The sequence below is a fragment of the Equus asinus genome, chromosome 25, assembly GCF_041296235.1.
Source record: "Equus asinus isolate D_3611 breed Donkey chromosome 25, EquAss-T2T_v2, whole genome shotgun sequence".
Taxonomy (NCBI): domain Eukaryota; kingdom Metazoa; phylum Chordata; class Mammalia; order Perissodactyla; family Equidae; genus Equus; species Equus asinus.
Window position 1 is genome coordinate 19,770,190 of NC_091814.1, and position 61,509 is coordinate 19,831,698.

The 61,509-nt window shown below is 37.9% G+C and overlaps 1 protein-coding gene across 16 annotated transcripts; it reads right to left on the reverse strand.

The window, feature by feature from the left end:
• Positions 1-459: 459 nt before the first annotated feature.
• Positions 460-46,526, reverse strand: LOC106828433 (Fc receptor-like protein 3). 16 transcript variants are annotated; one of them, XR_011498032.1, is made up of 19 exons: positions 46,396-46,526; positions 44,931-44,951; positions 43,590-43,832; positions 42,871-43,131; positions 42,339-42,623; positions 41,224-41,511; positions 40,627-40,905; positions 33,065-33,343; positions 32,579-32,698; positions 27,300-27,327; positions 26,303-26,415; positions 26,033-26,101; positions 25,297-25,365; positions 24,267-24,298; positions 24,158-24,181; positions 10,748-23,268; positions 5,457-5,571; positions 3,949-4,160; positions 460-3,630 (listed from the first exon to the last, which is right to left on the reverse strand). XR_011498032.1 is itself a non-coding variant. In XM_070496963.1 (15 exons), the coding sequence occupies exons 1-15, from the start codon at positions 46,487-46,489 to the stop codon at positions 24,038-24,040; spliced, it is 2,292 nt and encodes a 763-aa protein (XP_070353064.1). In that variant the 5' UTR covers positions 46,490-46,526; the 3' UTR covers positions 23,126-24,037. The 16 variants fall into 16 exon arrangements, 9 of the variants coding, with proteins under 9 accessions (XP_070353064.1, XP_070353061.1, XP_014692377.3 ...); XR_011498031.1 differs by having other exon boundaries at positions 26,303-26,382; positions 32,579-32,746; XR_011498030.1 differs by having other exon boundaries at positions 32,579-32,746.
• Positions 46,527-61,509: the final 14,983 nt, after the last annotated feature.

The window sequence follows — 61,509 nt, forward strand, 5'->3', positions numbered from 1 at the left end:
AAACTGTGGCAGACTTCCACCTAGATATGTTTTCCATGGACCTAATTCTCTATTTGCCTGTCATTCTTCCCTAATTATATTTTTGTCACAAGCTTTCTCAAGTACTTCATGGAATGAGTTGGGGGTATAAGTAAACAAGCAAATTAAGTAGCACATTTTATATAAAATGACTCTGTATCTCATGTTATCCTTACGATGCTTCTATGAGGACAAGAAAAACATGCATTAATACCCCCATTTTGGAGAAAGAAAACACAGCTCAGAGAGATTAAATCATTGTATTGGCAGATTTTTAATATCTCCTACCCAGCAAGTAGCAGAACTGTGGCTAAAACTCATCTCTTTACTTCCAGTCCAAAGCTCTTTCTATTATATTCTATTATATTATATATTATTATACATAATTGGGCATAATATAGTAAATTATATGTATTGCATTATATTATAATTAATATACCTATTATATTATGCTTAATATATACATTATATTGTATTATATAATACTTAAAATACTCAGACTATTTCTTTTAAGATCTATCTCCCTGTTGTATGTTTTTGCTTATGCATCTTTCATGGAGATTGCTTCTAACTGATAGCTATTTTGTTAAAGAGTTCTATTGAAGAAAATTTAATGTAGTACTGTAGATTAAATGCTTTCATTTTCACTTGATCCCACATACATAAAGAACTTTCTTGGAGGTTTGAATTACTTTAACTGACAGCCCCACCCACTGGATGACAGCTTCCAGACCATGTGTATGCTATTTGTTGCACAGATTCAGCATTTTTGCTGATCACCAATGACAGAGTAACAAAGGATAAACACAAAACTTACAAATCTGATTTCCTCTGGAAATGTAGATGGAAAAGGAGAGTAGTAGTCACCAGGAAACCAAGCAGTGTCCCTATCACTACAGGCAGAAGGTGGCTCTTGTCCTCTGTGGGCTCTGAGGAGAGAGGCTTGTGTGTGAGGCTCAGAGGGCAGGGACTCAGGCTAGCATCCTGCAGACACTGCAGGGGGCACATGTGAGGTGCAGGTGGGGTGTAGGGGGTTTGAGGTGGTTAAGTGGATGTTCGGTTATCTGTCCAGTGACTTGGAGTGTAGTCCACTCCTTTTGGGTTAATGTAAGGAGGAGAAAGATAGCCACTTGCTAACTTTCATAATCTCCAGTCTCCATTTCCAGTACAAGTCATTGGGAAAATCCCAATCTTAAGCCAACCACAACCAAATGCTCTTTCTTATAGACTGGCACCCTTGAAGTCTGTCCTCTGGAGGAAGGACCCATAGCCCAGGTTCAAGCAGCCCACCCATGACATTGAGTAGCACCTCCTCACTGTGCTGGACCTCCAAGCTGTTGTTGGCTTCACAGGAGTAGTTTCCAAAATGCTCTGTGGTCAGGGAGAGGTTGAAGGAAGCTCCTCCTCCAGAAAGGCCACGCTGTTCCCCAGGGTGATATCCTCATGATAATATCGGTACAGGATCGGGGGGAGAGCCTCTCTAAACCTCACAGTGAAGCTCCACCATGTCCCTCACCACAGCCTGGGCCCCGGGAGCTGTGAGAGTGAGGAATGGGTGAAACACTGAACCTGAGGGATACAGTGGGCTGTCAGAGAGGGTCTCTTCTGCTTGATAGTTCATGACTTCCCCCTGAATCCACTGAGCATAACACATCCCTGAATACTCTCAAATCTCACTGTCCCCACATTCCAGATTTAATTCTTGGAGCAGAGCTGTCTAATAGGACTTTCTTTGATAATGGAAGTGTTCTACATCTGTGCTGTCCAATATGGTAGCCACTATCCACATGTGGTTGTTGTGCACTTGAAATGTGGCTAGTGTGAATGAAGGAAGGAATTTTAAATTTTAATTAATTAAAAATAAATAGCCAAATGTGACCAGTGGCCTCTGTGTTGGACAGCATGGCTGTGGAGGCATATACCTCAGAGCCGTGAGGATGAATTCTAGGTAGCCATTCTCTGGCTTGCTGACTGAAACAGTGTTTTTTCACCTATTTCATCTTACTACTTTCTTATTTTCTCTACCATAACTGGATATATAGCTCCTCTAAAGCAACTATTTATTTTGGAAGCTCTGCTTTGTCGGAAAAGAATTAACTCTTCAAAGCTCTGGTCCCTATGATCATCTTAAAACATTCTTACGATCCTACACAATCCTCGAGCCCAGTCTGAGAAACTTTGGCTGAACTATGGATGTTCACTGTGAGCTCTGGATGAGGCCATAGTCATTGTCAGCTGTGCAGTAGTATCCCCCAGCATGGCTCCTCCTGATAACAAGGATTTCTAGCTCTGCTCTCTGAGAATGCCAAGTCTTCTTCCCAAGACTCTCCTTCATGTCCTCTCTGTGAGAGAAGAGTATGGTGTCGCCTGTGCCTTCAGCTAAACAGAAGACAAGGACCAGCATCTCTCCTCCAATTGCCTGTCCCCTGAGGGCAGAGTTTCCATGGAGTCTTGAGACACAAGGATCCTTGCATGAACAGGAGAGCAGGTGAGACATGACTCTGGGAAACATCAGAGCTGAAGCAGTTGGATGGAGTTGGAAAATTTAGAGCAACACCAGGAAACAGAAATCTTTGCAAGTGAGAAGTGAGGGTAGTGGATGTCAATTGTGAATATATTTCTATAGGGACAAAGATCCCTACCTCCCAGCCTTCAGTGCATGAAATTCCTCATCTAGTCATGTGCTCACTTCGGGAGATTGATTCCCCTGGGACCTAAGGTTGGTGACTCCAGGGAAAAATATTTGGCCGTGTGCTTGGTGACTCAATGGATAGAAGTCTTGTCTTGAGAGCTAGGATGGATAATAGGAAATATTAGCCCTCCTTTGAAGTGATGTCATACAAGATGATAAATTGCCTTCTCTCCCATCTTTTCAGACCTAGCTCAAGTCCCCCTGCTTCCATACTATCTTCTCTAATTACTCCAATGCCCATGGGTCTCTCTGTTCTCTTAATCTCCATTGTGTTAGATTGGGTACTATTCTCTAGCTGACTGTCAGCTCCCTGCCCTTAGCTATTATGCCTCACATGCCATTTGTATCCTCCAAAGCTTCTAGAGCATAATTATGTGCACGCAGTATATATCTGATTATTTTACAATAGGAATGGGAAAGTTAAGAGGACTGTGGTAGACATTCTAAAGTTCTGTGATTCTTGAAGTCTCTTTATAACCATTCCAGTCCTAATGCATTAGTAGAAATGAGAGGAGCTCAAGATAGCATCAGGATCTCTCTGGAATAGACCTCTGTTCCCACCTTATGGGAAAGAAAGGAACAAAGGTCCAAATAATGCTCTTGCTCTAGCCCCACTGTCTCTTTTCACACAAACTCACTCCACACATGAATTTGGGCTCTCTGGGCTTGTTTCCACACACAGGGGGTCACTGTCTTTGCCTTACACCAGTAAGACCTTGAGTCTTCTCTCCACATGGTGATGACCTGGAATTCCAGGGAGCTTCCCTAGCCTAACACCAGGACCCAGACATCTCTGAAGAAGAGGAATTGGAGTTGGGTATCTGACCTCTGTTGAGAGAGCTGGGTCTCACAGGTTGGGGCCACTGGACTCCTCTCGGTGGCCAGAGGGTGCTGGCTTTCACCACAGGAGGTGGAAATAGCTGTAGAGAGAAGAACAAACATAATCCCAGGGCAATGATGACCAGAGCCCCTGGAAAGACTCATCTGTGTTCTCAGCACCAACAAACAGGTCTTACAGAACCAAGTCAACAGAATTGCCACCCATCTCCCTGACAGGACTGAATTATCAGAGTTTCTAGCCATGGCTTGTAAGGGTAGAAACTTGATAAGCGCATTCTCCGTCTCCCCACACCTCGACAGGCCTTATTTGCATCCACTCTATTACATCTGGAGTGTAGCCATTACCCTGAATTTTGATTCTTACAATGTTTGAAATTCTCTTCCTTAGGAGCACATACCCTTCCCCAGAAGCAGTGCAGTTATACAAGCCATTGTTGCTGGAGACTGCTTTTGGTATGATGACATTTGAGGTCCTTGTAAAAGTAGCAAGTTTTCTCCCATCCTTGTAGTAAATCATTTCATTCAACTCCTTTTCCTCCCTTTCTTGGCATTTCAGAATCACTTTATCTCCTTCCAAGATAGAGTTTGGGACCTGGAGAAATCAGCCAGTCTGCAACAGACAGGGGACACCCAATTGACTCCTTGATTTTCCATCCTCCACAGGCCTGTTGGTATCTTGCACCCACTTTTCCCATAAAACCTTCTCACTCATAGCTTCCCCAGTGACAATTATTCTTTCTCCTCCCTAATTTTACTTTTCACCCAGGAGCAGGTGATTTCTGAAGCTTGGCCCTCCTCTCCCTCACCTGAGGAGACCAACAGGTGTACAGGGTCACTGGGACTTGAGTTCAGGATATACCATTGGTTCTTTCTCGCATGTGTCTCTTGAATAGTGTTTGAAAGGAGATTTTTAGTCTGTCTTCCTTCACAGGCCCACCATGCTCTCTCTATTCTAGAGTAGAGAGATCCTTTGCACGTCATTGTTAACTGCTTCATCTTGGAACATGGTGGTCCATGGAGGATGGAAGAACAGTACAGCTTTTGGTTGGGCAGCTGATGGAAGGAAACTGACATGACTCAAGCTTCCACTGGGTACCAGGCACCTAGTTATACTCTTTACATGAGGTCATTGAATCTTTACAAATACCCAGAGGGTCATTATCATCATGCCTAATTTTTGAAGAGTCAGCAGAGACTCAGGCCATTTTGCCCATGGTCACAGAGCTAGAATATAGCAAAGATTGGATTTAAAACTCATTGTAACTGAATTTTAGGACCATACTCTTTCTACCAAACCATGCTCTCTGCTTGGGTAAGAAAGAGAAAGTGACCCTAAGGTTGAACAGGCTGCCAAAACCTTCATCCCTTGCTTGGTGGTTGCCAAGGGACTGGGTAGCTCACATTGCTCTGGGGCAGTTATGGAATTTTCTTGTATGATTCCTTATGGGCGTCAGGGCCTGAAGTGAATCAGAACAAATGAGTAAGTATATGAGGACAGAATGTTCATCCTTCCACACCAAAAACAGCTCTGACTCTTGTTCAGACTAGGGGCTACAAAGTTGAAACAGGGTCAATATCAAATACTGAGTTTTTATGTAAAAAGCATGGAAATAACTAGAGTTTGTTCTGAGCTTGGATCAAAGATTGGGTTTGAGACGGTTTTTGCAAGTATCTTTTTTTCTGAGCTGCCTCTCTGTTCCTAATATGAACTTCCAACTGGGGAGCTCCCAGGAACCTTAATGCACCTGTGACCGGGTGAAGAGACTGTCTCCATGTGTGCCCTTCCTTGGTCAGGTGTGCCCTCCTCCTTTTCCAGAAAGGATCAGAAATCAAACTCTTGAGCAGAGCAGAGCAGGAAGGTGTCAGGACTAGAGTGACTGGGCCTAGTAGAAAGGAGTACACTTACCTGCAGCTGCTGAGAGAAGGATTATTACAGGCTCCCCCAGGATCCTGTGCTGGGTACTATAACTCCAAGGCCATGAAGGAGAAACAGGAACTTACAGGACTCCCTCTGCCGGGAACTGCAAGAGAGAGAGGCATGAGAAATTAGCACAGCACAGGATCCCTTCCTCAGAGGCACACTCACATTTTCTCCTCCTTTCTGTGCCTTCTCTATGTTGCCCTGCCAATCCCCAAACAGCTGGTGGACACTTCTCTAGTTCATCATCAGGACCTATTGGCTACCCAGCATTTCTCTTTCTTGGTCTCAGACACTGATGTGGAATAGCACAGGGGCAGGAAAGATGGTGGAGCAGGAAGTCTAGTCCTTTCTTTTTCTCAGTGCTGGTCTCCTCTCCTGCTCTCTGGTTGACTTTGGTGTGCAGTGGAGAGTTTAGCAGAAGTCTGATCTCACCAAATTCTAATTTGGGGGACTATTCACTGGCAAGGGCACTCAGCGGAGGCAACTTCTCTGTTCATTCATTCATTCATTCAACAAGCATTTGGTGCATACTTACTGTGCCAGGAGTGGGTCTAAATGTTGGAGTTACCAAGAATAAAACACTGTCCCTACCCTCAAGAAACTTACAGGCTAATGGAGGGGACACTGAATTAATAAGCAATTAAAACACAATGTGGTAGGGCTACAATCGTGGGAAGAGAGAGGATTATAAGAGCACAGAAGTTGGATCAAACGTCTCCCTTTTACTGAATAAGAAAAGATCATTTATGTAGCTTGTCATATAACAGGGCTAAGTCAGAGGCAAAATGTTAAGACTATTATCATAATTAAAGTTTGAAATTCTTTTTTTCTTTTATCATTTTTCAAATATTTTAAATATGAGCTGCATTTCTAAAAGCATAACAGTCCATGTACACTCTCAATTCCATAGCTCATGGGGTTTCGCTATTTCCTTCCAGACATGTTTTTGTATGTGTATGATCTTAACCTAATTTTAGCGAGTGTTGAGATACAGTTTAGAATTCTGCTTTCGTTTCTTCAAAATTATTGTATCATAATAAATAGAATGAACATGATCATGTATCTTATTTTCTCCACGCTTATCTCTTTATTTCAGATTCTCAGAAGCGGAATTATTGAGTCAAATGTATGACCTTTTTTTGTTAACTGGCTTTCCAAGTATGCTTTGTCATTCCTGTTGTCAGTAGCAATTTATGAGTGTACCTCAGTCTTCCCACACTGGGTAGTTAGCATTTAGCCTTTTTTGGGTTGTTGTTTTTGCTGCAAATTTAATGACTGTAAACTGTACCTCCATGTTTAATCTGCGCTTTTTGAATGGATTTACTCATTTATATATAAGAAATATTTATTGAGTGCCAGCTATGTGCCCGGCTCTCTGCTGGGTTTTGGGGATAAAAAATGATTTTTTTGTAAAGCTTGTGGTCAAATAAGCAGCTTCTGGAAGAAGTGTTTTTGTATTACATAAACATGATCTTTATCCATTTACCCAAAAACATTTTCAAGTTTTCTTGTCAATTTATATGAATTCTTTATACCAAATCTCAACTCTTTGTCTTATTTGTTGCAAATATTTTTCCAACGCAAAATTTATTTATTATAGTTGTAGTATTATTATAATATAGGACTTTCAAATTTTTATTTTATAAAATCTTCTCTGAGTTTTCTACTACTTTAATGTTTAGGAAGACACAGTCTACATAAAAATCCAATGTAGACTTAATTTCATTTTCCATCATGTTTTTGAGAATTAAAAAAATTTCTTACTTATCTGAAGTTTATTTTAAACTTTATAATGGAATCTGTAGAAATCTATTGTTTGATGTCTATATATCATACATTAACTCAATATGTAATTAAATACATTTACAGATTTATATTATTTTCCTTATTTCTATATTTGTGCCTTAAACCCATAACACTATCTTTTTTATATTGCTCAGGAATATATTTTAAAAATATATGAATTAGATTTCTAACATTACTCTTAAAAAGAAATCTGTTGTTTGATACTCCCTCCAATGTATTTTTCCAAATATGTTTTTGAATAGTTTACTGAGTTCCAAGGAAAATTCTGCAGGTAATTTGATTGAAATTATACGGAATTTATAAATCAACTTGGGGAGAACTGACATCTTTAAAACATTTCTACTCTAGTGCTCCTAACCACTCTAATGGCATATCTTCATTCATTGAGGTTTTCTTTGTACTATTTTGTAGATTTCCTTTTATAGGTTAAAAAGATCTCTTTATTATGACTTTTTTTTTTTACTTTAATTGGTATTTTGAGTGAAATTTCTTCACTATAATCTCAAACTGGTAACTGATAATATTCAAGGATTTCACTGTTTTAGATATTTATCTTGAGTCTTCCTAATTAAGCCATGTTCATGCATTTCTAACCATACCACATAGATGATATAATCAAGAGCAGAGGCTGTATGGTTCATCACAGCAATAGCAAACAAGCAAGTGCCAAATAAGTGGGAATGAATAAAGAATGAGTAATGAGTTTGTAATCTTGCCTTTCAATATGTATGCATTTTACTTTTGCTACTAATGTTAGCGTATTAGCAGAATTTAAAAACTATTCCAAATGATAATGACAGCAAGCATCTTGATTCCAGGTCCAATTTGAACGGCAATTTTAGTGCCGTTCTGCTATGTATAGTATTGTCTGTCAATCTAGAACAAATATTCTTTGTCATGTTAAGTAAGTATTCTTCTGTTCTGATCTAAATGATACTTATTTTAGGAATAGATATTGATTTTTAATACCTCTTCGAATACCTTTGGCACCTGTTGTCACCACATGATTTCTCTTATTAGCATTTTGATGTGGTTTATTATATAATAACAGTGGATTTGCATATATTCTTCAATTCTGACACAAATCCTACTTGGTGATAGTGTAAAGACGAAAATACTTAACACATGTAAATTACTAGTGAGCACTCAATAAATATTAGCATTTCTATTATCATCATTTTTATTTTGATATTCTGCTCAATGCATTTTTATTTTGATATACTGCTAAAGAACCAAGGGACCTATATTCCAAGGAAAGCTTGTCCAATTCCTTCTAAGCCTAGAGAATGCCCTGAGGGTGGACTGGAGGGGAAAGTTTTATGGGCATCTGAGACTACTGCTGTGGGGAAGGCTGAAGCCTCCATTCCACTTAGGTTCTGCTCCAAGGTGTCCACTCAACCTAGAACCAGCAGCAAAGGCCACAGCAGCATGGAGTCCTGTTCGAGGAGACCCAGAGGAAGTTTCTCTTGGAAACTGACAGTACAACTCAGATCTGAAGACAAAAGCTGTCCACAGTGGCACCAATAAGCATGGCCTAGAAGATTTTGAAAAGGGGAAGCCAAGGACACTACTATTTGCCAATTGTCATTTCCTCTGCTGTGAGTCTTATGGAAATAAAATTATTCTCTTGTTTATAGATCTGCTTAAATACAGGTCAACATTGTGGCTAAACTAGACAAGGAACCATCCAAGGACTGTACGATTTGTATATTATTACAACAGTTCAAGTCTCCCTAGTGTCTGTGTCTGGGGGACTTCACTCACTCATACATTTAACAACTCTCTGTTTTTTGTTTACTGTGTCTCATGTGCTGAGTCATACAGCTGAGCTATATCTCACTGGCTGTATAGCGTTGAACAAAGCTGACGTGATTCTTGCCCTCATGTAATTTCTAGTCTAATGATGGGAGAAAAACTTTATAGAGAATAACATACCCTTTATAGTCCATCCTGTTAGGATCCAAAGACTTACTTGATGTCTTTCAACAAAGTGTTTCTTATTTATCACTTATCCATACTCCACGTGGTTCCTCATGGTTTCTACTCTTCTTACACTCGCAAACACACTCATTTGCTCTAGGGGCTATTGGATCTCACCTTGAGTAGAAATCTCAACTTCATCATTATTAAATGAGTTAATATGTGAAAGCACTTAAAATAGCATCTGGCACATATGAGAAATAAATACATGAAAAGGGGATGTCTGTCTGTCCCAAACTCGGTGTGAACCAAATTGTTCCAGTCTACTTCCAGAGTACATGCACTCCAGCTCCTTCTCCACCCAGTGGGTCCTAATGATTGCATAGGTCCCAGGATGTGTCCTCTGGCAGTTACACAGCTAAATGGTGGTCAGTGCTCTGAAGCCCGTGGATGACAATGATATCACTCATGTGGTAGGGAGGTTTTTTTGGAGAGAGTACCTCTGAGGAGGGTCCTCTGTTTCAGCCACCACTGCTGCACACTACCAAAATGACCCTCGCAGTAGTAGAGTCTATGGCTGATTGGCTCTGGGACTTCCTGGGACACAGACAGGTCCTTGAAACTGGGACAGGGAAACATTCAGGAGCGCCTTCTGTTCAAGAGCAGATGACTACTCTCCTTGATCCAAAGCCTCTCTGTCTTTTCCTTCCCCTTATTCTCATTGCAGGTCCATCTACTACTGCCTTTGCCTTCTGAACTCAAAGCATCCATTCCCTTCTTCAAAGTAGAGATTAATTGTCTATTAGGAAAGCCTTAGCCCATAGAAACCCATAAAGGCTTGTCTATTCTTTCTGGGATTAGGGAGGGTTCAGTACTTAGGAACCCAAAGGCCTGTCTATCCTCTGGGGGGTGGAGGTCACTGTTCTCCCTATCCTTCCCCACACCCCTACCATACATGCACATTCATGCAAACATATACAGCAAGTATGGACTGAGGGAACTTCCGGCCATATTGCTAAAAACCATGAAACAGTCTTAGACTCCACTGGAATGTATTGCTGTATATGAAATGATTCAGATACATAACAGCTGTTTGCACAGATGTAAGCTGGCTTCTTGGATTTGATAGCTGTTTTTATGAAGATATATGGATACAGTTATCTCTACCTCAGATGTTATCTCTTTTCCTTTCTGACTCTGCTGACTGTGCTGTGCAGTATCAGAGATGGTAGAAAGGAGGCTTTTAGAAGTCATAAGACCTTCTTTATGCAGTCTTGCTTAAATTTCAGCTATAATAACAATAGCAAACCTAATCATTATCATCATCATCATAGCTAATACTTATTAAGCACTTACTAAATGCCATGTGTTGAGCCAAGTATCTCATTTTCTCCTCACAGAATCCCCATTAAGTTATCTCTATTTCAGGACCTCTTCAAAGTTAAAGCAAATTGATGCACCCCTTTGTCACTATGAAGAGGCACGATACTTGGTGGATTTCTTTGGATTTGGGGAGCAATATATTCCTCATTGAAGTGTACTGCTCTTACCTGATTACTGAGTAGCCCACAAGGCTGCCAGTTTTGAGTGAAGCCCAGGGCAAGATAAGGCTCTGTAAGTCCAACTTCCTGTGGAAGCAGCTCAAACACTTGAGATGTATAACACAGCAGATCTGTTGTTGCCTGAAGTGACTGGAGCAAATGCACATGTGGTATGGAGCTTCTGATTAGGCAGGAGAAGAGAATTAGAACATAGATTCCCAGGATTTTAAAGTAAACCTATATTCTCTTCTGGAGATAGGTGTTCTTCTTTTGAGAAACAGCATCTAGTTTGCTACTGGGTCTTACTAGAAATTTAATATTTAACCATGGGATCTCAAGCAACCATGCAATCTGAACTACTCATCATGAGTTAGGTCTTATCTAACCATAAGGTTGTGCGTTCACAGCAGCAATTGATCCTCCAGGGGAAATAAGATATTTAAAAAAGGACTGGGCTCAAGTGGACATAAGTAAATTGTATGAGCAGGTAGCTCAGACTGCTAAGGCACCAGTTTTTGCTGAATTCCCTCTGCTCCCTCAGTTGACAGCTATGGCCTCATGTATAACTCATTATGACTAATTAACTAATGAAGAAAAATCAGGGCTTGTTTCACAAATGATTTTGTATAGTATGCTAGAATTAATTGGAAGTGGACTGCTGTAACATTACAACCCCAACTAGGATTTTCCTGAAAGAAAGTGATGAAGGAAATCCTTCTAAGGGGCAGAACTTCAAGCTTCCCATGTGGTCATCTTCTTAGCCAGCTTGACTTGAAACCAAATGAATTCTGATTAATCCAACCTTACAGTTGTTCACTAAGTTCCCCTCCATGAGCATCGGAATCCAGCTTTTAGCTAGAGAAATAGAAACAGCCCTGGAGATGGGAGACATTACAATTTTCAAAGTAGAAGTCTTCAGGGAGCTGGATGAGAAATAGCTAAGAATTCTTAGGACCGGAAAACAGTACACACAGCGGAAAACCCATCATCCTCCCTTTCCTGAGGCTGCGGAGAAGACGGATGCTAGTGGAGAAGACAGATATTATACAAATAAACAATTAAGTAAACAAGATAATTTCAGATGGTGAGAAGTTCTAAGAAAGAAATAAAATAGAAATTGAGATACGTGGGCAGCTGGAATAAAACAACAATAGCTAATATTTGAGTGATCAGTACATTCCAGACACAGTTCTAAGCCCTTCACATGTGTTAACTCATTTAACCCTCACAAAATCATATGAGGTAGATATTATTATTCTTATTTTAAGACGAGGAGACTGAGGCATAGGGAGGTTGAGTAGCTTGTTCAAGAACACAGTTGGCAGGTGGAGGCCTCTGTCTGGTTGAGGGGAAGGTTAGTGCCAAGATTCCCATAGCGTCCCACTTTCTGTTTCCATTTTGCTTCTGACCTTCCTTATCAGTATTCTAAAAACCATCCTTCTTTAATATAATAAATTCTCATTTCTATTTAAGGTCACATAATTTGGTCCATGTTCCTTGATACAAAAAGAGTTCTGTCAATATTTTTGAATAAAAGAACAATTCCCACTTTCAGTGGGTTTAAACTCCTGTGGAGAGCAAGGCTCTTCCTTTTTCCATATTAGAGTAGGGGGCTTTTCTTTCCAACAGATACTGAGGGACAAAAGGAGTCTGTGTGAATAAATATTTGAGGCACCTGGTTAATCTGAAGCTGAAGCTAAAAGTCGGGGCTAGATATTGAAAACATGATGATCACAATGATACTACTTTATTCTGGACGTGAAACATAGATTTATCTGTAAAACTCCTTTAGTGCATATTTGTTTTCAGGATCCATCTCACTAGAGTCTGTCAACAGCTGAACCCCAAGGAGATTTATAACACAGACATGGTTCCATCAATAGTCAACTGTAAAACTTGTCCTTCTCTTTGAAGATCTCTTATCCCTCCTTCGGAGTTGTTTGGTAGATATGGTTACCTTTAAGGGTCGTCTCTGCTCACACAGAAGGGCAGGTGGGTAACTAGAGTGCAAATGGATGTTACCACAGAGCTCCCTTGGCCTCAGGTGACAGGGGACCACACTCTTGTAACTTGTTAGAGATAGGAGCTTAGATAGATATTTATGAGTCTCCTGAGCACTGACCAGGGAGTCAAACTTGCCCAGAGATTGCGAAGAAGGAACAGAAGTTGCAGGGGTTTTGTGTCTGCTAGAAGAAGAAGAAACCAGAGACTTGCACAGAGTTTCTCATTTTCCAGTCTTTTCAATTTGCAACTTTCTGAGAACTTTCTCAGCAACCCACTAACCACTACTTCTTTATTTTGTGTCTACTTTCCTCTGTTCCTTTTTTACCTCTTGCACCATATGTAAAGGAGCCCTGTCCTAGTTGAAAAGCTGAAGAAATAACATTTGTTGAAGCAGAATCACATTGATTATCCATTGATAGGGAAGAGGGGAGAGATTGATTTTGAGTGGCTTGTGTAGAAAAGTCCATTCAGCTTTCTTCAACCCAAGCAAGAGAGAGAGAATTTACAATTGTGAGAAGAGAACAGTTTGTAAATATGATTTAATCTACGAAAAGGATAGTGCTGGGAGGAAACTGAGACATCAAAGGGACTTGTGAGAGGCTACTGCATTGTCAATTATAATTCTTGATATAAATGTTTCTTTATTCATCAACAAGGCACCACTTTTGGCTTGCGTATTAAGAGTATTTCCCCTATAAGTATGAAGCACAGACAAAATGGACTCTTGAATCTATACTCTACCATACTCATTTTTAGAAAAATAAAATTGTTCTCTAGATAGAGTGACTCAAGGATTATGGTTCTCTTAAACAGTGACCCTTAGTCCATGACTCTGGAATGATCTTTTGCTGTTAGATCATTTGCTGTTAAGGATTCTTATCTTTAATTCTTTGTCTCTGACATCTAATTTTCAGAGGTCTTGACTATCAAGACATTCTGCTTTGGAGAAGTAGCTTGTCTTCTGCATTACACATGGATATTTCCTCTCTTAAAATCAAGTTTTGGTTTCATGTTTAGAGAAATTTAGAGAAGGCTCAGCAAGATATCCTTATGTCCCTCAAGCCATGGCTCAAAGAGAATATCTTAGGAAATGAATATATCTTCATAATCTATTAGATAGCTTTGGCATATTAAAATACCATAAACAAAAGTATAAAGCAAATGGCACACCATGAATATCTACACTACACAAAATGGATAAAGGATTAGTAGCCTTAGTTCATGAAGAACTCATATAATTCATCAGGAAAAGAGCATTCCAATTTCTAGAAAAAGTGTTAATTCTTATCCAAAACTATTAATTTAGAAAAGAACACTACCCCAAACACATAAAATTATATTCAACTTCACTAATAACCAAATATATCAAAATTTAAACAATAAAATATAATTTCTATCATTTTTGTAAAAGTAAAAAATTTACACTGTTGGAGATCACGTACAATGTTTCTGGATATTATAAAGTATAAAGTTTTCCTGTAATAAGAGCCATCAAGTTCTTTACACTCTTTTGCCCAATAAGAATTTATTGTGAGGAAATAATAAGAAATATAGATGAAAGCTTCATCTCTAATTTACATTACAGTACACCTATATGATACAATATTATAAAGCTATTAAATTCACATTGTAGAAGAATATTGAAAAGCATTAAAAATGTCCAAATATATCAAGCGAACAAGTATTTAATACCTGTTAGAGCCCAAGTATGTAAAATGCATATGCACACATATGTGCAGATATTCTGAACTACCCAGACTTCACCAACTAGTGAGCACAAATGTGTCAATTTATAGTAAAGCTGGAATCCCACTTCAGGTCTGATGTAAACTCCATACAGTCAAGCATTCCAGCTGATAACAATTACATATGCAGGATAAAATACAGAAAACAGCTACCTGAGGATTCTGCAGAGTAAAAGAGCAGGTAGCCTGTAGAGGAGAGTTGAAATTTGGAGATGTGACTGGCACTGGGGTGAGTTTTCCACTTTTTTGTGGATTTTGCCTGAGGACAGTTTATAGGGTGAAGAGGTACTTTGTAAGTGGCTAAAACTTTGATAGAAAGCTTTCAGTCTTTCTAGCCAGATAAAATAAGGAATGGAGCCTGGTTAATGGCAGCTACTAGAAATTGAGGGGAGAATTCTAGAGAGAAGGGAGCCAAAGAAGGAAGTCCCTTAATTTTCTATATGAATAACGCACAAGTCTTGCACCTACACCTGAATCATGCACAGAGAAGACAGTCTTAAAGCAATGCAACAGAAAAATAAAGAATTAAATTAAGATTTGAGCTACCACTTATAGAAGGAAACCCAGCACTTACACGTTGGGTCTAGCTGGGTTATATACCTGCTAAAACAAAACATCAACATTCTTCAGATGCATGTAATAGAACACAGAATTTACATGCCATAGCATTTCTAATGTCTAAGACATAATTCAAAATTACTCAATATACGGGAGACCAGGAAAATGAGACCCATTTTTTAGGAAAAAGACAATTAATAGATGCCAACTTCAAGTGCCTCTAATGTTGGAATTATTAGACAAGGATTTTAACGCAGTCACTATAATTATTTTCAATGAGGTAAAGGAAAATATACACAAAATGAATGAAAATGCAGAAAAAATCTCAGCAAAGACATATAAATATTCAAAAAACAAATAAAAATTTTGGAAATAAAATTTATAATATTTGAAAAATTTACTGAATGGACCTTACAGCAGACTAGGTAAGACAGAGGGGAGAGTCAGTGAAATTGACAATATATTAATAGAAATTATTCAGTTTGAAAAATAGAAAAAAATTAGAAAAAAATGAACAGAACCTTAGGGACATGTGGGAAAATAACAAAAGTATAACATACATGTACTTGGAATCCCAGCAGGAGAGGAAAGAAACAACTGAACAAACAAAAAGATATTTGAAGAAATTATAGCTTAAATATTCCAAAATTTGGTGAAAAACATAACTTTATAGACTTAAGAAATTCAGTGAACTCCAAAAAGGATAAATTCAAAGACAACCATAACTAAGAAGATCATAACCAGACTGCTGAAAATCACAGATAAAGAGAAAATCTTGAAAGTACCCAGAGAAAAAGTCACATTATTTGCAGAAAAGCAATTACTTGAATGAATTACAAACTTCTCTCAGAAACCACAGAACAATAAGACAGTGGAACAACATCTTCAAAATATTGAAAAAAATAACTTTAACCAGTTTTCTATATCCAGCAAAAATATCCTTCAAAAATGAACGCCAAATTAAAGAAAAAAATTCTTAGGTAAGGAAAACCTAGAGACTCATTTTACAGAAGACGTGTGCTACGAGAAATTTTAAAGGAAGCTCTTCAGGATGAAAGGAAATGATATCAGAAGGAAACTTTGATCTTCAGGAAAAATTAACATTGAAATGGTAAATATCTAGGGGAAAATGAAAGATTATGTTTTTCTACTTAAATTATTTAAAATATGTATGACTACTTAAAACACAAATTGTCATAATTGCTTATGTGATTTTTTTAATGTATGTAGTATAGTACCTATTACAACTATACCATAAAGGATTAAAGGGGCAGGGATATAAAAATATCTATATGGTTTCAAAATTTCAACATTTTTTTGGATAAGTAGAATATTAATTTCAAGTAGATCAGGAAAGTTTAAGAATGCATATTCTAATTTCTAGATTAGCCTCTAAAAATAATACAAAGATGTATAGCTAAAAAGATAAATATATTAGAACAGAATACTAAAAAAAATTCAAACTATCTAAAAGAAGGAAAAGGAGAACAAAGGAACAAAACACAGTGGAGATAAATAAAAAGCAAAAAAATACAATAAATAACTCCAACCATATCAATAATCACCTCAAATGTGATGGTCTAAATACTAATGAAAAGCAAGAGATTATCAGAGTGGATAAAAAAGTGAGACCCAACTACTTGTTGCTTACAAGAAAAACACTTGAAAAATAAAGACACAAATAGGTTGAAAGTAAATGAATGGAAAAAGATGTATTATTCAAACAGTAAGCATAAGAGAGTTTGGGTGGTTACATTAATGCTGGATAAAATAGACTTCAAGACAAAGAGCATTTTTGTAGATAAAGAGGGATAATTCATAATGATAAAAGGGACAATTTCAGGAATACATAACTATTGATATGTATGCACCTAGCACCAGAGCCTCATACATAAAGTAAAAATTGATAGTATAAAGTGAGAAACAGATAATTCCACAATCATAGTAGGAAATTTTAACATTCCTGTTTCAGCCATTCATAGGACACTAGACAAAAACTCAAGAAAGACACAGAAAATTTGAACACTCTCAATCTCCTTGACTTAATTGATATTTGTAGAACACTGCTTTCTAAAATTGCAGAACAGACGTTATTTTCCAGTGCACATGGTATATTCACCAAGATAGAGCCTATACTGGGTCATAAAACAAGTCCCAATAAACCTGAAAGGACTGAAATGATATAGTGTTCTCCAATTGCAATGTGATTAAATTAGGAATCAATACAGACAGTCCCCACCTTACAATGGTTCGACTTAATTTTTCAGCTTCATGATGGTGTAAAAGTGATACCTATTCAATAGAAATTGTACTTCAAATTTGAATTTTGATCTTCTCCTGGGCTAATAATATGCAGTACAATACTCTCTCATCATGCTGCTCAGCAGCAGTGAGCTGCAACTTCCAGTCAGCCCCTAGGATCAGAAGGGTAAACAACTGATACAACCATTCTGCACCCATACAACCATTCTGTTTTTCACTTTCAGTACAGTGTTCAATAAATTACATGAAATACTCAACACTTCATTATAAAATAGGCTTTGAGTTAGATGATTTTGCCCAATTGTGGGCTAAGACAAGTGTTCTGAGCACATTTAGGGTAGGCTAGGCTCAGCTATGATGTTCAGTAGGTTATGTGTATAAAATGCATTTTTGATTTACAATATTTTCAATTTACAATGGGTTTATCAGAATGAAACTCTGTTATAAGTTGAGGAAGATCCATACCAATGAGATATACGGGAAAATCCCAAATACTTGGAAATTAAGAACATATTTTTAAATAACGAGTTAAAGAAAAAAATCATAATGGCTATTAGAAACTATTTAGAACGGAATAAAGTACTAAAAAATATACAAATAGTCTAGTAGAAGGCAGGAAGGGCAAACAGAAAAATAAAAATCAGGAAAAAAAACCCAAATAATGAAATGGTAGGCCTAAATCTAACCACATCAATAGTAATAAAATGTGTGGCATGCAGCTAAACCAGTTTTAGTATCAAAACCTTATAGCTTTTAATGCTTATAGTAGAGAGGAAGAAAGGCCTAAATTGAGTAATCCAAGGTACCACTTTAAGAAGCAAGAAAAAGAGGAACAAAGCAGACAATGTATTCACTTTCTATTGTTGTGTAACAAATTACCACAAGTTTAGCAGTTTAAAACCACAAACATTTACAATCTCAGTTTCCATGGATCAGGAACCTGGCACGTTTCAGCTGGGTCTTTTGCAACCTGAAATCAAGGTGTCAGCTGATGGGATCCTCATAAGGAGGCTTAACTCTGAAGAGACCCACTTACAAGTTCCCTTCGTTTCCTTTCAATTGTATGACTGAGGTTCTCTTCCTCACCAGCTGTTGGCTGGGGACCACCCTCACCTCCTAGAAGCTGCCTCTCTCTTTTCACAGGCATTTCACAACATGACAGTTTGTTTCTTCTTTGAGGCCTGTAGAAAAACCTCTCTGCTGCTTCACTTCTTTTGAGACTTACTTGATTATTTAGCTTAGGAAAATCTCCCTTCTGATTACTCAAAGATAAATGACTAGTAATCTAATCGTTGAGTGGTATCCCATCATATTTATAAGTACTGATCACACTCCAGAAGAAAGGATGATACAAGATGAGGGTCACTGGGAGCAGGAATCTTGGGAGCCGTCAAAGAATTCTGCCTACCACACACAAAATAAGTACATGTAATAAAGTAATAAAGATAAAAGCAGAAATCAACAATATAGAAAACAAAGAGTCCACTGACAAAGACAAAGCTGATTCTTTGATAAAGCTGAGAAACTCTTAGCTAAACAGATCAAAAAGAAAAAGAGAACAAATACATCAACAGTGTTAGGAATAAAAGAGATGTTAGCTACAAATGCTTCAGACATTAAAAAGATAATAAGAAAATATTATACAAAATTTTATACTAACAAATTTTACAATTAGATGAAATGGACATATTCCTTGGAAAATACAGCTTGACACAAAAAGATAACAGTGTGTGAACAGTCCTTTATCAATTAAGAGCTTAAATTACTTGTCAAAAAAGTTTCCCACAAAAAAAATCCAGGTCCAAACAGCTTCACTGGTGCATTCTTTTAAATATCTAAGGAAAATAAATTATCGATCCTACACAAACTCTTTCATAAAATTGAGGAATATTGCCAAATAATACTAGAAATTAGAAAATGAAATAAAAATTCCACTTATATCAGCATACAATATAAAGTCATTAGCAATTAATTTAATAAAAGAGGTGCAGAAAGGAAATTAAAGACCTAAAGAAATGAAAAGTTATATAAATTTCATTGATTGGAAGACAATTTTGTTAAGATGGCCATTCTCTTCAAATTGATCTATAGATTCAATGCAATCCTAATCAAAATTCTAACAGGCTTTTTCAAATAAATTAAAAAGCCAATGTAAACACTTATATGGAAAGACAAAGTACCTATATTAATTGGAACAATTTTGGCAAAAAATAACAAAGTTGATGAGCTTCTGCCAAGTGATCTCAAGACTTAATAGAAAGCAATGGTATTCAAGAAAGTGTGGTTTGGGGCATAACAGTAGATGTATAAGATCAATGGAACAGAATAGTCCGGAAGTTTACTTACATTTATGTGGTCAATTGATTATTAGCAAAGGTGAAAAGGTAATTCAATGAGAAAGAAGTAGTTTTTTAAAGAAATCGTGGTCAAACAGATATCTGTATGAGAAAATATTAACATCAATTCTTACCTCATGCCATGTACAAAAAGACACATGAAATGCATTGCATATACAAATAAAAGAGCTAAAACCAATAAATTTCTAAAAGAAAATGTTGACAAAAATCTTTATGCCATTCAGTTAGGTAAATTGTTTTTAAACAGGATACTCAAAACATGAACTATAAAAGAAAAAGTGGTAAATAATTTCCATTAAATTAAAAATGTTTGCTTTTTGAAAGACACATTAAAGAAAATGTAAAGGCAAGTCACAAACCAGAAGGAAGAATTGGCTGCGTACATATCTGACAAGTGGATATATATCCCAAATATATGAAGAACTCCAGGAACTCGATAATAAGACAAATAACTCAAAAGAAAGTTTATTCAGCAAATAATGCTGTAACAACTCGATATTCACAAGAAAAAAGGAACATTTTTTTTCTCACACTATACACGCACACATACACAAATTCACTTTAAATGGTACATGGACCTATGTGTAAAAATGAAAACTATAAAAAAATAGGAAAAAAATTAGAATATTTTGACCTTGTGGTATACTTTCTTATGTAGGAAATGCAAAGCATACTCATAAGATGAAAAAGTTGACAAATTGGACTTGATGAAGACTAAAAACTTTTGCTCTAAAAAGACACCACTGAGAAAATAAAGGGCAAGCTATGGACAGGGAGAAAATATTTTCAACATATAAATCAGACCAGAATATATTCAAAAAGTCTTGCAACTCAATAATAAAAAGGCAAACAACCCAATAAAGAAGAGGTGAGAGGTGCAAATAGACATTTCATGAAATAAGATCTATAGAGAGCCAAGGACTTGAGAAGATAAACAACATCATTGATCATCAGGGAAATTAAGTCACAATGAGATAACACTGTGCTACACTACACACTCCTTAGAATGACTAAAATTGAAGACTGAAAATGCCAAGTGTTGACAAGGATGTGGAGCAACTGTAACTATCATACACTGCTCATGGAAATATAACATGGTACAGCTGTTTTGGAAGAGTATTGCAGCCTATTACAGTATTGAACATAAATCTACTATTTGACGCTGCAATTACCCTTGAAGGTATTACAAAGGAACAATAAACATATGTTCACACAAATACTTGTGCATGAATTTTTATAGTATCTTTGTTTTTAATAAAGATGAAACAAACCAAATGTGCATTAACAGGTAAGTGGATAATCAAAAGGTGGTATATCTGTGCAATGGCATATTACTAAGCAATTAAAAGGAATATACTGTCCATACATGAAACAGGGTGAATGAATCTCAAAATCTTTTTGCTTAGTGAAAGAATTCGGACACAAAAGAGTATATACTGTAGGATTCTATTTACATAAAATTTTAGAAAATAGACTCTAATCTATAGTGACAGAAAGCATACCAGTGATTGCATAAGATAGAGGTGGAGGGAAAGCAGTATTGCTTAAAGGATGAGGAAAGTCTGTGGGGTGATGGAGATTTGGGGAATCTTGATTGTGGTGGTGGTGGTTTCATGGATGTATACATCTGTCAAAACTCAATGAATTGTACACTTTAAATATGTGCAATTTATTGAGCATAAATTATTATTCAATAAATTTGTAAACAAATAACCATAGTGTAAAAAATTGTAGTAATGTCTCAAATCTTAATGGCTCAAATTTACTTTCTTGACTAGTTGGGAACATAATTTCCTCTTGGATCTTCTCCCAAATATTTCTTAGACTCTTCCTGACTGCTTACAGATACTACTTGCTATTTGCCCTCAGTTTGGACCTGGACAAGGAGCTCTGGGAGGGAGATCCCCAAAAACTTGGAACTATCCTGTGTTCTGTACAGTTCCTCTGGGCCTCATCTCTTGCTGCTATTTGCTGATTTTCTCCTTCTTAGAGGCTACTGTCCTTGGTGCTGCTTGCACCAGTGTTGCACACTCCTGGAGAGTGACACTCACTGTTCACAGGATGCTGCCTAGATCTTGTAATTTTCCCTTGGGAATTTCCTCTCTCTTAAGTCAATAAAGAAACGTTTGCCCCTTTTCACCACTCTTTCAGATGGATTTCCCACAGCTGGCATTTAGTGACATGGGCCCCTCCCCCAAATACAGCTTTATTCTTCCTGGATCTCAAAATGGGGAAGCATTTGGAGCAAACTTTAGGCACAGACATAGATTACACTTGGATCCCTTGCACCCTTGAAAAGCCAGGCATACGTTCCACATTGCATTTTTTACTTACTAACATGGAGACAAGACGTATAAATCCTGTTTATTAATAAAAATATGTATTTCCTCTTTAAGAAGGAAATAATTTTTTTCCTCAGCAAATTAGCTTACTAGTTGAATTCATAAGCTTACAGTTAAAAACTTCAAATCAGATTGCATTTTTCTAAAGTACATGTTGTACTTTCTGTTGTCTAAGCTTCTGATCCCCAAGGAGTGAAACAAAACATTAGAAATGCACTTAATAATTTCATCTTAAGTTATTTTCCAGGTTTGTAAAGCATCATTGTGTTATTTACTTAAAGTTATGAATAATGGCTAGTGTAAAATCCATGTTGTCCATAAATTGTATCAGTTGATATACATCAGTCATCAGTGCACTTACTAGCTTCTTCTCTTAAGGTCTATTATTTTCAGAGCTAATACGATTCGAGTGAAACACTGGAGGACAGAGGCTAACAATTTCAGTTTTTCATTTCCTGCCTCAGCAGATCTTATGAATAAAAATTATTCTGCTATGTTTCCTGAAACTTAAGCACAAAGGCATGCTTTTAAAGTTTTTTTCTTCAGTGGTAGACACTCAACGTTTGTCAGTCAGTTGAGGAATGGATTAGGAGTCTTTGAGCAAAGGAAGAGGGTGTCCTCCTTTGAGCCTACTGATTGCCTTGCATCTATCTCTACATCTACTGTCAGCTCAGGTCATGAGGGCTCCCGAGTGACACTAAGCTTTGCCATCTGAGTCATGTGAATCCTTGGCTCTACTGGTCTTCCAAGGTTGGTGCTGTTGCTTCTGTGGCATTCAAATAATGGATGTTGAATAATTAAATAGCAAAATGGAGCTGTTGCATGTAGGAGGACTGTTCGATCCTGTGAGAGCAAAAATATCTTGAAGACCAAAAATTCTGCATGGGTTGGGAGATGTGTCATATATCCGCATCTAGTTTATTTATTTATTTATCTACCATCAACCTCCTCCTCATCATCATTATCATCATCACCAATCATTTATCATCTATATATCTATGTATAAATCTGTATTAATCTGCTCTGGATGTCATAACAAAATGCCACAGATTAGGTGACTTAAATATCAGACACTTATTTTCTCACAGTTTTAGAGGCTGGAATCGAAGATCAAGGTGCTGGCAGGATTGGTTTCTGGTGAGACTTCTCTTCCTGGCCATTTTATGGCTGTGCAGATAGCTGCTTTCTTGCTGTGTACTCATATAGCTTTTCCTCTGTGTGCACAAGGAGAGATGGAGAGGTCTCCAGTGTCTCTTCTTGTTCTTATAAGGACAACAGTAAAACTGGATTACAATCTGCCCTCGTGACTTCATTTAATCTTAATTACCTCCTTAACAGCCCTATCTCCTAGTATCGTAATATTGGGGGTTAGGGCTCCAACATACGAATTTTGATGGAACACAATTCAGTCCATAACACTATTTAATCAGGTAATTTAGAAGCACTCTCTCTTTAAATAGACTTGGCCATTTTTTTCAAATTTCTTAGTACTGATACATATTTCAAGAAATAGTATATATGTAGATAGAATGAATCCTTTTGATCATTTCCAATTTGGTAGCTGGAACATAGCATACACCCCATAACATCAGCAATGCCACTACCAAAAACACACACAAAAGGAAACAAAATGTTTAGAGTAAACTGTTTATGCAGAGATAGTATATTAAAAGCTTTCGATTGCACTTCAATTAAATGGCTATGTTGCACCCTTATGATCCAGGCTAGGTCATTTCTCCCTCCTCTGTTCCACAGACCCAGGAGCTGAAGGCCCACCTGCCCTGCCTTCACATGTGTCTCTACTGAGAAAAGAATGCAACATTTACTCAAATAAATGCCCACTCTATTCCTAGAGATGAATAAACTCAGGGACAGAGGAGGCTGGCAGATATTTCACACAGCCTCATGTTCCCTACAGCCCAGCCTCCTGGGAGGCTGAGTCCTGGAGGCGGAGGGTGTATGGTTGGAGAAAACAGGGAGAATGGGATAGGCTGCTTTTCAGGGTCTCTGGAGGTCACCCAGGCTAAAGGGCTAGTGGTACAAGGCCAGTGATGTAGACGGGACATTCTCATAGCTTTCTGTAGCATCTTCATGGGCCCAGCCTCTACAGCTGGCCTGACCTGCAGAGTCATCTGGATGTGTCTTCTTTACCTCTGAATAGATGACTGTGGGTCCCTGGCGAGAAAAGATACAAACAATAAATGTCTAACTATAGGTAAGAAAGAGCAGAAGGGAAAGAAAGCCAGAAAATATGACCCACCTTATGCTTCCAATGCAACCTTGGTGAATTTGCTGTTGGATGGGTGGTGAAAAAAAAAAGAGTCTTAAACTGTGGTGATATATTCCAACTTACAACCTACCCACAATGTGTTTCAAGCCAATCTTTCCTCTGCTGACTCATCTCTTGACTGTCTCCTCTGCTGAATTCTTCCAAGCCCTCACAGACAAAGAGTTACCTCCTCTGCATACATACACTCACAAGCCTTTCCCTTGCTCACCAAATGCCCAGAATGACTTTCCTGATGATTTCCTTATTTCTCCACTGCCATCACAACTCCAGCAATCTCCCCACCCCCTAGTCCAGGGTGTCCCTGACTATACTGATCATCTGGAAGAAGGTGGCAAATATGATTCACTTCATTTTGCATAGGGAAATTGGAGGTGGCCAGAGATGGGGTTGGGATTCTAAGGCCACAGAACAATTTCCAAGGAAGCCAATTGCAGTAGAGCATAAAGAAAATTCAATATATGTGTCTGTTCCATCTTTCCAAGGGGTTCTTTGGATATTTCTCATTTGTTTATTCGGTCAATATGCATTCATGGAACAAGGGCTTTCTATTAAGCATTGGTAAGTCTTAAAGAGACAGAAATGACACAAATTCAGTCCATATGATCAAGAAACTTATAGTTTTTAAGGGGAGGAATGGACATGGAAACAAAAAGACAAAAATTACTATGGGCACCAAAATAGACAAACATTGAACTATGCTGTGTAACTATGAAAGGGCAATCAGTTCCTCCCAGGTTGGGACATAAAGAGGGCTGGTAGGAGTCACTCCAAGTCTCACAGTGGTGCCTGAACTGTGTCTTGAAATGTGAGCAAGGGTCAGCAAGTAAACTAAAGGCAAGGGCATTACTGGACAAATAAGAAGCATGAACACCAAAGCATGAAAGAGCCCAGTATGATCAGGAGAAATGCCACGAGTTCAGATGACTCTTTGATCAAAGATTCCTTGTTGATCTGACAACACACTGTCACCTCACCTCTACTTGTCTGGAAGATGTCTTACCTAAATGTTCTTTTGTATGCTGGATGCTCCCGACCAGGGTATAAACCAAGTCTCTATCTCCAGGATTCACTGTGAGAGAATTGATACTTCCTAAGGCTCAGAGGGCTCCCTGGAGCCCTCTGAGCCATACTGAACAAATGAGAAATGAGAAATATCCAAATGAACAAATGAGAAATATCCAAATGAGAAATATTCTAGAGTAAGGATATAAGGCAGATCTTAGAGCAAGGCCAGAGTTCAGAGGGAGGAAAGGGTCATGCTTTAGAGTAGAGAGTCATTGTGGGCAGTTAATCTATGAAATGATGGGATCAGTTGTATATCCCAGAGAGATCATGCTGGAAACAGATTGTTGGGAGGTTGGAGGAGAACAAGATTTAAAAAAGAGACTAGTTAAGAGAATTATGATTGTCTGCACATTAGATTATGTGAAGTTTAATTCAGCAGTCATGTTCATTCATTCAAAAAATATTTCAGGGGCCCTATAGTTTTTCAAGCATTGCACTAGATGCTATTGATACATTAGTGAAACAATTATACTTGTCTTCAAAGAGTTTGTGCGGTGGCAGTGTAGACAGGTAAGAGGGAATGGATATGATTATATGATTGGCAAGACAAGAGAAGCAGGAAATTTCTTTCATTTTGGACTCATGTTGGAGATGACTCTTTGATCAAAGATTCCTTGTTGATCTGATAACACACTGTCCCCTCACCTCTACTTGTCTGGAAGATGTCTTACCTAAATGTTCTTTTGTATGCTGGATGCTCCCGACCAGGGTATAAACCAAGTCTCTATCTCCAGGATTCACTGTGAGAGAATTGATCATAGCCTGCTGTAGTCAAGAGCCCACAGTCTAGACCCTTCTTCCCAGCCACCAAGTTCTATCCCCAACATAGTGACAGGAATGCCATTTTTAAATTTACTGTGACTAGGATATAGACTGTTGCTCAATCTCTCCTCCCTCCCTGGCTCATCCCTGGAGCCCTCTGAGCCTTAGGAAGTCCTCACCATTGCTGTACACTGGCTGCAGCTCCATTAGGGCTGGTGACTCAAAGTGAGTGGACTCTTGGGTCTCTGTGCCAAAAGACCTGGACAAGAAAGGTTCCTGACAATCATTGGGACCGTAATTGTGGCAGATGGGGAGAGAGACAAGGGAGATAAGTATTTGTAGATTTTACAGAGTCTCAGGGAAAGTAATACTGTTGAAGAGCCCAGCATAGTTCACGTAAAAATATCACAGTTGCTTACTCTAAGTCTGTATGGCTCTTTTGAGAAAATGTCAAAAGGGGTGTGACACAATATGAAGCTCAAGGCAGCATTAAAGAGAAGGCTGGCTAAAGCAAGGTCAGAGAGCAAAAACTACACAGTCCCAAGATCGCTTTGATAGAGCAAACACTTGTATCTGTTGAATTTTATATTATTATTAAAAATCTAAATGCTTCAACACTGTTACACAAAGACTTCTGCATTATCACAGAATTTGACTTTTGTCTTTTGTAAAAGGTCCCTTTCAATTTTCTATCTCATATTACAATAACCTACCTCTCCTGTAAGATACCATGAAGGTGCTTCATGAAAAGCATTGTGATTTTTTCCCTCAATTTCATTTCCTTCTGCCAATAATTTTGTGAATTAAACATTGCCAGCATTCAATAATCATTTCCTGAATGAGTGTGTGAGTGGAGAAATGAGCAATAAGGCAATGAATGAATTGATGTCATTAAGATGTCAGTGACGTCTCTACTGCAGTACATCTAAGGAGGTAGATAAATTAACATAGATAGCAAATAACATGAATTCTGTGTATAAGTAGATATAAGTGAGTATTATTCACAAATGTGATCAAAAGGTGCCTTCTTAATCACATTTTGAGATTTGATAAGAATTTGAAAATGTTAATAGGAAATCCAGTCAAAAAAATTTTAATGTACATATTCCATGTTCCTATCTTGTAGGTATAAACAAATCATGAAAAAGTTGGCAGCACAAGAAGCAGAGACCTCACCTAGCTGTCCCAGTGGCAGAAATTCCTCCTGAAAAACAAACAAAAGAACATTGATGGTAAGTGAGCTGTGTGAATAATGAACTCTGTGTTAGAATGTCCCTTCCTAGAAATCAGATTCATTCTAGATCTCAGTCATGGAGAATCTTAGAGAACATCCAGCTCCACCCACCAGCATCCCCCTGTGTCAGGTTATAGATAAGGAAGGTGGAGTCTTGAAAAACATCTGCACAGAATCACACTTATTCTGAATCGCTATTCAATCAATAATAGCAGCATGAACTCTAAATAGCTCTGACCAAGTAGCAGAAGAGAGGCAACTAAATGTTTCCTTCTGGGTCAAATGCTTCCCTTACTCCCACTTCTCTATCCTCACTGCAGCCCTATGAGGAGAGACAAGGAGACTGAGGCTTCAAGAGGGGATAAAATTGACACAGAATTCTTAAACAAGCATGAATCAGTAGGACCACCATAATAAGCTTGCACCTCTCTTTATCTGTGACCCTTACAAATCCATTCCAACATTGGGTGCATATTGTTTTGTCCATACCTCTTCTTTCCTTCTCTTTCACCTGGCTAATTCCAGCTTGCCTTTCCTCCTCAAGAGCTTTCCCTGATACCAACAGGCTGGATTAAGTGTCCTATCTCCATGCAGATAGAACCCTGCAATATTAAAACTACTATTGCATTATAATTATCTATTTCTATGTTTTGTCTAACTCTCTCCTTCACGAAATGGTGTATAACTTGAGGCTTCAAACTTTGCCTTAGTTATTTTGTATTCCCAGTGCCTAAAATGTTGAAAATATTCAATATATATTTGTTAAATAACTGAGCAAATTAAAGTATGTATTTTGAGGACTAAAAGAATGACAAATTGACAATTTCACAAAAGGCGATTACGTGTAAATCTAAAGAGGAAGACTACTCCATCAGCTTTGAAAATATGAAGGTTTTCCATCATTACTAAAATATTGAAATCTTTCTATCCTGCTTCAATACAAACCTCCTCCCAGTTTCCCATCCCTGTCATTCTCCTATTTATCTGTGACTCCACATCTCTTTCACCGGGCTTAGAGAACACAAATTATTGCCCAAAGTAAACATACTCATCCTCACCTCCCATGAAAACTGACTGATTGATGCCTGCAAATCCTGTCTTCAGGAACCAGGTGTCCTGAGTTAAACTAGACGTATGTGAGCGTGATCCTGGCCTGTATCTCTCTCCCCAGAGCAACTGCAATCTACATAATTCAACAACCTCCTTTGTGGGCAGGTTAGCTAAGTCCCAGGATGCATCTGAGACTTAGTCTATATCTTCAATTGTAAAAGAAAAAAACAGACCCAGAAAGTGGCTATTTATAATACAAGCTAATATTCACTGAAGATATATGATCCAGGCACTGGGCTAAGCAGTTTACATAGACTGGCTCATAGCACCTAGAAGGTAGATACTATTATTATAACCATTATATAGCTGAGGAAGCTGGGGTCCGAAGAATTTAATTTACTTGTAAAATATCAAGTATTTGGCAAGTTACATTACTGGAATTTTAATCCATGCAGTTAATTATAGAGTCAATAAATTTATCACTCCCTTTGGTAACTTGTATGATACACTCAGGCTTAAATAACAAAACTCTTCACTTTTAGGAAAATTTGGAAGATCCGAGCTCCTCCCTGAAAAGTCTGGGCAATAATGAGAACAAAGACTTTGCTATAAGGGAAGTACAGTAGGCAAGATTTTGAGATGAGAAAGGCAGAGAGGATCTGATTGGTGGACTGTCAGAATTACTTAGCTGAGTTTGCTATTTAAAACGACATGTCTCTTAGATCTGAGGATAGAACTTCATGGGCTCCTGCCCTCATGGATCACATAAAATGATGGTTAGCAATCTTTCCTTCCCTGGTGTTGTGTTGCCTGAGCAATATGTTTTTTGAACATTATCAACTTTAACATTGATGTTCTAATGTCTGCACTGCTAATATGTTGCTGATTAATAAATGACATTCCAGATAAGCAAAGAGATGTAAAAGTAATTTTGAAAGTAGGAGGTAAGAACAGCCTTCTGCAAGTCATCAAGATGTAATGAAGAGAGTATGGAGTCAGGGGTTAGGGAGACTCAAGGTAAGCCCTAATTCTGATTCTTATTAGATATGTGAATTTGTAAAAGTTATTTAACTTCCACAAACCTCCATTTTTTCATCTATAATATGGTGATAATAATAATGGTTGAACTGCACTGAAATGTACTTATTGAACAATTGGGAGAATTAGACAAATCATAAAGTTGCATGTAATAGACTCTAAATAAATGATAGATTTTATGATGAGTACTATTGGGGTTTGTGCTTTTATTCTCTTCACATATTTTTTTAAAAATCATATACACACATAATTTAATATGTAATGTTATTTAAGAAAATGCTAAGAAGCTTTAAAATATCAATCACAAAATGTCAGTGCCAGTTTTCATAAAAAGAAACAGAAGGAGGGAAGCTCATTGATTGACATGAAAAGAGGGGTTAGAAGACAATGCTTGAAGAGCATCATTAAGAAAAATATGTACGCTTTTTCATTAAACTGAGATCCAGATGTATTATTTATTTGTTTGTTTATTTTCTTAATTTTCAGTATGAGCCCTGGGAATGGGAGAACAGAAAGAAGCATTTAGCCTTACGGAAAAGGAGATGTCATGTTACATCACACAGAGAGAAAGACAGAAAGTAAAGGATTAGTAATTCCAAAATATAAAGTCTTGAACTCATACAAGCACCCAAAGCACTGAGTAAAACAGTCTACATATTCAAAGATTCCTGATGCATGAAAAAACATTCAGAGAGAAAAAGAAGAAGTCACAGAAGGACAAAGACAAGAATGATAGTAGATTGCTCATCAGAAGTAATGCACACAAGAAGACAATAGAGCAACATCTTTAAAACACTGAAAGAAAAAATATTTTCAACCTAGAATTCTATGTCAGTAAAAATATCTTTCACAAATGAATGCAAAATAAAGACTTTTACAGGCTTATAAAAGCTGAAATAATTCATCAACTGCAGACCCATACTACAAGAAATGTTAAAAGAAATCTTTTGGGCGGAAAGGAAATCATACCTAATGAAAGTGTGGATATACAAAAAGGAGTGAAGGACATTGGAAGTGATAACCATTTGAGTAAATATAAAAGATTTTTAAATTATGTTTAAATCTCTTTAAAAGATAACTGTTTGGAAAAATAATAACTATGTAGCTTGGAGAGGAGAAGTAGAGGCCACTATAGTAATATTCCTATGCTATATGAGAAGTGATATCATATCACTTGAAAATAGACTGTGATGTTAGGTATGTATACTATAAACCCTAAAACAATCACTAAAACAACCAAACGAAGAGTTATATGGCTAAAAAGCCAACAAACTAAATAAAATGGAATCATAAAAAATATTCAGTTGATCCAAAAAGGGTAGGAAAAATAGGAAAACAAAGAACAGCTGGGACAAATAAAAAACAAATAGCAAAATAGTAGGCTTAAATCTAAGCCTGTCAAAAATCACGTTAGTAAATGGTCTAAATGCCTTAGTTAAAAGGTAGAGACTGTCATCTTGGATAAAAAATCAAGAATTAACTATATGCTCTCCATAAAAAGAGGCACTAAATATAGGGGCTCAAATAGGTTAAAGTAAAAAGATGAATAAAGAAATATGATGATAACACTAATTACATTAATACAGTAATATCAAAGAATATTTCAGAATAAATGATACTACCAGAGATAAAAATGTTCTTACATAAGGATAAAGTGACAATTTCATCAAAAACACATAACAATTATAAACATTTACTCATGTAATAATAGAGCTTCAAATTATATGAAGCAAAACCTGATATAATTGCAAGAAGAAATGAACAAATGTACAATTATACTTGAAGATTTCAATACTACTCTCTCAAGAATTGATAGATCAAGTAGACAGAAAATCAGTTAGGACACACAAGACTTCAACAACACTATCAACCCAGTTCACCAACAGACCCCCTACTATAAGAAATGGTAAAAGAAGGCCTTCAGGAAGAAAGAAAATGATAGCAGGTGGAAATACAAACATATACAAAGAAATGAAGAATGCAGGAAGCAGTAACTAAGTGGGTGTTGCCTTGACATCAATTCAGAGAAAGGCATGTCAAGAAAAAGAAGCTACCAACAGATATAGACAGATGAACATAGATGCAAACAATCTTAAAATTTTAGCAAATCAAAGCCAACAATCATGACCAAGGGAGGTTGGCCCCAGAAATGCAAGGTGGGTTCAACATTCAAAACTAAAAGTCCATAGCAACAGACTAGAAAAGAAAATCATATGATCATCTCAATTGTTTTCACATAATCTCAATTATGTATAAAAAAGATTTGACAAGTATTTTTTCCTATAAAAACTCTCAGCAAATAACAAATAGTGGGGACTTCTTGAGCCTAATAAGGAGCATTTACAAGAAAATCCAGAGCTAATATCATACTTAATGATGAGAGAAAAAATACTTTCCCCCTTAGATCAGGAACAAGACAAAGATGTGTGCTCTTACAACTTCTATTCAACATTGTATAGGAGGTTCTAGCCAGTGCATTCAGGCAAGAAAAAGAAATAAAAATAATCCAGTTTGGAAAAGAAGGAGTAAAACTCTTTATTCACAGATGACATGAGCACCTATAGAGAAAATCTGACAAAATCTACAAAACAGATACTAGAACTAACAAGTGTGTTTAGCAAGGTTGCGGGATAGAAGACCAATATGCAATAATCAATTTTATTTCTGTATACTAGAAACAAACAATCAGAAATTAAAATTTTAATTCTAAGCATTCTTTGTTAATTTTATCCAAATTTCACTGCATTTGACAGGTATTCTAATACATCTCATAATTTATGGTTTACACCTATGGCTATCGTCTTTTTGCTGTTGTTACAAACAGAGGACTTTATTTTTCATTCTTTTTGTTTTTAGTAAGCTTTGGACTGGAGGTGCAATAATAAATATTTAACTTTCTAATTTTAATTTGAAGCAAAACTCTGACACCTGATTCGAATCTCAAACATGTGAAGTAACAACTTCATTAAGAAATGTATTCTACCTTTTTGTCACAGTTGCCTACAGAATGGCAGTAAGTAGAACTGAGAGTCTATTACTTGGAGGGAAAAATTGACCTTTATCAGATGCACCACACAAGTCCAAAGTATTATGGCAAGGGCATAAGTCACAACATCCAAGGGTATCTACCCACCTGATTTCTTCTGGGTCCTGAACTCGCACACCAGAGCAGCAGTAGCAGCAAGGCCAAGGATACTTAGCAGCCCCAAGATGACTCCCACAGTGACAGGGGTTATTTTGCTCCTGGAAGGCACTAAGTGGAGAGACCCATACTTGAGTTCCAGTAGCAAATATTTCTGATCTAGGCAAAGACCATGTGGGCGAGGGTTAGATATCTGTCAGGACAGATTTCTGCCTGGTTCTGATTTCTCCATTTGAATTATCTCTGACATAATTTGTAAATTTCAAAATAATGGCACATGGAGGGTGATTGGCAGCATCTAAGATGAAAATTTATTTCCTTTTCTTCTCCTCCATGAAATCAGTACCGATCTCCAGAAGCCCCAAGCCTTGGTGTCATTTTCAAGAACTCTTTGACATTGGTAGAATTTGTACAATCTGTTGGAGAAATATTTTATCAACATAACTATAACCTATAGCCCAGGTACCACCAACCCACCTGTGAAATTGAGCATCACCACCTCACTGCATTGGATCCCCAGGCCATTGTCAGCCCCACAGAAGTAGTTCCCAGAAGGCTGTGCCATCAGAGAGAGGTTGAAGGATGCTCCTCCTCCAAAGGGGGCCAAGCTTTTCCCCAGGGTGACATTGTCATGATAAAACCAGTACAGGATCGGGGGAGAGCCTCTTTGGGCCTCACAGCGAAGCTCCAACACATCTCCCACCACAGGCTGGGTGCCAGCAGGGTTGAGAGTGAGGACAGGACGAGACACTGGAACTGAGGGAGGAAACATAGTTCACCGGAAGTTTTAGTTCAGTATGTATACAGGATAACTTAATAAAGGAAATATCCAGCATATTTATTAGTAGGAACATGGACCCAGGATTCAGGAAAACCTGAGTTTGAATCCTGTCTCTGCTTTTTATTAGCCCTATAACCTTCATGTTTTAAAACTTTTTAATCTCAGGGACCAGCCCCGTGGCCGAGTGGTGAATTTCCCACCCTCCGCTTCAGTGGCCTGTGGTTCACCGGTTCAGATCCTGGGTGCAGACCTACCACCACTTATCGAGACATGCATAGGTGGTGTCCCACGTAGAGTAACTAGAAGAACCTACAGCTAGGATATACAACTACGTCCTGGGGGTTTTTAGGGAGAAAAAAAAGAGAAGAGGAAGACTGGCAATAGACCTTAGCTCAAGGCTAATCTTCCTAAAAAAAACCCAAAAACTTTTTAATCTCAGAAAATTACAGGCCAATATAGCTGATGAACTTAGATGCAAAAATCCTCAACAAAATATCAGCAAACCAAATATAGCAATGCATTAAAAGGATCATGCACGATGATCAAGTGGGATTTATTCCAGGGAGGTAAGAATGGTTCAACATCCACATATCAACCAATGTGATACACCACATTAAAAAAATGAGGAATAAGAATCACATAATCATCTCAATAGATGCAGAGAAAGTAGTTGACAAGATCCAACATCCACTTATGATAAAAACTCTGATTAAAATGTGTATAGAAGGAAAGTACCTCAACATAATAAAGGCCATATATGACAAACCCACAGCCAACCTCATAATTAATGGTGAAAAACTGAAAGCCATCCCTCTGATAATGGGAACAAGACAAGTGTGCCCACTTTTGCCACTCCTATTCAACATAGTACTGGAGGTTTTGACCAGAGAAATTAGGCAGGAAAGAGAAATAAAAGGAATACAGAAAGGAAGAAATCAAACTCTGTTTCCAGATGACATGATTCTATATATAGAAAACCCTAAAGAATCCATTGGAGGACTATTAGAAATAGTCAACAACTACAGCAATGTTGCAGGGTACAAAATAACTTTTAAAAAATCTGTTGCATTTCTATACACTGATAATGAACTAGCAGAAAGAGAAATGAAGAATACAATTCCATTTACAATCACAACAAAAAGAATAAAATATCTAGGAATAGACTTAACCAAAGAGATGAAAGACGTGTACACTGAAAACTACAAGACATTATTGAAAGAAATTGAGAGAGACATAAAGAAATGGAAAGAGCTTCTATGCTCATGGGTTGTAAGAATAAATATAGTTAAAATGTCCATACTACCAAAAGGAATCTACAGATTCAATGCAATCCCAATCCGAATCCCAATGACATTCTTCACAGATATAGAACAAAGAATCCTAAAATTTATATGGAAAAACAAAAGACCCTCAATAGCCAAAGCAATCTAGAAAAGAAAGAATAAAACTGGAGGCATCACAATCCCTGACTTCAAAATATACTACAAAGCTATAGTAGTCAAAACAGCAAGGTACTGACACAACAACAGACACACGGATCAATGGAACAGAATTGAAAGCCCAGAAATAAAACCAGAAATCTATGGACAGTTTATCTTAGACAAAGAAGCCAAGAACATACAGTGGAGGGAAGAAAGTCTCTTCAATAAACAGTGTTGGGAAAACTGGACAGCCACATGAAAAAGAATAAAAGTGGAACATTATCTTGCACCATACACAAAAATCAACTCAAAGTGGATTAAAGACTTGAATGTAAGATATCAAACCATAATACTCCTAGAAGTAAATAAAGGCAGTATACTATTTGACATTGGTTTTAGCAGCATCTTTTCAAATACCATGTCTACTCAGGCAAGGTAAACAATGGAAAAAATTAAATGGGACTACGTAAGACTAAAGAGTTTCTGCAAGGCAAAGGAAACCATGAACAAAACAAAAAGACAACCCACCAACTGGGAGAAATATTTGCAAATCACTTATCTAGCAAGAGATTGACCTCCAAAATATATAAAGAACTCATACAACTTAACAACAAAAAAGCAGACAACCTGATCAAAAAATGGGCAGAGGAGGGGCTGGCCCCGTGGCCGAGCGGTTAAGTTCGCGCGCTCGGCTGCAGGCGGCCCATTGTTTCGTTGGTTAGAATCCTGGGCGCGGACATGAGACTGCTCGTCAAACCACGCTGAGGCAGCGTCCCACATGCCACAACTAGAAGGACCCACAACAAAGAATATACAACTATGTACCGGGGGGCTTTGGGGAGAAAAAGGAAAAAATAAAATCTTTAAAAAAAAAAAAAAAAAGGGCAGAGGATATGAACCGACATTTTTCCAAAGAAGATGCACAGATAGCCAACAGACACATGAAACGATGTTCAGGATCACTAATTATTAGGGAAATGCTAATCAAAACTACAATGAGATATCACCTTACACTGGTCAGAATGGCTATAATTACCAAGACAAAAAGTAACAAATGTTGGAGAGGATGTGGAGAAAAGGGAACCCTCGTATCCCCCCGTGGAAATGCAAAGTGGTACAGCCACCATAGAAAACAGTGTGGACATTTCTCAAAAAATTAAAAATAGAAATACCACACCATCCACCTATCCCACTACTGGGTATTAATCCAAAGAACTTGAAATCAGTGATCCAAATAAATTTATGCACCCCTATGTTCATTACAGCATTATTTACAACAGCCAAGATGTGGAAGCAACCCAAGAGCCCTTCTACAGCTGAATGGATAAAGAAGATATGGTATATATAAGCAATGGAATGCTACTTGACCATAAATAAAGACAAAATTGTCCCATTTGCAACAACATGGATGGAACTTGAGGGTATGATGTTAAGCAAAATAAGCCTGACAGAGAAAAACAAGTGCTGCATGATTTCACTCACATGTGGAAGATAAAAAATACATGGATAAAGAGAACAGATTGGTGGTTACCAGAGGAGAAGGGGTTTGGGGGATGGGAAAAAGGGATAAAGGGGAACATACGTATGGTGATTGACAAAAATTAAACTACTGGGGTGAGCACAATGAAGTCTATTCAGAAATTGATAAATAAAAATATATACCTGAAATTACACAATGTTATAAACTATTATGATCTCAATAAAATTACTGGGAAAAACGATCTCTTTAATCTCTCCAAGTCTCAGTTTACTCCTTTGTAAAATTGAGCTAATATTGATTATATCTCAAGCTATTAGTGAAAACGATTATGTATGTAAAGTGTTCAATAAATGTTAGCTATTACCATTGATAGAAATAATAACTAAAATCAAGGTTCATTTCTGAATATTGCTGACTCCTGAGTCTTAGCTTTAAACCTATACTTCCACATCTATCTAAAGTAAGATCTTAATTACTCTCTATCTAATTAGCTTACTTTATTTCTCTTCATGGCATTTAGCACTAACATCTATCTATGTATCTATCTCTCTCTCTTTCATCTATCTATCATTGCTGTATATCCGATTCTCCCAATAGAATGTAAATTTCATAAAGATGTGAACTTGTCTGTTCATTGTTGTATTTCCAGCTGCTGGAATTTGCCTGGCCTGCAATAGCTCCTCAACAATTGGTGATTGTACAGATGACCAAATTGATCCAGATTGGCATAAAAATATCCAGATACAGCAATATCAACAATGATTTCCATTTTAATTGATGATTATAGGAATAGGACAGCCAGGGAGAATAAAATCATTATGATTTTTATTAACATAGGGAATTATTAATAAATATTGTGGAATGTGAACTGTAAGATTGTTGGTTCTGCTAAGTTGTGAGGAAACCTGGATAAGCCAATCTGTGTGCAGTGCTTTAGATATCAGCTGTGTGTGTCGTTGGCAAGAGAAGGTTGGTAAGGATCTTAAGCTCTGCTTTGTGTCAGAGGTTGACTCAAAGGGAGATAAGGGAATCAGTCTTTGAATGGGAATCAGTCAATTTGAAAATGCGCCATCTGCTGGCTGCAAAACGGATGGCACCAGCCACCTCATCAGTGTGGAAATGCCAAGTTCAGCTTTTGGAAGTGTAGGCTTCCTGCTAAATCTAAACAGATGGCTTGAGTTTGGCCCTTCTGTACATCCTTTGCCATATAAAGTGACCTTGGTCAAATGTTATGGGCCTCAGGGGTAAGTCTTTATATGTACTTTGTGCATCCCAGTGTGCTTTTTCACCCATGTCATGGCCTCGTATTTTCTTTTATCTGTCTGGCTTCAAAAGAGGAAAAATTTAAAAAAAAAAAGAGGGTAGAAAAAGAGCACCAGCCCTTTAGACTCTTTGGAAGTCACTTAAGTTGGAGGATTAGGGGTTTGCAACAGAGGAAAGAGGTACAAAAACTAGCCGTAGCTGCCTGCATCTCTATACCTCTGTGATCAGAAGCAGCAATTGGGCTCAGAGCACAGATTCCCTAATATTTGGAGGACAGGGTCCTTTTTGCCCACTCCAGCTCCTCACAAGCTGTGTGCAAGCTACTCCAGGAACACATACACAGCTGTCTGCCACAGGGCTGAGGGTGGGAGTCGGGTAGCTGCTACTGTGCTAAGAGCTGAAATTGATGAAAATTAACTGGAGTTTGCTGACCAAGCCTTCCTCTGGGAGTTGCAAGCTTCCAGTAGACTCTAGAATCCCAAAATAATTACCTCAGACAGATCTTGCTAGTGCAATTCTAGGTAAGAAGGCAGATTCCTGGTGCTTCCTACTCTGCCATCTTCCCAGAATCCTCTCAGCCTCCTCTTTGTCTAGGCTTCTGTAAGCCTGGAGCAGTGATTCTCAGCTTCTTCCATTACATTTCTCCCTCCAGGGTTCACCAAACTTCTGGTTCTACATGCACATCCCAATAAAGTCGGAGAATTTTAGTGCTGAAAGAGACCATGGTTATCACCAAGTTCAGTGGTCTCCACGATGGGATGCAAGACAACCCAGTGGGGTGTGAGAAGAAAATATGAGAATGTTTGAGTATTTTAACTTGAAAGTAAGCAATAAATCCAGCTTTGCCAATAGTCACATTGGCACTCTTACTCAGGCCACGTGTCACAGCCTGTGCTGAGATCGGGAAGGGAATTCTTGTGAAGGCAGTGGGGTCCCTATTGCTTGGAGGAGTTGACAGCAGGGCCTTCAATTGTTTGTTCGTTGTCAGCATATGGGAACATATTACCCATTGAGCTGTCTACTGGAGTATTTTTACAGATTATTTTACTTAGAGTCTTTAAAATGCTTTGTAATGATAATGTGTAATAACTACAACATCTTTTTGTACCACCTGGGAGTTTTTCAATTATTTGGCAGCAAAGTTCTAAAAAGAGGAGGTAAATGTAAATATTACCCATGTATTTTTCTCTGAAGAATGATCATTATTTTATTTTTGGTGTTTTTACTTATTTATTTTCTTTGTTGATCAGTGACTCAATAGTTTAATATTTAGTCTGACACTAAAAAAAGACATTTAACAGTTCTTGTATTACTAAAGATTTCTAAATAAACTAATGTGATAGAGGTAATATTTTGTAAAATAGCTGTTCCAAAGTAATTACACTTCTATGTTGTTTTATTATCAGCAAATGTCAATATGTCAACTTCAAATAATCATATCTACACATTTAAAAATGTATGGAAACAGCATATTGCAACCAGTCTATACTTCTTTCAAAGCTTGAACTCATCTGTAATAAATTTAAATATGCAACACTTTCTACTTATTTTACAAGAATAACTCACTGACACCAATAAAAATGGAAATGCATTAGGCAAATTTCAGTGAAAATCTAGGCATAATTAGTGCATTGGACTGAAAAATGGGTATCATAGACGCTTTGTTTCCACTTGTATCTGGATATCGTGGCCAGACACCTTTTACGTAAAAGAAGACACTGAAACCAATTGGAATAACCCAAACTCACAGCCAGGCATCAAATAACTGTACCACAGAGTCACACAAGACTTTCAAAATAAAAAAAAATCGTATTCAGTTACTATTTTAATCAAAGATTCTAAGAATATTTTAAAATATTGTTTATTTCATCCTTATGTAATTTATGTTTCTGTGTTTAATAGTGTGTATATTAAGTTAGTACAGTAGAACACGGATGTAACTAATAAAAAGTATTTAGGAAACATGTTCAACATGTTTGACTGAAAGTGGTGTGGGAACAGGAATGTTTGTGCCTCCATGATTTACTTGAATCAATTACTTTATAAGTGAGGAAACTGAGGACAGACTAGTAAGGAGACTTGTTCACGGTCACATAAATAGATACTTTCTTGTTCAAGACTGGAATCCCAGTGTCAGCACACTATCTGGCTCTCCCAGGCTCTGGAACCTCCTCAAATCGTAACCCAAGCTTGGACCATAGGAAGAGTCATTATTAACCTAGATACCATAAGTATTCCAATAGTTTGGAATAGCTGGAGAACAAGAAGCCATGGCAAAATCCAGAGAATGTAAGGGTTTGAGGCACTGGGAGTCACCACCACATCTCTTAATCCTGCCACCTCCTCCTAAGTCTCAGTGCTTCTCCTCACCTTCCAAATGCTGGGTACTTTGGAATGATCATGGCATGGACTAGGGGTCTCTCCTAAATAGGTGGGCACATCGCTAATTGCCAACATATGCTGGAAGTGGGAAATAAAGATGCCTTGATAGCTCTGGTGAAGAAAAATTTTGTTTGGAGATACCGAGAACATCATATTCAATGATATCCTAACATTTGAAGAGTCAGAAGGCATGTGGCGAAAGTGAGAAGGCCAGACAGGTCATCAGTGTGAAGGCCAAGAGAAAGCTCTGCTGCTCTGATAGCTGTGGGTGTCCACAAGGAGAGACACTTTGTCTAGTAATCCAGAGAGCCAAGTAGGAATTTAGATTGGAGGGGAGCAGAGGAAGAAAACCTTGGCAAGGGTCAGTTGGGTCATTTGTTCGTGGACAAAGGAATTTAGATATAAAGCTTTCTATATGACGTTCCTTCATCAGAAATTGCTAAACCATCATATATCTGGTATTTTGGAAAGTCTTTTTGCCTCTACTAGAAGACTATGTGGAATATATGGCTTTCATGACAGAGGAAATAAAGGAATTGCCTAAGTTACTGAATGTATAGCCAGAGGGAAGAATCCCAGAACCTTCAGGTGGAGGCAGAAAACGTGGGGAGTCTTCTGGTACATCACACCAGTAAATAGCCCAAAGGGTCTCTGTTTGTGAGAAGACATTGTGTGTTCTTGCCTGCAACTGCTATGGACATATCCTACTTACCTGTGACGTTGAGTGTCACTCTGTCACTATGCTGGGCTCCCAGGCCATTGTCAGCCTCACAGGAGTAGCTTCCAGAATGGTCTGCAGTCAGAGAGAGGTTGAAGGATGCTGCTCTTCCAGAGGGGGCTGAGCTGCTTCCCAGGGTTGCATCTTCATGATAAAACTGGTACAATATTGGAGGAGAGCCTCTCCAGGCCTCACAACGAAGCTCCACCACATCCCCTACCACAGCCTGGGCCCTGGGAGCCCTGATGGTGAGGACAGGGCGAGACACTGGAACTGAGAGAGAAAAAAGAGCTGTCAGAGAAGGACTCTGAAGCTGTGACAGGTTCAGAACTACACTCGAGGAGGCTAAAAATAGATATATCCCTTGAGTCATGAGGAGCAATCCTGGAAAATTTTGTCTTCATCACTACTAAGTCCTCTCCACAGAAAGTAAGGTGTCTTCAACTTATTTTGCCCTCTTTGCCATTCCTTGGTTAGCTTTTAAATCATCACACCTCTATACCTTTGCTATCTTTAGAAGATCCTTACTGCTGACAGAACCTAAACCCTGGCTTGCAAACCAAGGCTGAGTAAAAGGAATAGGGAACTTACTTCTCACTGTGACGGTAATCAGTGTACTGAGGATGGGGCCATGAATGTTGTCAGCTGCACAGTAGTATCTCCCAGCATCACTCTCCTTCACAGTGGGTATCTGGAGCTCTGCTGACAGGGAACGCTGGGTCTTTCTTCCCAAAATTCTTATTGTGCCTTCTCTGTGCCAGGAGAACGTGATAGTCCCTGTCCCCCTGGCTACTGAGCAGGTAAGGACCAGATTTTCTCCTTCAATCAGCTTCCCTCCAGGGGGCTGGATTTCTAGATTCACATCAGATACAGGGACTCCTGGGAGGACAAAAGATGACACATGAGGGTCTTGATGGCAGGGACTTCAAGATCAAGGAGAAGGTTGGTGCTGCCGTGATTAAGCCAATAGCAGCAGGTGCAATAGACAGGGATCCAAAATAGGAAATAGGAAGAAGTGTATATATTATTATAAAGGGAGCAACACCCTTCCTCTCCCACTCAACAATTCCCATTCTTAAGTAATGTGGGTACCAAGCCCTTAATCTTGAACCTAATGTTGACTGCAGTCACATTTTATTGATGTTTATCTCTGAGGAATTAAATACACTAATGGATCACAAAATAAGAGAGAACACCAAGAATTGCTTCTCTCCTGAAGTGACTTTGCTCACAATCCAAACCCCTCTCCTATCTTTAGGAGACTCTTTAAGACTCTTCCCCAGTATCACCTCTATCTTCTCACATTCTTTTCTGACTATTCCAGTTTGTGTTTATCTTCCAGTTTTCTGATTATTTTGGAGCCAGTCTAGGTCAGCACATGGAAGCACCTTAGGGACCTCTAAAGACAGCATGTGGTCTTCTGTGCTTCTAGTTATCTGTTGACTCATGAGAGAACAGATCTTGTGTGTCTTTATAGCCCCCAGGACGTTAGGTACCCAGTAAGTGATCAATAATTACTATTACCTGACTTAGATAGAAGAGAATATTCTAGGGAGATTAGTCTAATGTTGGACCTAAAGAGAGAAGGATACCAAGATAGCTGGAAGCACCTCTCTATTATGTTCACCATCCCAGGGAGCAGAACATATCATTGTTCTGTTCTCCTTTCCCCCATCTCTGACTCTGAAAGAGCCACAGACACTCACTGTGTACATGTATCTGGGATTTCAAACTTCTTTTCATGACACTGTGAGTCACTGTCTTTGCCTGGCACCAGTAAGACCTTGAGTCCTCACTCCATATGGCAGGGATCTGGAGTTCTGGGGAGCTTCTCCAGTCTGATCCCAGGGCCTGGTCTCCTCTGAAGAAACAGAATTGAAGCTGAGTGTCTGACTTCTGTGGAGGGAGCCAGGTCTCACATTTCAGGGTCACTGGGCTCCCCTCTATGGGCTGGGAGGGGCTGGCTGTCAGCACAGGAGGTGGAAACAACTCTAGAGAGAAGAACAAATACAATTTCCAGAGCAGTGAGGCTCACAGTGCCTATGGCAATGCACTTGTGTTGTCAGCACCAGCTGTCAGGAGATAGGAACCCATGCAGATGGAACCACTTCTCATCGTCCTCCCATGGCTGGGCCAAGAGAGGCTTTTCATGAAATCCCCACTGATGAGCACCCTCCCTCCATCCCCATGCACTTTTTCCTTGCCAAGCCCTGTTACCCACAGGAGTGCAACCATTACCTTGAACTTGGATCCTTAGAGCTTTTGAACTTTCTTCCCACATTCCAAAAAGTCCTTCCACATAAGTAGTACAATGATATTTGCTATTGTTGGTAGAGGCTGAATTTAGTCTGATGAAGCCTGAGTCATAAGTAACAGCAAATTTTTCTCCATCTTTGTAATAAATTTTTTCAGTAATATCCTCTTCTTTCCACCCCTGGCATCTCAGATATACATCATCTCCTTCAAAAACAGGGAGAGAAGCCTGGAGGATCAGCCAATCTGCAAAGAATGGAGGAACACAATCAATTTATCCTTGCTGCTTCTTTCTTTGAGCTCTCATTACTGCCCATGAGGAAAGAGCTACACTTCTGTGCACACTTGCAAATGTCCTCCATCAATATTTCCATGTGGTCCCAATGCCCAAGTCTCCCTTGTCCTAGATTAGTGAACTAATCTCAGGATACGTCCTTAAGAAGTTCTCATACATATTGTTAAAATAGGAGTTTTATTCTGTACCTTTCTTCAGACCTGGGTCCCTTTTTCCCTGGCAACTTCTGGGCTACTGACACTTCTCTGGATGGAGAAGATGGAAAGGCAGCATCCTGCTGCTGGCCTATCTAATTGTTTTCTGGGGTCAGTACTTCCAGTGTTCTCATGCCTTATGGGCTCTCTATGTTAACCCAGCCCTCCGACATACTGCCCAGTGGCTTTCAGAAACTCTTCCTTTCTTTTCTTACCAGATAAAAATTCCACATGCACAGGGTCACTGAGGGAAGATCCTCGGGTCTTGCATTTGTAATATCCAGAATTTCTTATTTGGAGCTTTCCCGATTTTTTTTTCAACAAAATGTCATCGTAATACCAAGATATGCCTCCCTGGGCTGGAGAATGGGAATCCTCGCATGTGAGAGTTACTGTCTTTCCTTTGAAGTTTGTGGACCAGGGAGGAGTGAGGCGAATAACAGCTTTTGGAGCTAATTCTGAACAGGAAATAGAAAGATGAAGGCACGTGAAGGTGATTGAGAGGTAGGTAGTGCACAGGGGAGGGCCTGACCTGCAGCTGGGAGTTTTCTTGGGCTAATTCCTATTAGGACCTGGGTTAGAAATGGAACAGAAACAATCTGGGGAAATGCCTAGGACAGAATCTGTTCTCCTTCTTTCTTTTCCTGGCCTGAATGTGGGCAGGTGGGTGTCATAGGGGATAGCTCTCAGGTCCCTGGTATGGGCTCAGAAAAGCTCAGGAGGTGTGACTTATAGTTGGGCAAACACTGTGAGGGCCTCCAAAGGTGGGCTGATTCTGAAATGAGATTGACTTGTATATTCTTGTCAAGGTAAAGGTGAGCCTGGGATACGTATACCTCAGAGGCAGCTTCCAGAGTTTGAAAAACCACTTCCTTCTTGGTTGCTAATGTTTAAGGAACAAGCTGGATTTTTAAAAAAATTATTTTCATTACTTTCAAACCTTGCTAAATTTATAGTGAGATCTATAGGGAAGGCAACTTTTTTCTACTTTCCATCTAAGTTGGATACAATCAATAACTGAAGAATACAACGAATTTGAATGAAGGGCAGTAGGATGCTTGAGAAACCATACATGCAAATCATATTTCTGTATTGAATTGCAACTCAACAATGTGACCAGAAGTGGAAGCAAGAGAGTGACATGTGCTCCTTTTGGAGATGTATACAGATTTGGCTGTAGTATTTTCTCTGTGGATGGGAGCTACTTCTAGGTCCTTTGACAGTGGTCCTAGCTTGGCCATACAGAGGGAGGGGGCTGAGGGCATAGCGGAGCTCAGATCTGAGGTTCTCTCAACATCAGCCTCCTGCCTCTGCCCTTACCTCTATGGAAGCTTCCTTCCTCTCTACACTGAGGTGTCCTGATAAAGGGGAAAGAACTGAAGGTTGGGAAATCAAAGGAGAGTCTGCTTACTCACCATATCATCAGGCATGACCCCTAGTAGAAGCACCACTGATGTTAGCCCATCCCTGCAGCTCTCATTTGTGGAGACAGGCTATGCTGGCAAAGAAGACCAATGCCCAGAGACCAGGAGGAATAAAGAGAAGGGAAAACTGACCTGATTGTTCTCTTCCAGGAGCTGTGAGGGTGCCAAGGTTTAAAGATTAGCACAGAGCAATGTTTTTCAAACAATTTCAGTTACATGCTCTCTGAGAAATTTTCCAACAACCCAGCCACAATCACTTCAGTTTTTCCTTCCAGTTTTCTCCCCCAATTCTATACCACCCATAGCCTACAAACAGACAAACAAAAATATCATAATTTATGTTATAAACATGAATGACTGTATCCACAACCCTGGCTCATCTCTTTGCTGTTGCATACTTCATTCTCTCCCTCTCTTTTCTAGCCTGAACTAGCAGTGCAGAGGCAGAAAAGGGCTTCAAGACTGGTTTACCCTCCCCCTCATTCTTTGGATGTTTTTCCTCATTTTTCAATCTCTGGTGAAATATTGGCTTAAAATCTCAGGGAGGGTTCAGGTTTCTCAACAGGTCTTCCCTTACGTGCCTGAGTTTGGAAGAAATTTTTATCTGAGGGAATTAGAGCTGTGGTTTGGCAGAAAGAAAAATCCAAGTTTCCTATGAGATGAAGAAGAAATGGGTGAAAAACCCAGGGTGACATTCCTGACTTGCTCTGCTACTTGTATTCAGAGCCTTTGTTTTTCCTGGTGATAAATACATAGCAAGCAATAAGATACGTTGGAGTATATGAGGAAGCCATTTGGTGTAAAACTAATTCGTTCTGATCTTGTTTTTCCAAAAAGGGCTGATGTGTCCTGGAAAGCACACAGTACGTGTGGGGCCACAGAGTGAGGTTGCAGGCCTGGCGTTCTGCTTTTATTGAGGTTGAGGATGGGACCAAGGATGGCCTGCACTCACTCTTCTTTGGCGAATTTAAAACATAAGAGTGAGAATTTAAAGCATAGGAAGAGAACGTGCATTGTATATCTATTTTAAGTATTTACTATGTCCAAAGATAAGAACAATGCCCTTTAAGATAGAGATGTAACTTCCCCCACATTGACATTGCCTAAAGGATAAGCATCTCTTCCTATAATAGGAATTGATTGTTGGCCTGCTGCGTTCATCTTATGACCACCCAGCTCAAGACCACAGACCTGCTACCTACTGTGTTCATCAATTGCTGTGTGAATTGCTGTGCCAGCAAAGCGATAGCATAATTATTGTAAAGGAATATTCCAATCATATGTGATACATGCCCTTTGATGGTATATAACCACTCTGTCAACTCCCACTTCTTTGGAGTGCTCCACTCCTTCATAAAAAGACTCTCCCGGGCTATATCAGCCTCTGGTCTGGCTCATAATAAACTCAGCCCAATTTTGATTTATAGACTGGTTATGGATTATTTTAGTCGACACTGGGAACCCAGCTCTGCTCATTTTCATTCTTCTGCTGTCTGTCTCTGAACTCTAAGTGGAAGTGGAGACAGAAGATCCTTGGTTTTTCCCCTGGCTGACATTAGAAACTGAGGCCCCTGTCCCAGTCCAATCATCTACTCACCCAGGATGAGCAGCAGCAGCCACAGAAGCATGGGGACCTGGCCCTTGCTGAGGGCAGGGAAGTCTGTCTCATGAAAATCCAGCATATCTTCCATCCACGCAGGAGGACAGGAGGGTGGCACTCAGATGAGTTCTGCAATAATTATAAAAGGGGAAGTGAAGAATCATGTCTTGCCATGGGTTCTAAAAATATTAACATGGCTATTTCCTAAATTCTGTTTGTATTTCAACCCTGGCAGCTGTGTATTTTTAGATATTGGTGTTCATCTTCCAATAGTTCAAGGCTCTCAGGAGAAATGTCAAAGCTGTGCCTGGGTTGTCTGAAAATGCTGAGTTGAGGATTTGCTAATATTCAAATAACATTTTTCTTCATTTTTCAAATGGAAAGCCCCTTTATTACCATGAATTCACATAGCGTTCGGTTCCCCATGAGGTTCCTAATATAGACACATCTGGTGTGTGTGTGTATTTTATGATGTGAATCATACAAAATCAAACTGTCAAAGCAGATGCAACAGCCTATTTGACATTTGCATAAGCTGGCATGAAGCTGCTAAAGAGGAAAGTAATAGAAAATTGCAAATTAACAAAAGGAGCTGCCCCTAAGTGTCACTCAGATCTGTGCAATTAGGAAATGAATAGACATACAAATAGGAACATGTCTTGTGCTTGTCTCAGCCTATGAATTACCAGTGTTTTGGTTAGACCAGCCCTCGTGGTTCTTACCATGATTGTGAGATGCCCTTCACATACACCATAAGGAAACTTTTTTTAAAAAAACCATATTTTTCAGTTATAGGTCCTGGAAAGCACACAGTATGTGTGGGTCACAGAGTGAGGTTGCAGGCCTGGAGTTCTGCTTTTATTGAGGCTGAGGATGGGGCCAAGGATGGCCTGCGCTCACTCTTCTTTGGTGAATTTAAAACATAAGAGTGAGAATTTAAAGCATAGGAAGAGAAAAAATAAGTCCTCCAAATGGTCAGTTATCAAAAATCAACCAAAATCTCTAAAACAAAGGAATCTGGGGGATGTGGCAGGGGAGGTGGCCTGGCTCTTTGTCCAGTGGCTGGCAATATCTTTATTCAAGACAGCCATCTTTGAGGTGAAGGCCTTAGCAATCAAAGCTTAAGGGAGGCACTTGCTTTACAAAAAGCAAAAGCCAACTGTCAGGGCTTACACTACAGGACCTCTGTTTTCAAAGCCAGGGTCCTTCTCAGCAAGACCTTCCATGGCCTTGCAATCAAAGAGAGCTCGTCTGTTTATTTTCTGTTTCAGGCCTCCTGGTGCTTTTCTCACAGTGTTTAGCATAATCTGTAATTATTTCCCCTATTTTCTTGCTGTTTTTGTGTCTTCTCCTTAACTTATACTAATGGCCCATATTTGTCTTATCCACCATTATATGCCCCTTGCCTCTAACAATTCTTTCTTGGAAGTAGGCATTTAACAAATATTTTTGAGGGACTGTGCGAAAGTCTGGGCCACTGTTTCTCAACATTTCCTGAATGAGTGTGTGAGTGGAGAAATGAGCAATAAGGCAATGAATGAATTGTAGTCCTGAGAGAGATGATGTCATTAAGATGTCAGTGATGTCTCAACATTTTTTTGATTATCACTCCATGAAGGGAACTTTTTTGACTTTCTTTTCTAGCCACCACCCTCATCCATGAAACAGTAAGGCCACAGATATACTGTATATCTGCTTACATACTGTATGTATACTTATGTTTTATACGTAAAAATAGTAAGACTCTTTTTGCCTCCCAAGAATCAATTTTTCTTGCTGAGGATGATATTGTTACTGGACACAAACACAGGTTCTTTACCCACCACACAAGAGGGGCCAAATGAAAACTGGACTGCTAGGCTTATGGCAAAGAAGGGGTTTTTATTTCAGATGATGTCAGCTGGGAGGTAAGAGTCAGCCCTCAAATTCATCTCCTCTCTTTGAAAGATGGGAGGCAAGGGATTTTAAAGGTTGCAAGGAATGAAGTTGCTTGTAGGGAGGGGGAGCCTATGCCCTTGCTGGTTGGCACTTTCCTACCAGCCTGCATTTGGCCTTGTGAGGCTGCCTGCAGGGACCAGAATGGCGATATAAGGGAATCTGCAAGTGGGAGTCTTTCGTCATCTGCCTCCCTGGTGCATGGTAGATTCTGGCACCAGGAAACTGAGGAGTTTTGGTCTGGGAAGCTTCAGCTTCTTGATTTGCTCTGTATATCAGTTTCCCTGTAATAAAACTGCTGATAAAGGGCATAGGTTGATCAATATCATTGAACCAGTCTCTTAGTAAGGTGGTGATGTTGGTGGGCTCCCAAAGTTAGGCCTATATTGTGTAAGTAAGTAACCAGGTATTTAATAAGAAGTATTTATAGATAAACAAACAGGAAAAACAAGGTTAGTGATTGAGCAAATTATAAACCAGTTCCTGATCCCAGGGGGCAGCCAATCAAGAAGATTTCTAGAAGTCAGGGTCAAAGCATTTTTTCAGTTTGAAATGTCTCTGATGGTGTCATCAGGCAGTCAGGTATATTTCTGAGTGCCTTAAATAACAACAGGCATGAAACTTTTCCAAGTTGATATCAAGATATTTAGCCTCAGTTTGCAGAGCTTTGGGAAAAATGGTATTTTCAGTTCTCAATGAGTCCAAATGAAAATGATGGAAAAAATTGAAAGTGCTAGTTTGGAGATTTGTAGCCAGATATTTCAGGAAACTAGAAGACTTCGTGATCCAGTCCAGTTACAGATAAAAAACAGAAACCTCAAAGACAATTAACAGAACCAAAATCTAACATCCACAAATGTGTATTAGAGTTTTTATTGAAATATGATCATTCTCTCTAAAATCGCCCTCATTTTTAGCAAAGACAGCAAAATTAAGACTCTCTGGTTGCAAAATAGGTCTAGTTTTTAAAAACTTGGACCAATTGTTTACCTAAGAACAGCAAGAATAGTAACTGATCATATAGTCTCTTTTAAATCTGCTTTGCTGGAACTTTTTATAAGGAATAACTGATTGAAATTTTAAGGTCTCTTGAGGGCAGGAAAGCCAGACCAAGAACTTGTCGTCAGATTCTGACTGTAATACCTATAGATTTGCATGATTTCTTCTCTTTTTTGAGGTTCTCCATAATATTTTGAGGTTCCTTGCACCTGACAGAAAAGTGACCCTCTTTACTTACCTGATAGGGTTGCTGGGTACCCTGTAGGCAAGCTGTTAGGCCAATATTACATAGTAGCTTTACTACAGAAATAATTCCTGAAAAGCTGTCTGGTACTATCTGAGTCTATATATATTTTTCTCAAATTGACATTCCAGTCAATGCTTTGACAATATAACTAGTGTTTCCAATTGTATTCTGATATAAGGAGAATATATTCTTACTGAACTTATGCAAACAACCATATTACCATGAAAATAATACTTATTCACTAAGAATTTCAAAATTCTGGTGGGATCAGGTAGGAAGAAAACATGGTGTTTTATTTTTGTTTGCAAATTGCTAAAAGACAGTTCCTTAAGACCAAAAGGTTTCCTTAAGCCTGTAAAAACATTAAAAATCAACAATATTTCAAATCAAAAGTCATAAAAATTGAAATCATCCTTCTTACTTCATTTAGTTTCATGTAATCAACTCTTGATATTCTATTAGCAGTTTCATGAGGCCATCAGTTTTTCAGTTACAGTTCTGTATTTTCTTACCCATCTGAGTTTGATAATTTAAAAGTTTATCAGAAACCAGTATTCTACAGCAAGAGTCAGAGTCCTTTCTGTGAATCTCGCTGAAGATGAAACATATTTGTGAAAAAAAAAAACAGAGTAAAACAGCTGCCTGCAAATGACAAAAGACTTAAAAATGGCAATTGACAAAGAAACTTGGCTACTTCTGTGACATACAACACTTTAACTTAATAACCAGAATTGTGGCTATCAGGACAGGTCAGAATTTTAGAAATATTATGTAATTTTTAAAACACATATCAATAACATATACCCACATAATATAACCTAGGAGGACTTATTATCATTTAGTTGATAATGCTGCCCATGTAGTTTAACATACCAAGTAATTTTAGTTAGTTTAATATCTTCCTCTTGATAGAAAGAGAGAACAAACTTCTTAAAAGTTTCAGAGTTCATTGGAAATTCTCAATTTTCTTTATAAGTCAAAATAAGACTTTAACTTGGGGTGAAGTTTGCCAAAAATATCAAAAAGTTTTAAAATGCTTAGTCAAATAGCAAACAACCCTTAGGTATCCATTCAATCAAGGTGACAACAGAAGATGTCAAAGGCAAACAGAGAGTCAAAACAGTCAAAAAACTTTAATATAGAGACATCAGTTTTTAACCATAGGAAATTATTTTAACAAAGCATTGATCTTCTGTCTTTTAGGTAGAATTACTCAAAAATAAAGAAAACCCTTTTATAACGTCATTATCAAGAGCAGACAAAATTTCAAGAGAATTATCTTTTTAAGGGAGAGAAAGCCAAATTTTCCTTTTACATCAACTACCTTTGGTCTTGAAACATAATGACTTAATTAATTCCATTTTAATCTTAGTCAACTTGACCATATATAGGTTTGTTTTCCTCTGGGTCTTTCTCCACAAGGTTTTTATAACTTTCATTTTTACATTTAGAATTTGTCCCATGTCTTCTTTTTTCCCTCCTAGTATTTTAGGACAAATTTATCTTGCTTTAAAAAAATAAACAAAAATATCTCTATTTTTTATACCTCCTTTACAGAAAACATACATTTTACTTTCCTTGTGTATAGACTTTCTAGAAATATAAGCTTTTCCATAGAAAATTCCTCAGCATGCACAAAACATTTTTATCAACAAACTCAAGCATCTTTCAGTTTCTTTGAGGCAAGAAACCAAAGGCAGGCAAATCTATGCTTAGTAATCAATTTTTAACATTTTATATTATGTGGAAATGACCTAGATACTCAACAATAATTTTGTCATTTACTTAATTTAGCAAAACCCTAAAGTTTTAAGTTACCAAAAGGATCTTGAAAGTTATTTTCCAAGCATATATTCTATAAAATTTAATTATTGTTAAAAAGTTCCTCCAAGAACCTTTATCTTTCTTATCTGTGTAGTTTACCTATCCTCAACAATTACATTTAGATTGTCTATAAAAACATCAAGAGACATCAAACAAAATAAGCTATTATTCTAAGGTATTACTCTTGCTGAAAAATTTTATAATGGAGACTACATGAGCTCATTTGACCAGTAAACCCAGGCTGTACATCTGTAACATATCCAATGCTGATAACTCTGAAAACATGCTTACTTTAAACAAACCAACAAATTTAAATAAGCTTTTATTTATTAAAGATTATTTCATATCATGTTAAGCCTTAAAAACATTTGGGTTCATTTTTATTACATTTAGAAATAATTTATTTAAGTGCTTACTTTAAGCCAATTAAATAGAGTTCTTAATTTTGGCCATACTTCTGGAGGTAAAATATTGTGTATATGTATATATAAACATACATATACATATACATAAAGAGACCACAGTTCTTGTTTTGAAACTTTAAGACAACGTATCACAGCTTTAAAAGTCTGCACAAAGCATTTAGCAAAGGCCCTCTTTCAGGATACACAATTTAACCTTAGACAAATTTACTTTGGAGGGGAGCCTTTATTATCCTTTTGACACTTGAAATTAGCTTCTAATTTAATTTCATTTGGTATGGGCTCAGGCGACCTTATTGCGTTTCCTTTAGTATGTTTACTTAACATTGTCTGAAGGGCAGATTTATCGCCACAATACAGTCAGGCAAAAAGAGATGTAATCATTTTATATAAAGCCCATTTAAATGTACCAATTTTTACAAAACTTAATTTTATTAGGTCTTATACCTCTAATTATAACTTTTTCTAGGATTCCACTAACAAATTTTAGTATTACAATACTGTGTAGAGGAAGCATTCCAAGTCAGACATAATATTAATTTCCAAAAAAAAAAAAAACCCATTCAGTCAAAGTTGACATAACCTCTTCATATAATATTGACTTAAATACTTGAATCTTTATAGTCTTATCAACCTTAGCAGCCTAACTTTTGACCCAAACAATTGTTGGTCATGTTTCTCACTGTGATTTCTGCCTTCTGGCTTTTTAAATTATTTTAAACTGTGGTGAATAGGACAGGTATGTCTGAGTTCCTTTAATGTTGGGGGGGGGCAATAAGGGGTCCTTTTAGCCCATGTATCCTTAGGCAGTGTTTTATTAAAACCTTTATTTTGGGGCTGGCCCCACGGGCGATTGGTTAAGTTCACATGCTCTGCTTTGAGGGGCCAGGGTTTCAGCGGTTCGAATCCTTGCGCGAACATAGCACTGCTCATCAAGCCATGCTGAGGTGGCATCCCACATGCCACAACTAGAAGGACCCACAACTAAAAAAAATACACAAACATGTACCAGGGGGCTTTGGGAGAAAAAGGAAAAGTAAAATCTTTTTTAAAAAAAGAGTAAAACCTTTGTTTTGATTTTATTCATGTCTATTCTATTCATCCCATTTTTTTTAATAACTAGTTAAAGATTTCCATACTATTGGGATGAAGCTTGTGACTCTTCCCCTTCTGATTTCTCTTCGTTTTTTAACCTTTAATATTTGTCTTATTACTTTCTTCTTATTATTATTATTTTTAAAAACTCCTTTAACAATTTCCATCTTGTTGTAAACAGTCCATTTATTCTTCCTCAGCTTCCTTTTATTCTTTTAAAGTAATATTTTCATTAGCATCTATATTTTCTTAGCATCTATAAGAAGCTGAGACCCGAAGTTTGATTAAGGTCATAAAACTAGTCATTGTATTTTCCTTTTAATTTCATCTTTTTATAAGTACCAATAAAACAACTGTTTATCAAGAGAACTCTCTAAATTTTTTCCAACTTAAGGATGCATTGCTTGGCCATCTTCTCTCCAGAATCTAAAGAATATTATGTCTTTGTGGTATTGCAAAAGAAAATATTTCCTTTTTAGACATTGGCTTATAACTATAATTAGACCATCTACACAGAATCAGCCCCAATGGGCTCCACTTGGGGAAAGACAACATGTTCCCCATTCTGATACACAGAGATGAATGGACACACAGATCCAGACATACAAAAACCAGTCATCAGTGTACCAGTTACAAGATCTGGGGTAGAAAGTCCTACAACCATTCCCATTCTGAATGTGCACCCACATGGCCCTTCCATAAACAGAAAGGAACACAGATGGTCCCTCTGTGAACAGAAGGCACCCCAGACAGGCCTGCCATAAATGGAATGACCACAATGGATGGGAAGGGAGTTCACAGGCATCCCTGAGGTGGCTTACACTATTCCAAATTGAGTCTGTAGATTCACCAGAAGCAAAAATAAACAAACAAACAAATGAATCTAGAATCTATTTCTTTGCCACAAGAAAATGTACCTAGGTCCAGTGGCACCAGGTCAGGTGGAAAGTATTTGAGACAGTCCCTAGGGCAAATCACCTAGGCAACTACTGGACTGCTTCACAGGAAATATCAGTTGGCCCAAGCCCACAGAGCCATGAGCAAGAGCCTCCTGACTGGCTCACCAAATTGTTACTAGACACAAACACAGGTTCTTTACCCACCACACAAGAGGGTCAAATAAAAACTGGAACATGAGGAAAGTGTTTTTATTACAGGTGACATCAGCTGGGAGACCAGAGTCAGCCCTCAAATTCACCTCATCTCCCTGAAAGATTGGAGGCAAGGGGTTTTAAAGGTTGCAAGGAATGAAGCTGCCTGTATAGAGGGTGAGTCTGTGGGCTTTCTGGTTGGTGCCTTTCCACAAGCATGCATTTGGCCTTATGAGGCTGCTTGCAGGAAGAAATACGGCAATATAAGGGAATCCACAGGTGGGTGCCTTGGTTGTCTGCCTCCATGGTGGATGGTGGATTTTGGCTCCAAGAAGCTGAGGAGTAATCAGGGAAAGAGGATGACTGCTTTTGATTTTAAGCCCATATATGCTGACATTAATGTAGGGGAACTGATATCAGGGCCTGTGTCAATATCACCACTGTTGGGAATGCATGCTCTAGACATAGAGACAGACCATTTTCTGCAATCTAATACCAGGATAGAAATTTATAACCATTCAAAGACATCTTTACATTAGAAACTGAAGGTAATCTCAGATCAAATGTCCTTTCTTTAGGGAGGTCATCTTGAGGCTATAATGTAAAGAGGTCTTCTTCTTTAATCAAATAGCATTCCATTCTTTCCCCCATGATAGTTACCAATTTGTATCTTTCTATATTTATTTGTCTGACTATATAATGTCCTTTTCTCTCACTAGATCCAGCCTTGCTGCTAGGCATTGTCCAGATAAGTGGACTCTGAGAAAGTGCTGAGGACCACTACATACTCAGGTCTCTATCCTCTTACTACCCCATATCTCATTCCAAGTTGTCCACTCCCCAAATACCAGCAGCAATGATCACAGCAGCACAAGGTCCTCCTCACTGAGCACTTTGAGAAGATACTCTCTCAGTAACCGACCTGAAGAGGTCTTTCAAAAAAGTCATAGGAAGCAAGGACAAGGAGCTAGGCTTCAGAATGTTCCATGTACATAAAAATCCAGGAAGGAAGAGACTCCTCCAATGTTTGATCTCTATTTCCTTACATAGGATGCTGAGAAAGTGGAGATGGCTCTTTCCTATAAGATTGTTTCAATTCTGTATCATGATAGTAGTGTATATTTATTTAAGTCATTCACACTGAAGTATTCATACTGAATACTTCACAGTGAATTATTCATAGCAATTGTCTCAGAGTGATGGAAGTGTAAATGATTTTAATAGTTACTTTTAAAATTTTCTCTATTTTTAATTTTTGCACAATGAAGATATACATAAAAATCCATAGGTTCTTGTAGCTGATCAACTCATGTGGGATACAGCAAAAGCTGTATTAAGAGGGAAATTCATCTCAATACAGGCACACCTTAACAAACAGGAAAAATCTCAAATATGCAATCTCAAATTACACCTAACTGAATTAGAAAAAGAAGAACAAACAAAGCCCAAAGTCAGCAGAAGGAGGGAAATAATAAAAATCAGATCAGAAATAAATGCCAGTGAAACAAAAAAGGCTCTAGAAAGGATCAATGAGACAAAGAGCTGGTTCTTTGAGAAGATAAATAAAATTGACAAACCCCAAGCTTGACTTACAAAGAAAAAAAGAGAGAAAGCTCAAATAAACAAAATCAGAAATGAATAAGGAGAAATAACAACAGACTCCACAGAAATACAACAAATTATAAGAGAATACTATGAAAAACTATACGCCATCAAAATGGATAAGCTAGAGGAAATGGATAAATTCTTAAGACCCTTACAATCTCCCAAAGGTAAGTCAAGAAGAAGCAGACAATCTGAACAGACAAATCACAAGGAAAGAGATGGAAACAGCAATCAAAAGCATCCCAAAGAACAAAACCCCAGGACCAGATGGCTTTCCTGGGGAATTCTACCAAACTTTCAGAGAGGATTTAATACCTATCCTTTTCAAGCTATTCCAAAAAATTAAGGAGGATGGAACACTTCCTAACACGTTATACGAGGCCAACATCATTCTGATACCAAAGCCTGAAAAGGACAGCATGAAAAAGGAGAACTTCAGGCCAATATCGCTGATGAACATAGATGCAAAAATTCTCAACAAAATTTTGGCAACCCGAATTCAGCAATACATCAAAAGGATCACACATCATGATCAAGTGGGATTCATACCAGGGACACGGGGATGGCTCAACATCCACAAATCAATCAACGTGATACATGATATCAACAAATTGAGGAATAAAAACTACATGATCATCTCAATAAATGCAGAGAAAGCATTTAACAAGATCGAACAGCCATTTATGATAAAAACTCAGAACAAAATGGGGATAGAAGGAAATTACCTCAACATAATAAAGGCCATATATGACAAACCCACACCCAACATCATACTCAATGGGCAAAAACTGAGTGTCATCCCTCTGAGAACAGGAAAGAGAGAAGGATGCCCTCTATCACCCCTCTTATTCAACATAGTACTGGAAGTTTTGGCCAGAGCAATTAGGCAAGAGAAAGGAATAAAAGGAATCCAAACAGGGAGGGAAGAAGTGAAACTCTCACTGTTTTCAGACAACATGATCTTATATATAGAAAACCCCAAAGAATCCATTGGAAAACTTTTAGAAATAATCAACAACTACAGCAAAGTTGCAGGGTATAAAATCAATTTCCATAAATCAGTAGCATTTCTATACTCTAATAACGAACTAACAGAAAAAGAACTCAAGAACACAATACCATTCACGATCACAACTAAAAGAAAAAAATAACTTGGGGTGAGTTTAACTAATGAAGTGAAATATCTATACAACAAAAACTACAAGGCTTTCCTGAAAGAAACAGATGACGACATAGAGATGGAAAGACATTCCATGCACATGGATTGGAAGAATAAACATAGTTAAAATGTCCATACTATCTAAAGCAATGTACAGATTCCATGCAATCCCAATCAGAATCCCAATGTCATTCTTCACAGAAATAGAACAAAGAATCCTAAAACTCATATGGGGCAACAAAAGACCCTGAATTGCTAAAGCAACCTTGAGAAAAAAGAACAAAGCTGGAGACCTCACAATCCCTGACTTCAAAGCATACTAGAAAGCTACAGTAATCAAAACAGCATGGTACTCATACAAAAACAGGTGCACAGATCAATGGAACAGAATTGAAAGCCCAGAAATAAAACCACACATCTATGGACAGCTTATCTTTGACAAAGGAGCTGAGGGCCTACAATGGAGAAAATAAAGCCTCTTCAATAAATGGTGCTGGGAAAACTGGACAGCCACATGTAAAAGAAGGAAACTTGACTATTCTTTTCCACCACTCACAAAAATAAACTCAAAATGGATCAAAGGTCTAAAGATAGATCTGAAACCATAAGGCTTCTGGAAGAAAATATAGGCAGTACACTCTTTGACATCAGTATTAAAAGGATCTTTTTGGACACCATGTCTTCTCAGACAAGGGAAACAATAGAAAGAATAAACAAATGGGACTTCATCAGACTAAAGAGCTTCTTCAAGGCAAAGGAAGAACAGGATTGAAACAAAAAAACAACCCACTAATTGGGGAAAAATATTTGCAAGTCATATATCCGACAAAGGGTTAATCTCCATAATATATAAAGAACTCGCACAACTCAACAACAAAAATCAAACATCCTGATGAAAAAATGGGCAGGACATCTGAGCGGACATTTCTCCAAAGAAGATATACAGATGGCCAATAGGCACATGAAAAGATGTTCATCAACACTGATCATCAGGCAAATGCAAATCAAAACTACACTAAGATATTGGCTTACACCCATTAGAATGGCAAAGATAACCAAAACAAAAAGTAACAAAGGTTGGAGAGGTTGTGGAGAAAAAGGAACCTTCTTACACTGCTGGTAGGAATGCAAACTGGTGCAGCCACTATGGAAAACAGTATGGAGATTTCTCAAAAAATTAAAAATAGAACTACCATAAGACCCAGCCATCCCACTACTGGGTATCTATGCAAAGAACTTGAAATCAGCAATTCCAAAAGTCCCATGCACCCCTATGATCATTGCAGCATTATTAACAATAACCAAGACATGGAAACAAACTAAGTGCCCATCAACTGATGATTGGATAAAGAAGATATGGTATATATATACAGTGGGATACTGCTCAGACATAAAAAAAGTCATCCCATTCAGAACAACATGGATGGACCTTGAGGGAATTATCTTATGTGAAATAAGCCAGACAGAGAAAGACAATCTCTGTATGACTCCACTCACATGTGGAAGTTAAACATGTAGACAAGGAGAACAGATTAGTGGTTACCAGGGGAAAGGGGCGTGGGGGGTGGGCACAAAGGGTGAAGTGGTACACCTACAACATGACTGACAAACAATAATGTACAACTGAAATTTCACAAGATTGTAAACTATCATAAACAATAAAAATTTTAAAAAAGAGAGAGGGAAAGAGATTCCATATACATGGATTGGAAGAATAAACATAGCTAAAATGTCCATACTTCCCAAAGCAATCTACAGATTCAATGCAATCTAAATCAGAATCCCAATTACATTCTTCACAGAAATAGAACAAAGAATGCTAAAATTCCTATGGGTCAACCAAAGACCCAGAATTACTAAAGCAATACTGAGAAAAAAGAACAAAGCTGGAGGCATCACAATCCCTGACTTCAAAATGTACTAGAAAGCCATTGTGATCAAAAGAGTATGGTACTGGTACAAAAACAGGTACACAGATTAATGGAACAGAACTGAAAGCCCAGAAATAAAACTGCACATTTACAGACAGCTAATCTTCAACAAAGTTGCCAAGAACATACCATGGAGAAAATACAGTCTCTTCAATAAATGGTGTTGGGAGAACTTGACTGCCACATGCAAAAGAATGAAAGTAGACCATTATCTCACACCATACACAAAAATAAACTCAAAATGGATAGAAGACTTGAAGATAAGTCCTGAAACCACAAAACTCTTGGAAGATAACATAGGCAGTACACTCTTTCACATTGAACTTAAAAGGATCTTTTCGAATACCATGTCTTCTCAGAAAAGGAAAACCAGAGAAAAAATAAACAAGTAGGAGTTCATCAGACTAAAGAGCTTCTGCAAGGCAAAAGAAACTAGGATCAAAACCAAAAGACAACCCACCAATTGGGAGAAAATATTTGTAAATCATATGTCTGACAATGGGTTAATCTCCATAACATATAAGGAACTCACAAAACTGAACAAAAAAAAAAACAAACAGCCTGATCAAAAAATGGGCAGAGGATATGAACAGACATTTTTCCAAAGAAGATATACAGATGGCCAATAAACACACGAAAAGATGTTCAACATCACTAATCATCAGGGAAACGCAAATCAAAACTACATTAAGATACCACCTTATGCCTGTTAAAATGGCTATAATCACTAAGGCTAAAAATAAAAAATGTTGGAGAGGGTGTGGAGAAAAGGGAACCCTCATACACTGCCAGTGGGAATGAAAACTGGTGTAGCCACTGTGGGAAACAGTACGGAGATTTCTCAAAAAACTAACAATAGAATTACCATACGACCCAGCTATCCCACTACTGGGTATCTACCCCAAAACTTGAAATCAACAATCCAAAGTAACATATGTACCCCTATGTTCATTGCCGTGCCATTCACAATAGCCAAGACATGGAAACAATCCAAGTGCCAATTGACAGCTGATTGGATAAAGAAGACATGGTATATATACATATACATCTATGTATATATACAATGGAGTACTACTCAGCCTTAAAAAATACAAAATCATCCCATTTGCAACAACTAAGGGAAATATGCTAAGTGAAATAAGACAGACTGAGAAAGACAAGCACCGTATGATTTCACTCATATGTGAAATATAAACAAACATATGGACAAAGAAAACAGTTCAGTGGTTATTAGGAGAACGGGGTGGGAGGTGAACAAGGAAGTGAAGGGGAGCACTTATGTGGTGACAGTCAAGAAATGATGTACGACTGAAATTTCACATTGATGTAAATTATTATGAACTCAACAACGAGAAAAAAGACCCATATATATGCTGCATACAAGAGACACACTTCAGACCTAAAGACACTCACAAACTGAAAGTGAAGATATGGAAAAAGATACTCCATGCAAATTGCAATGAAAAGAAAGCTGGGGTAACAATACGTATCTCAGACAAAATAGACTTTAAAACAAAAACTTTAACAAGAGACAAGGAAGGGCGCTACATAATGAAAAAGGGGACAATCCAACAAGAGGATATAACAATTATAAATATCTATTCACCCAACATAGGAACACCTGAATATATAAAGCAATTATTAACAGACATAAAAGGAGAAATAAATAGTGACCCAATAATAGTAGGGAACTTTAACACCCCACTTACACCAATGGATAGATCATCCAAACAGAAGATAAATAAAGAAACATTGGCTTTAAATGACACATTAGAACAGAAGAAATTAGTAGATGCATACAGAACATTCCATCTAAAAACCACAAAATACACATTGTTTTAAAATTCACATGAAACATTCTTCAGGATTGATCACATATTAGACCACAGAACAAGTCTCAATAAATTTAGAAGACTGAAATAATACCAAGCATATTTTCCAACCACAAAGTTATGAAACTAAAATCAACTACAGGAGGAAAATCAGAAGAAAACACAAATATGTGGGGATTTAACAAAATGCTACTGAACAATAATTGGGTCAATGAAGAAATGAAAGGAGAAATCAAAAAAATTCCTGGATACAAATGAAAATGAAAATACAATATGCCAAAATTTAGGGGATAAAGCAAAATTCTAAGAGGGAAGTTTATAGCAATACAGTCCTACCTCAACAAAGAAGAACAACCTCAAATGAAGAGTCTAACAGTGCATCTAAATGTACTGGAAAAAGAAGCCCAAAATCAGCAAGGGAGGAAATAATAAGAATCAGAGCAGAAATAAATGAAATAGAGACTAAGAAAGCATAGAAAAAAGTCAATGAAACTAAGAGCTGCTTCTTTGAAAAAATAAAAACAATTGACTGACCTTTAGCTAGACTCACCAAGAAAAAAAGAGAGAAGGCTCAAATAAATAAAATCAGAAATGAAAGAGGAGAAATTACAAAGGACACCTTAGAAGTACAAAAGGTTATAAGAGATTAGTATGAAAAGCTATCTGCCAAAAAATTGGATAATCTAGAAGAAATGGATAAATCCTTAGAATCATACAACCTTCCAAAACTGAATAAAGAAGAAATACAGAATTTGAATAGACCAATCATCAGTAAGGCGATTGAAACAGTAATCAAAAACCTCCCAAAAAATGATTCCAGGACCAGAAGCCTTCCCTGGTGAAACATTCAAAGAAGACTTAATACATATCCTTCTCAAACTCTTCCCAAAAATTGAGGGGGATAGGAACCTTCTTAGCTCATTCTATGAGGCCAACGTTAACCTGATACCAAAACCAGACAAGAACAGCAC

Coding starts and splice junctions, on each gene's coding strand:
- LOC106828433 (XM_014836891.3), bottom strand. CDS start 46,489: ATGGAAGATATGCTGGATTTTCATGAGACAGACTTCCCTGCCCTCAGC. Junction 40,906..41,223: donor GATTACCGTCACAGTGAGAA/GTAAGTTCCCTA, acceptor TTTCTCTCTCAG/TTCCAGTGTCTCGCCCTGTC. Junction 26,102..26,302: donor GCAGCCAGTGTACAGCAATG/GTGAGGACTTCC, acceptor ATTCTCTCACAG/TGAATCCTGGAGATAGAGAC.